This window comes from Bidens hawaiensis, unplaced genomic scaffold (genome assembly GCF_021521415.1).
Source record: "Bidens hawaiensis isolate Kalapana, Puna unplaced genomic scaffold, B.hawaiensis_p1.1 tig00005680_1, whole genome shotgun sequence".
Taxonomy (NCBI): Eukaryota; Viridiplantae; Streptophyta; class Magnoliopsida; order Asterales; family Asteraceae; genus Bidens; species Bidens hawaiensis.
Genome location: NW_027491370.1, coordinates 86,023 through 158,111, shown reverse-complemented (window position 1 = coordinate 158,111; position 72,089 = coordinate 86,023). Strand labels below are relative to the sequence as shown.

The following is a 72,089-nucleotide window of genomic DNA, read 5'->3' as shown; positions in this document are numbered from 1 at the left end:
TCATACTATTATGAGATTATATTGGACCTCTCCGAATGCGGTTCACGTAAAGCACACTGTCAGGACACGTGGCCACATGTGGCACGTAGTCCGCCACGTCTCAACATGTGGCACACCGTCTGCCACATGGCAGACCTACTGGGTGACGATGCAGGGCTACGTCGCGATACGCGACGGGCCAGCTGAAGGCCATCGCGTATCGCGATGGGCTTCCAGATTTGCCTATAAATAGAAGGCCACGGGTTCTTCACAAACCTCACACAAAACAATTTATATCTCTCTCTAAACATCTCTCTAAGTTCCAACTATCATATTATCAATCCACCTCGAAAAGCGTGTCCCGATTCCTCGATTTTCGTGCTCATTTCCTCGATTGTCGTGTCGTTTCCTCGTTGTTCATGCCATCTTCCACCGACGTATCAACCAAGAAGGCGTTTGTTATCTTCCGACACCATGGTGATTATTCTCGAAAGGCGTGCTGACCAGTGGTGAAGTTTTGGCATTCACCGTTTGGCGTGCTAAAAGAAAGGTGACAAGAAAAGAAGTTTGATCAAGAAGATAAAGAAGGCAAAGTGGCGTTGGAGTGTTACTCGAGTCATTAGGTTTATATGCCGAACAAAGGTAGGCATAATGCCCTAATAAAATAATAATAAAATATTATAAAGGCTTAAACCTTAAGTCGAGGTTATACTCGATACCTCGATAAAAGAAAAGAAAATATAACAAAGAAAGAATAAAAGAAGAAATGATGAAAAGTTATTAAAAATGTATATATGTGTGTAAGTATATATTCTTTGTTATAAAAATATTATTTAAGGAATAAATAACTATTCTTAAATAATAAATAAAAGAAAAGAATATGTTTCTTAGAGAAAAAGAAATGTGGGGTTTTACAAATAAACTAAAGGTTTATAAATTACTTTTAAACTAAAGGTTTTAAAGTAAAAATAGATTTTGAACTAAAGGTTCATCGAGGTAAAGTTTATAAAGTAAGACTAAAAGTCTTAAGCCGGATTTTATATCCGACTAACAATTGGTTATACTCGTACTATAGGTGCGAGATAGCAACGGGAAAGACCCTCGGACGGTGTTTGAAGCCGATCCAAATCAAAAGGTGAATACGCCCCAACTTTTACAAACTTGTTTTCAAACGAGTCAACATGTTATATGAAAAACTTTACATGAGACTAAGTGTCTCTAAAACATTTATAAACAAGCGTATAAATACTGGCCTCAGGCTATCGTGTACGTTTGTCTGGATCCTTACATATGTGGTGGGCACATCACACCTGGTCACAATTACGCTCGCCTGCGGGGAGTATGACCTTGGGTACTCAACTAGTTGAACGTTGCGGTGTTTGCTGGGGGAACCGAGTATAGAGACTTGAGTTTATGAATTGTGTTATTTTAACTTGGTTATTCCTAAGCCACGTTGGGCCGAGACCTACGTAGTCTCGAGGGGTGATTAAGTAAAGAAAATATTTTTAGCGTCAGCATATTCACCAGCATTCGTTGCTGAAGTATTTTCTTACATTTTGCAGGTGAACAAGGATAGCACTTGGAAAAGACTAAGTGCTCAAGATATCCGATGGCTCGGATCTTTTCGATAAAACTTAATGTAAATATTAGTGGTGGTCTGTAAAAACTTATACAAGTAATATTTTAAACATTAAACGGGAAACTTTTAAATCCCGTCTTTTGTATGTAAATATTTACAATTTAAATCCACATGTTTACTAGTCTTCCGCTAATTAACCGTAACTCTGATTTATTTACAAATATGGTACCAACATATGTGTTTCATGCCTAGGCCGTGGTTTGGGGTGTCACAAGTGTTGGTATCAGAGTCATCGATCTTAGCGAATTAGGTATTACAAGATAATATATAAGCTTCGATCCAAGTATAGGAATTACTTGTTTATTTGAAATAGGGATAAGATAGGCTGGTAAACCTTTTCTTTCCCTCCTCACTCTAAACCATCCAAAATGTTAGATGTCGTTCAAGAGCATGATGGAGAACTATGTACACAAGGCTAAGGAGGCAGGAATTGCCGAACCACTATGCAAAGATAACATGAGTGAAGATTATTATGAAGCATTTTTCGATCAAGACGTGGAACATGACCTAACCAATCCATTTCAATACCCCGGTACTGAACAATACCCGAATCTGTCACACCCTCACTTAAGGCCTAAGCGTGTGACCCAATAGTTGGTACCATATTTGTATATAAATCAGAGTTACGTTTGATTAGCGGAAGTCTTATAAAATATAAGGATCAAAGTTGTAATATTACAAAAGACGGGATTATAGAAGATTCCCGTTTTAAGTTAAAAAAAAAGATTATTTGTTTTAATTACAAACCAACATTTATCATATTAAGTTTATACAAAACAAATCCGAGCCATCGGATATATGAATAGCACTTCGACATTCCTAGCGCTAATCTTGTTCACCTGCAAAATGTAAATAAAATACGTCAGCAACGAATGCTGGTGAACACATTGACGCTAAAACATTTTCTTTTACTTTATTACCCCTCGAGACTACGCCTGCCTCGGCCCATTGTGGCTTAGGAATAACAAAGTTAAATAACACATTTATAAATTCAAGTCTCTACTCTAGGTCACCTCAGCAAACACCGCAACGTTCAACTTAGTTAAGTACCCGTAAGTATACACAATGATCGTACTTCCCGCGGGAAAGCGTCCTACGATCAAGGTGGTGCGATGTGCCCATCGCGTACTACCACATATGTAAGGATCCAGACACACGTATACCACAGCCTGAGGGCTAGGTTTATACTTTTATTTATAATGGTTTTAGGGACATGTAGTCCCTTGTAATAATTTTCATATAACATGTTTGACTCATTTGAAAACAAGTTTAAAAGTTTGGGGGCGTATTCACCTTTTCTCTTTGGGATCGGCTTCACTCATCGTCCGAGGGTCTTTCCCTTTTTATCTCGCACCTACAGTACGAGTATAAACATTTGTTAGTCGGATATACAATCCGGCTTAAGACCTTTAGTATTATTTTATAACTCTACCTCGATGAACCTTTAGTTCATAAATCTCTTTTACTTGAAAAGTTTAAAAGTAATTACGAACCTTTAGTTTATTTATAAAAACCCGTTTCTTCTTCTCAAAGAAACGTATTCTTTTCTTTTTATTATTTAAGAATACTCATTATTGCTTAAATAATAATTCATAACAAAGAATATACATATTTACTTACACTCATAGATACATAATTACAATTCAATCTTATTTTCTTTTCTGTGTTATGTTTATTTCTCTTTTATCGAGGCATCGAGTATAACCTCGACTTAAGGCTTAAGCCTTTAATATAATATTTGATGTGTGCGTGCTAGTGGTTTGTATTAAATATGAAAGGTTGGATATTTAACTTTTGCACAAGATCGTGTTTTAAATTTATAAAAGTGATTTCTACAAAGACTAAACACACACAAAATAGGCAAGTGTACCTATCGTATATGTAGAATAGTATTGGTAAGAACCAAGTATCGATTCGTGGACACAAATGTTTCTAATAATAAATCGTTGTTTTACTTCAATCGGATGTTTTAATCATTTTCGGGGTTGATTTTTTTAACTTTTTATAAAATATAAATACTTATATATATAATATATAGGTGACCGAGAAAAGAGATTCTAAAAGAGTTGTTCAATTATGCGAAGGTTACCATATAAGATCAAGAATCCACTCCATTTTAGCATTGATAATTAATATGTAGACATGTGATAAACTTGCCGTAGCAATATATGATAGATATCTCCTTAAGCCTTAAGTGAGCATCTTCGGCACTAAGGAGATGGTATGCGCATTTTAAAGTCCACCCTTTCCTAATGTCATACCATCTCAATGATGTCGATTTGAGTTGACAAGTAGTGTCGTAAAGTAGAAATATTAGGATTGACTTCGATTTCTCAAATACCAATTCTAACAACTTCGGGTGGCTGTAGTTCATCACACAACCTCCCTTAGTTGATTTATGTAGGTTATAATTACACATTCCGTTAACATATGGTTTCTTTAACTAATTTGATATCCTAAGCAAAGCCATTTTCGGATTACCAAGGTTTAGAAAAATACACCATAACTTATATCTCATCATTTCTATAGATCCATGTTTCGATAATGTATCAAAGTATTTCTATCTTTCAAGAACATGAATCGATCATGAACGATTGCCAAAGATATTGACAACCACCAACTTTGATTTAGTGATTTAAGATGGTGAAACATTTCTCATCAAAAGATAATTGTAATATAACCATGTACTTTACTAGACTACATCACATGTCTTGGTTAATTATCAAGTAAAACAAAGCTTCTTCATAGATTTTAGATGGTAAAAGGAGTTTAGCTCATAATGAGCATAGTGATAAACATTAAGATGATTGATAATAACAAATACATGATTAAACTTGGAACAATCTAACCAAATGTAGATGAATCCTTCTTCTTAATGATGGTAATGATGGTTGATGATGATGTTAGTGGTGATGACCTCCAAACCTTCAAACTCTTCACTAGATCTTCAAAGTGAGTATTAGTGTGTGTTTTTATAAGTGAAAACCGGAGAGAATTCTTTTCAAGGCACACCAAATGAGTGCAATATGAGCCACTATTTATAGGCATTCTGGATGGTGAGGCACGACCCCGTGCTTGATGAGCACGCCCCCGTGCATTTTTATAACATGTGCCAGATTTGTTTTGTCTTTTCTGTGACGTGGCCACGGCCCCGTGGTTGGTAGACAGGGCCCCGTGATTTTTAGTGACATGTGCTCAATTCTTCTTTGTCTTTTCTGTGTTCTCGTCCACGGCCCCGTGCATGATGAGCACGGCCACGTGCTTTTGCTTCCAGATTTTGTCTTTTCTTGTGTCAGAAGCATGGGGGCATGTTTCTTGAGGCATGGGGGCGTGTTTCTTTGTTTTCTTTCGTTTTCTTCTGTTTTTCTTCGTCTTTTTGCTTGTTTCTTCGTTTGAGGCTTGGTTTCACCTGAAATTATGTTTTATTATGATAAGTAGTCTTTTATGCTATGTTATTGGATAAAAATTTCTGTTTTTAGAGATTATTTGATGCCGAAAAGATGTATATTTATATGTACATCAATATTATATTATATTCATTTGTCGTTACCCCTAACCTTTTTGGCGTTTAGAAACTCTAGGAACTTGAGCATCACTCCAACGCCGCTTCACTTTCTCGATCAACTTTGGCACCTCAACGATAACACCAATCTTGAAAATTGATGACACGCCTTACGAGAACAAACACCTTCCTTGGTCGTATGTGGGTGGAGGGTGGCACAAACTTCGAGGAATTGTTGGTATACAAAACGATGAATCGGAGCACGTTTATCGAGGAAATAAGGCACGAACTTCGAGGTATGATAATATGGCTAGAGAGATGTTAGAGAGAGAGAGAGTTGTACTGAAATTGGGTGTGTCAAATGGAGATCCCGGACCTGCTATTTATAGACAAAATTTTGGGATCCCATCACGGTACGCGACGGAGTCCTGGGCACCCGTCACGTAGCGTGACGTAGCACAGATGAATCACAACGTAGGTCTGCCATGTGTCGCCACGTGGCAGACGGTGTGCCACGTGTTGACACGTGGCGGCCAACGTGCCACGTGTCAGGACACGTGGCGAGAGGTGTGCCATGTGTGGACACGTGGCAGGCTTGTGCAAGAGGTGTCAGGCCACGTCATCGTGGTACGCGATGACGTAGGCTCAACAGCGGTCGCGTATCGCTGTTGACTCTTCTAGAACCTTTTTGACCAAACCCGTCGCGGTACGCGATGAGTTCGTCTTTTGTCCCGTCGCGTATCGCGATAGGACAAGAAAGCAGAATTTTCACTTTAAACCCTAAGGCTTGGAATCTGGCATATTTAGTCCCTTAATGTAACGATTCCGACTAAACCAGGTACACCTTAACCGGTAGACAATAGTTACGTCATATTTAACGTCGGGTACATGAATTACCATAGTGCACGATATATTGCATCTAAGTAATTTTGGAAATTACTTAAGCTTTCGGATTTTAACCAACGAATGCAAGCGTTAGTGATAAATTAAGTGACACAGACATATATTTAGTCGAACCATGAGATTTGAAACCTTTGTTGTAAAGTTACACATTATAATTGTTGTTTTTTTTATAATAAAAACAAATAGATATAATCAAACAACAACTACGAGACGATTCTTCAAGCGTTTATTATAATTTACTTCTCGAACTGTTAAAAAAATTAACAAACAAATGAACACTTGAACTCCTATATTACTGAAATACATATACGAATGGAGATAGTTATAACATATATTTAGTATTTAGGCATCGTATATTATCATTGAATTTCATGATCTATGATACATCCTATTTTGCCGAAATGAGATACGTGAATTTAAATGATAATAATGAATAAATAAAATAAAATAAACTCCTACACATGAGCTCATACGGGTAAAGCAAGAAATTCCAAACACGTGAGCTTCAATGGGCAATATTATAACACTACCAAACACAAAATCATAATTACCTTTCTTTTTGAATTGCACCAGACAACACTCAACACCAACATGCATTTTTTTCCAAAAATTCAAACATGGTCACTGTACACATGCATCATCCTACCTAATTATTTATGTTAAAACCCATACATGCTTCAATATATCAAACAAAGTTTACACACATACACATATGAGTAAAGTGCATGTAATTCGTTGCCCGAAACTTTGTTAGTTAAACATATAAATACTCCTCGCTAATCAAGAAAATATCAACTTAACAGTGACAACTAATATTAAATATTATTACCTAATAATTTAATGACCATTTAAATCTCAACCCAAATAATATGAACATAAACCCACCCATATTCTTGCAAAGAGAGTTGGTCAAATGTATTTTTTTTACCAACTTCAATCATCAAAACATCAACCACACTCTTTCTTTCTGAAACTTCTGCCAACATCATTATACACTACACTCCATTCTCTATAACTTGGTTACCACACTCATTCATCATCTAAAAAAAAAAAATCTAGATACATATCTTATATATAAACTAACACTTGATACAAAGGTAACTTCACAAAGGCACTACACTCCGGCTCTCAACTCTCTCTGTACCTCACCATCTCTCTCTCTAAGCATCACCCGGAACCACCACCAAAACACCATTTGCCAACATACCGGTAGTCGAACACCACCACTTACACACAAAATCTCGCAATATCAGGCCTTTAGAGGCTTCAAGGAGTGGAACTAGCTCAAGATCTTTACTCATATGTAAACACATCCCAATAAATTAGGACGTGTGAAGGCAGCGGACCTCGGGTCTAAACTGAAATTTCTAGCAAACCAAATACAAAACTCATAAGGTTCTGTATTTAGTGGTAGATAAGGCGGAAAAACGAGTTTGTAGCTTGTAGTGGCGAAGATCGAAAGGTATATTCGGTTTTTATATAAGTATGAGTTTTTGGACAGATTGTGAATGGTTTAGAGCTAGGTCACGAAATTTCACAGGGATGATCTACACATGAAAATAAAAGTTCTGTGAAAATTTGGTAATTTTTGGATAAAGGATGAATATTTGGTGAATTTAATGCTCGGTTTTGGCTAAAAATGGTGAAAAATAATTAAATATCATGAAAAATTCTGGAAAATTCCAGATAAGCTTTTTATAACATGTAAAAGTCACACACAAAATTTGAGATCAGTTGGAGAAGTCTAAGTGGGTTTTTCGGTAAAACGAGTCTAGGGTTTTTTTAGCTCGGTTTTAGTGAAAATGGCATGTAAAATGAGGTTTTGGTTCTGGAAAAATTACAGGGGACTATGTGGATGTCAGGGGTCATCCAGGAAAAATTTGGGATTTTTCTAAGGTCGTTTGGTATTTACGACATATTTAGGGTTTTAATGGTGTTTAAAAATAGATAAATAAATTTTGAATATAAAAATTAATTCTGGAAATATTTTTATAAAATTCCCCACTGTCAAAAAGTGATTTGTGCAAAATTTCAAGATCCGAGACTAAACGGATAATTATTTGTGCTAAAAAGAAAATAAAAACAAACTTTTAAAGCTTAAAACGCGTAAACCGGCAAAGTTCGCCTAAGCGAGCTGACTGGTGTACAAAAACCCTAAAAATGAACTATTTTCATATAATTGAGTTAAACAAGTAAAAATGAATCATCCGAAAACAATTCGGATGATTTGAGTAATTTTACCCGAATTAACAGTTTCCGGTACACTAAAGACGGAAACGGGTCCCGCGACCAATCGGGGCGACTAAACTGAACTATAATTTCACATCTTAAATTAAATTATCAGTCAACCACTATTTTCGGGTCGTGTGTGACCAAACTCATTTTTGAAACGTAAAAACGGATAACCGTGCTAGGCACGCAAAACAAGAAAGACGACTGATAGTAATTGTGACCATGGAACTCTAAACGATATCACAATCTGAGTCCGGAGAAGTGTTTCTGGGTTAACATTGCCCCCAGAATGAGTACAGTACTGGGTTAACAGTGTCCCCAGATGTACCGGTTGACACGGTTAAGGTTATAATAATAAAGAGTGTATAGTAACGATCGTAGGGATCATATTACAGATTGGACGGGTTAACTGATAATGATTGTTGTTACCTGCTTGCATGTGCTAAGGTGAGTTTCACGAGCCCCTTTTTCTGAATTGTTTTAAATGTTTTCCCGGGGCGGAAGCATGTTACTACTGAAATATTTAAGTACATACTGAACGCATGGATTTGCGTGAATTTTACTGAACGCATGGATTTGCGTGGATTTATATATATTGTTTATTGTACGGGAATCGTACGGAAATGTACTAAGATGGTAATTGTCTGAGTTGTTAATATTGTAAGGTCCCGCAACAGTGTTCAGGGTTAACAGTGTCCCCAGATGTCATTGGAAGTGTTCTGGGTTAACAGTGTCCCCAGAGGTTATTGGAAGTGTTCTGGGTTAACAGTGTCCCCAGAGATTATTGGAAGTGTTCTGGGTTAACAGTGTCCCCAGAGGTTATTGGAAGTGTTCTGGGTTAACAGAGGTTTCACTTGTGGGCTCAGCATAATTACACAGATAATATTATATTATGATATGGATTTATCATGGTTTACTAAAATTGTGAAACTCACCAACTATTCGTAGTTGACCCGTTTTCTCACATGCTTTTCAGGTACAATTAAGATTAACTGATTGCTTACGTGCTAAGTGCTTGATGTGTGTAAGATTTGCGTGCAGGATGTTAGGATACATTATAATAAATAGAATTATGTATCGTATTGTATGATGTGTGTATCACCTAGACGGTAATGAAATACAAGATAATGTAATTTGAAGTATATTAATGCATTCAGTTTTCTTTATAAACAATGTTGTTGATATCAGAGGTGTCTGTTGCATCCCGTTTACGTTTCCGCTGCGGTCACGGGGTGTTACAGAACTTGGTATCAGATCCATTGGTTATAAAAGAATTAGGATGTTTTTAAAAGATACCTAAAATATAACCAGTAGCTTAAGTATTACAGGATCTGAATATCAACTAATAATTTATAGTGACGAGATCTGGATGAACTTGGATGGACAAGTGAGTTGTTATGGTCCGGAACATAATAACAGACTTGTCCGCACGAGGGAATTCAGGGGAATTCACGGGGTACATTAATAGGTAAAAATGGCAACATATGTGTAAAGTATATAATATTATTTATACGTGCTAATGTGTATATATATATATATGTGCATATCTTGTGGGTACAAGTATTGAGAAATGGGACCCGGATAAGGAACCGGGGGATGAAATAATAAAAGTATCGAGGATGCTGAAATTTCTAAGAGCATCGGTTGATGATGAGTCTGACTTATCGGGTCATAATTATGATAGTACCAAGTTAGATCTCCCGTTTGACATTAACCAGAAATATCTAGTAACCGTCACTCCCAACCAAAATTGATGGATCCCTTACCCTACCAACACCGGTACCGTATATCCTAATAACCCCAGATGTTCACACGAACCGTCGACCCTCACGTACTGACGGATCCGTACCTGAACCCATTCTTATTCCATTAAGGTAAATAAATAAATAAAATAATAATAATAATAAATTTGATAATAAATCAGCAGATAAAAATAATATATAGAAATATATATATGTATTTCTCACTCTCAAACATATGAGTCATACCACCTCCAGATCGAGAATTACCGATTTCAACGAACCTAGAACGCCTGAGGACATTGACTGAGCAAGTGATAGAGTTTCCCATAATAGTAATTAATAATATTTGAAGGCAACCCATGTTGCGCAATTACCTTGAACCTTGCAACTCCCTATGTTATCCTTACATCCGTTAGATGTTTACACCCATGCATGCTCGAATAGAATGATTATCTATACACAAAGAAGTGTTGGAATCATTATAGCATAGTTGGTTGTTCGTTCGTAGGTGGCATACTGTGTATGCCGGATATACGAATAAACACGGATATTATAACTCCGTGGTATGTAATCGTTTGGTGCTCACGGTGAGCATGTATCGGTTATGCTAACATGCAGAAGGATATTGAAATCAAGTATATTAAACGTTGATCTTTGTGGAGAAAGATCTATATGTCGGTTGGTGACAAGGGCTATGAAACATATTTAAACGTTAACCGACGTCAGGTTAAGTCCAAGTGTTATTATATTTGTGGGACATATATACTAAATACTGGTATGTGTAATATGTGTGATAATATTTGGTGTGTATGTGTACCTGCTGTTATGATTGAGCTGGTAACGAGATATACGGTGAGATTAGTGTTGATTACTGCGTACGGGATGAGTACGGCAAAATGACATAAAAAGAGTAACTCCAATGATGGAGATTGATATGATTCAGTTGAATGCTCAAAGATAGCAGATGATGATACCGAATGTCGTATCACAGATCATTGCTAGTATTGATGCAAATGTGATCGCGGAATTATAGATCGAGCAATCACATGAATATGAATATTTAAATTCTTAGTGGTATTACTAAGAGTGGTAATGTCCCACCGAATACAATTATGACTACAAGTATTAGTTATAAACTAAACATGAATAGTAGTCGTAATGAATTAGATCCGGTATGAAGGATATGTTTGTTGGTTGTGTTAAGGAAATTATTAATGGTTTACTGATGGTAAAGGGAGGAATAGATTAGCGAGTGGATAGAAAAGATCGAAATGGTCAAGGACTGTGGTAAGGGCCTAGAACATTGTGTAGTGAAATATGCTACAGATATGTTGGTAGATTATGTTGTATCGTGATGGAACACGATGGTACAAAATTATAGTTAGAAAATTTTTACTCGGATGATATGGTCAGAATTTGAAATTCTTGTGTTAGGGCACTTTTAATCGAGTAATTAAGTTCAGAGATTGGGAACTGAGCTATGGAAGATAGAAATGTTGTGTGCTGATCACTTAGACATGCTAATTGTTTGAAGGAATTGTCGTGTCTGGTAACATGGTTAATTACTCCCGAAACTAAGCGAAGTGAGCGCTATATTGGGGACTAACTCCAGCGATAAGGAGTATAGTCAATCCTGTAAATATACGACCCTTGGAAGGGTGGTGTCACAAGCCAGCATGATGAATTTGACTCTATGGGAAGCGGACTGGAAGGACGTTGGGTGAGACATCGAGTGTTAAAGAAGAGAAGTGATAAAGGCATGGTGCAAGATAGACTTTGAATAAGTAGGAAGAAGAATGTTGAGTGATAGTAGGCCACAGGTGTGGTAAAGATGGACGTAATGCCCTAATTGTAGAACCAAGTGAAGCCATGTGAACCGACAACCCCAACCCATTCGTGTACAACCACTCCGAAACCAACAACTTCAATAACAATCCATTCAAAGAAACCAAATTATGCCAAACAGTTGTACTTGCTATGAATGTGGCAGTACAGAACGTTTCAAGAGAAATTGCCCAAAGTTGAACCAATGTGTCATTGGAAGACGAACCTCAGGACAAACATCAACCCCTGATCAAGCAAGGAGCCGAGAATTCGAATAAAGCACGTCATGATCCAAAGGTGGTATTAAGTATGTTGTAGTTTTAAATCAATAGGCTTCAGTGATATTTTTGCGGTCGCCAATAGAAGCTAGTTCCTGTTAACCTCCTATCATTTGGAAAGATACCGATTAGTGAAACTATAGAACCCGATACTGTAGAATCGCTAACGGTAAACCCCTAATGGTTAACTAAATTGTTCGGAATTGTCCTATTATTCTGAACGATTAACCTTTCCTTATTGACCTACGACCAGCAAAGTTCAGAAGTTTTGACGTAATAGTTAACATGGATTGGCTAACTCAACATGAAGCTGAAATCAAATATGAGAAGAAGATGATTGGAAGCTCTCTTTCGGACGATGAAGCGATTAGATACAGAGAAAAGTGTACGATTTAAAAGAAAACATATAGAAGATACCCCGGTGGTACGCGAATTTCCACAAGTCTTCCCAGAAGAACTTCCTGGATTACCGCCATCCGGAAGGGTCGAATTATTAAGCGATTATGACTGTGACGTCCGTTATCACCCCGGCAAGGCTAACGTCGTAGCCGATGCCTTGAGTAGGAAAGATCGGGTTAAGCCATTGCGAGTGCGAGTGCTAGGGATGATAGTCCAGTCGAACCTTCGAACCTGATTCGAGTCGCTCAACGTGAGGCGTTGAAAGAGGAACAATTGGAAAAGAAGGAATCTTACGGCAATGAGGAGAATTTCGAACAGCGCGTGGACTAAATTCTCTACTTCAAAAATCGGGTTTGGATCCCGACCCTCCATAACCTTCGTGAATTAATCATTGACGAAGCGCATAGATCGAAATAATCCATACATCCGGGATCGGATTTGACTATTGATGATACGGATATCTGAAAGGATTTTTATTAATGGTCGAGTTTGGAGAAAGATATGGTTACGTGTGTTGGTGAATATTGAGTTATGCAAGAGATAAGGCTGCACACCGAAAACCCTATGGGACGCCACAACGACAGAAAATTCGCCAATGATAGTGGGAATAAATTACAATGAATTCTTGCCTAAATTCCTGATGGTGAAATGGTATCTCGTCGTGGAGTGCCATTTTCAGTTATCTCAGATCAAAATAGTCATCCTACTTCCATTATTGGAAGGCGGGGAAGGAAGCATCGAGAGCTTGAAGCTTTTTATATGGGTGAAGTAATTATCACCAATTTGTTAAATTGAAAATGGGCGTCAATCAAGCCATAAGATTTGAATTGATTCGAGAAACAACCAATCGGATTTATAATATTTAAGATAAGTTGAAAGCAGCGCGAGATTGGCAAAGGACTTATGCCAACATTCAAAGGAAACCACTGTCGCTGGAAAGAGGTGACAAGGTATTTTTAAGGCATCACCTTCGAGAGGTGATATAAGGTTTGGCAAAACCGAAAATAGCCCCTAAATATATTGGACTTCATGAGACTATCTCCATAATTGGTCATTTAGTTTATCGATTAAAGTACTCCAGGGGCTAAGTACTACACATGATGTGTTGCCATGTATACGGATTGAAAGTACCTAAGCGGCGAGGCAACGAAAGTACCAGTAATGGGGGTACTGATAGAAAACATGCTTGATATCATAAATAATTCCGTAGAAATAGTAGACGGGAAAACTAACAGTTTGGACACACCAAGATTTATTAATTAAGATGAAGTGGAATTCACAGCGAGGACCAGATTATACCTGGTAACGCGAGGGTGAATTCTGAAGGAAAAACCCCCCACCTTTCTCTCGGAAAGTGATAGTGGGCGTGCAAAATTTCGAGGACGAAATTTCTTAACGGGGGGAGAATGTAACGATTCCGACTAAACCAGGTATACCCTAACCGGTAGACAATAGTTACGTCATATTTAACGTCGGGTACATGAATTACCATAGTGCACGATATATTGCATCTAAGTAATTTTGGAAATTACTCAAGCTTTCGGATTTTAACCAACGAATGCAAGCGTTAGTGATAAATTAAGTGACACAGACATATATTTAGTCGAACCATGAGATTTGAAACCTTTGTTGTAAAGTTACACTTTATAATTGTTGTTTTTTTTATAATAAAAACAAATAGATATAATCAAACAACAACTACGAGACGATTCTTCAAGCGTTTATTATAATTTACTTCTCGAACTGTTAAAAAAATTAACAAACAAATGAACACTTGAACTCCTATATTACTGAAATACATATACGAATGGAGATAGTTATAACATATATTTAGTATTTAGGCATCGTATATTATCATTGAATTTCATGATCTATGATACATCCTATTTTGCCAAAATGAGATACGTGAATTTAAATGATAATAATGAATAAATAAAATAAAATAAACTCCTACACATGAGCTCATACGGGTAAAGCAAGAAATTCCAAACACGTGAGCTTCAATGGGCAATATTATAACACTACCAAACACAAAATCATAATTACCTTTCTTTTTGAATTGCACCAGACAACACTCAACACCAACATGCCTTTTTTTCCAAAAATTCAAACATGGTCACTGTACACATGCATTATCCTATCTAATTATTTATGTTAAAACCCATACATGCTTCAATATATCAAACAAAGTTTACACACATACACATATGAGTAAAGTGTATGTAATTCGTTGCCCGAAACTTTGTTAGTTAAACATATAAATACTCCTCGCTAATCAAGAAAATATCAACTTAACAGTGACAACTAATATTAAATATTATTACCTAATAATTTAATGACCATTTAAATCTCAACCCAAATAATACGAACATAAACCCACCCATATTCTTGCAAAGAGAGTTGGTCAAATGTATTTTTTTTACCAACTTCAATCATCAAAACATCAACCACACTCTTTCTTTCTGAAACTTCTGCCAACATCATTATACACTACACTCCATTCTCTATAACTTGGTTACCACACTCATTCATCATCTAAAAACAAAAAAAAAATCTAGATACATATCTTATATATAAACTAACACTTGATACAAGGGTAACTTCACAAAGGCCCTACACTCCGGCTCTCAACTCTCTCTGTACCTCACCATCTCTCTCTCTAAGCATCACCCGGAACCACCACCAAAACACCATTTGCCAACATACCGGTAGTCGAACACCACCACTTACACACAAAATCTCGCAATATCAGGCCTTTAGAGGCTTCAAGGAGTGGAAATAGCTCAAGATCTTTACTCATATGTAAACACATCCCAATAAATTAGGACGTGTGAAGGCAGCGGACCTCGGGTCTAAACTGAAATTTCTAGCAAACCAAATACTAAACTCATAAGGTTCTGTATTTAGTGGTAGATAAGGCGGAAAAACGAGTTTGTAGCTTGTAGTGGCGGAGATCGAAAGGTATATTCGGTTTTTATATAAGTATGAGTTTTTGAACAGATTGTGAATGGTTTAGAGCTAGGTCACAAAATTTCACAGGGATAATCTACACATGAAAATAAAAGTTCTGTGAAAATTTGGTAATTTTTGGATAAAGGATGAATATTTGGTGAATTTAATGCTCGGTTTTGGCTAAAAATGGTGAAAAATAATTAAATATCATGAAAAATTCTGGAAAATTCCAGATAAGCCTTTTATAACATGTAAAAGTCACACACAAAATTTGAGATCAGTTGGAGAAGTCTAAGTGGGTTTTTCGGTAAAACGAGTCTAGGGTTTTTTTAGCTCGGTTTTAGTGAAAATGGCATGTAAAATGAGGTTTTGGTTCTGGAAAAATTACAGGGGACTATGTGGATGTCAGGGGTCATCCAGGAAAAATTTGGGATTTTTCTAAGGTCGTTTGGTATTTACGACATATTTAGGGTTTTAATGGTGTTTAAAAATAGATAAATAAATTTTGAATATAAAAATTAATTCTGGAAATATTTTTATAAAATTCCCCACTGTCAAAAAGTGATTTGTGCAAAATTTCAAGATCCGAGACTAAACGGATAATTATTTGTGCTAAAAAGAAAATAAAAACAAACTTTTAAAGCTTAAAACGCGTAAACCGGCAAAGTTCGCCTAAGCGAGCTGACTGGTGTACAAAAACCCTAAAAATGAACTATTTTCATATAATTGAGTTAAACAAGTAAAAATGAATCATCCGAAAACAATTCGGATGATTTGAGTAATTTTACCCGAATTAACAGTTTCCGGTACACTAAAGACGGAAACGGGTCCCGCGGCCAATCGGGGCGACTAAACTGAACTATAATTTCACATCTTAAATTAAATTATCAGTCAACCACTATTTTCGGGTCGTGTGTGACCAAACTCATTTTTGAAACGTAAAAACGGATAACCGTGCTAGGCACGCAAAACAAGAAAGACGACTGATAGTAATTGTGACCATGGAACTCTAAACGATATCACAATCTGAGTCCGGAGAAGTGTTTCTGGGTTAACATTGCCCCCAGAATGAGTACAGTACTGGGTTAACAGTGTCCCCAGATGTACCGGTTGATACGGTTAAGGTTATAATAATAAAGAGTGTATAGTAACGATCGTAGGGATCATATTACAGATTGGACGGGTTAACTGATAATGATTGTTGTTACCTGCTTGCATGTGCTAAGGTGAGTTTCACGAGCCCCTTTTTCTGAATTGTTTTAAATGTTTTCCCGGGGCGGAAGCATGTTACTACTGAAATATTTAAGTACATACTGAACGCATGGATTTGCGTGAATTTTACTGAACGCATGGATTTGCGTGGATTTATATATATTGTTTATTGTACGGGAATCGTACGGAAATGTACTAAGATGGTAATTGTCTGAGTTGTTAATATTGTAAGGTCCCGCAACAGTGTTCAGGGTTAACAGTGTCCCCAGATGTCATTGGAAGTGTTCTGGGTTAACAGTGTCCCCAGAGGTTATTGGAAGTGTTCTGGGTTAACAGTGTCCCCAGAGATTATTGGAAGTGTTCTGGGTTAACAGTGTCCCCAGAGGTTATTGGAAGTGTTCTGGGTTAACAGAGGTTTCACTTGTGGGCTCAGCATAATTACACAGATAATATTATATTATGATATGGATTTATCATGGTTTACTAAAATTGTGAAACTCACCAACTATTCGTAGTTGACCCGTTTTCTCACATGCTTTTCAGGTACAATTAAGATTAACTGATTGCTTACGTGCTAAGTGCTTGATGTGTGTAAGATTTGCGTGCAGGATGTTAGGATACATTATAATAAATAGAATTATGTATCGTATTGTATGATGTGTGTATCACCTAGACGGTAATGAAATACAAGATAATGTAATTTGAAGTATATTAATGCATTCAGTTTTCTTTATAAACAATGTTGTTGATATCAGAGGTGTCTGTTGCATCCCGTTTACGTTTCCGCTGCGGTCACGGGGTGTTACACTTAACTTTTAGAAAGTTTACATTTTGAACTCGAAATTTTCTTGATGTTACACAATCAATCTGCCCGACGATACATCAAGGCAAGGATATCAGGCACCAAGACATTCAAGCTATCATCCGCCAACCATACCCATGTATCATCCATCTGAAGTTTCCACATATCACCCATCAGAAATCCCACATATGAACCATCGGAGATACCACCTTATTACTCAACTGGAGTTCCAACTTACCTACCACCAAATCCTCACTCATCCTACACTTTTCTCTCCAATCGACCAATCAAGGAGGAACCAAGATCTTCCTCATCTGACTGGATGCAATGCCACTCCGACCAACGAAAATGGCATACTGGAAGTTCTGCCTACGATTCTGTTGACTCCCATCCCAAGAATGGTGAAGGACCATCCCACAAACCCAATATGAGAGTAATGATGCCATATGAAAGTTTTAGAATGCCCCCAGTTGTATAGGAGTCTGTTCAAGAAGAGGAAGAAGAACCTAAACAAGAAGAAAAGGAAGATCTGGAGGAAGAATTCGAAGAGGAATATCTTGATAATCCCAACGAGATGTCGACTCCAATGGAAGAATCGCTTCCCCCCCCAAATTCCAAGCTATGGTTTTGTTGATCCCTATATGCAATACCTCGAAGAACTCTGCAACAAAGCATCATCAAGCTTCTCACCCTACCAAGGCACAATTCCAACAGAGGAAGAACAAGCGGACGAAATCCGCCAACAGAATGAAGCTGCCGAGACGTTCTTCAACTACTCATTCGATGTGACCGCATCTCCGTATCCAGATCCAAAGAACCATTTCGATGTAGTCATGATGGGTTATCGTGACCCACCGCCAAGATACGGATACCCCAACGAGATCCCTCAGTGACAGGAAGAGCACTTGGACCGGACACTGCATGAAACGGATGAATTGAGAAAGAAAATTGCTGTTGATGGGAAGAAAAAGAAGAAGATAGGAGAGACGCTTCTTCGCAAATGAACAAACTAACCAAGGTGGTGAGAAAGTTTATGAGAGATTTAAGATAGTGAAGGATGTGATGTGGAAGTGTGTGTGTTAATGTAATCTTATGTGTTATGTGAAAAATGTGTAATAAAGAACGTTAAGACGTTCTTAAGTAAAGATAGGTCTATCAATATATATATATATCAACCAAACGATATATATATATATATATATATATGTTGTAGTATATATATATATATCTTTATGAAATAAAATTTTATATTAAGAAAAGAAATTTGTAAAATTTCAGATATAAAGAAATATTGAAAAGAGAAAGATAAAATGTCTCAATAAAGTAATAGCATTGAGAAAGCTCGAAAAGAAGAAGAAATAAGAAAAGAAAAGGGGAAAGACCCCGAGAATAAACAAGATGAACCAATTCCTGATAAATGTATGAGTCAAATACAAAGAATGATTAAAGAAGCGGTTAGGGAAGAATCTATGGCTAGATCTCAATCAAAACACTCTAAACATTCCCAATCCGTTGATCTTTATCGTAAGTCCGTTAAGTCTCGTCCGAAACCCTCCCATGTTGAGGAAAGTGTTCATGAATTGAATGCTGATGGCGAAATCCGTCAAGAATTTAAAAGGTTGAATATTGGTGGTTGCTCGTTTAAAGACTTCAAGTACTTTGGGCCAAAGGAATTTTATGGAGATAAAGGAGCTATCACAACCGTTATATGGCTCGAGGAAATGGAAGCGATTGTTATCATAAGTAAGTGTTCAAATCAAGAAATGATACAATACTCTGCCCAGATGTTCAGAGGCGAGGCATTGGAATGGTGGAACACCCTGATCTTGAGCAAGGGACGTCAAGTTTTACACAATCTTTCTTGGGAGGAATTCAAGGCGATGCTGATGGCGAAATTCTGTCCAATGCACGAAACCGATCATATCCAAACTAAGTTTCTTAATCATAAGGTCATTGGGACAAACCCCCGAGAGTAGAACACAAAGTTTCATGAGTACTGTCGCCTGGTTCCCCAGCTGGTTAATCCGTAATCCAGCAAAGTCACAAGATACATATGGAGATTACCGCGGGAAATCCGCGACATGCTGAGGTCTCATTTACCTCAAACTACTGATTCCGCGATGGAGTTGGCAGGTTAGCTGATGAGCGGTCTGATACGCAACAAAGAGGAAGATAAGAAGATGACAACAACAACCACTCAAGGGAGAACAGGAGGAAGCACCAAGTATAAAGGCAAAGGCGCAAACCAAAGCCGATCTGGGTTCAACTCAAAGCTCCATTTTGTAAGATTTGCCGAATGCGCCACTGAGGGCAATGCCGACATGCTTCATCAACCGTTTCTGAATCATGCCAAAGACCAGGCCATGCTGCGGCTGACTGTTGGAAGAAAAGGATGACATGTTATAACTGCATAGAAATGGGGCATATAAGTTTCGAGTGCCCGAAGAACAAACCCGCGACTGGTGGTGCGGGTGGAAGTGGCCAAAACAAGAAAGGAAACGCAAGAGTCCTTGTACTAGACACGAAAAAGGCCGCTGACATGCCAGAAAAAATCACCGGTACATTTCTAATCAACGACACCTATGCTAGAGTTTTGTTTGATTCGGGTGCCAATTTAAGTTTTATAGATTATAGCTTTTGTAGTCTATTAAACGAACCTTTAACAAAGTTAAATAAAACTCTAAGCGTCAAGACTGCTAGTGACGAAATCGTTAAAATCTCTGAAGCCCTTTAAAACGGAAAAATTCTCTTAGCTGGTTATATTCTGCCTATTCAATTTTTGCCTATGACTCTTGCTGGTTTTGATATTGTACTTGGTATGGATTGGTTGTCCAGCAACCATGCTCGTATCATTTGCAATAGCAAAACTGTCGAACTTCAAGCCCCCGATAAACGAACCATTCGAATTGAAGGGGACAAAGACGCTGGCCAAGTTAGCATAATCTCCATGATTAGGGCTAACAGATGTTTAAATCAAGGATGCTTAGCATTCATGGCCTACGTCACTGAAGAATCCAAACCAAAGGAGATAAAGGACGTACCTGTAGTCTCCGACTTTTCTGATGTCTTTCCCGACAAACTTCCTGGAATTCCTCCCGATCGTGAAGTAGAATTGAGGATTGATCTTATTCCCGGAACTGCTTCGATCGCTAAGGCACCATATCGTCTCGCTCCAACTGAAATGAAATAACTGAAGAAACAACTCGACGAACTTCTTGAGAAAGGCATCATTCGACCGAGTTCATCACCATGGGGAGCGCCGATACTTTTCGTCAAAAAGAAGGATGGATCCATGCGTATGTGTATCGATTATCGTGCGTTGAACAAAGTCACAATCAAAAACCGCTATCCACTTCCTCGAATCGATGATCTTTTTGACCAACTTCAAGGTGCTAGTTTCTTTTCCAAAATCAACCTTCGTTTTGGTTATCACCAACTCAAAGTTCAATCCGAAGATATTCTGAAAACCGCTTTCCGAACAAGGTATGACCATTATGAGTTCACTGTTATGCCATTTGGACTTACTAATGTGCCAGCTGCGTTCATGGACATGATGAATCGAATCTGCAAGCCTTACTTGGATAAATTTGTTATCGTATTAATCGACGACATACTTATTTATTCTAAGTCTAAGGCCGATCATGAAATTCACCTTCGAACCTTACTTGAACTACTTAGAGCCGAAAGTTGTACGCCAAGTTCTCAAAATGCGAGTTCTGGATGAACGAAGTACAATTCTTGGACATGTCATAAATGTAAATGGTATTCAGATCGATCCCGCTAAAATCAAAGCCATCTCGAAGTGGGAAATTCTAAAGTCGCCAACCGAGATCCGAAGTTTCTTGGGTTTGGCCGGATATTATCGAAGGTTCATTGAAAATTTTTCTCGTATAGCCGTTCCCCTAACTTCTTTGACTCGCAAAAACATCAAGTATGAGTGGGGAACAAAACAACAAGAGGTGTTCGATATACTCAAACAAAAACTCACCCAAACACCTATACTGGCCTTGCTAGAAGGTACTGAGGATTTTGTTGTCTTTAGTGACGCGTCTCATTCCGGTTTGGGATGTGTACTAATGCAACGAAAGAAAGTAATCGTTTACGCCTCTCGTCAACTCAAAGTACACGAAAAGAACTATACAACTCACGATCTAGAGTTAGGCGCCATAATCTTTGCACTTAAGATATGGAGACACTCTCTCTATGGAGTAATATTTACCGTGTACATTGATCATAAAATCTTAAAACACATCTTCGATCAAAAAGAGCTTAATATGCGCCAACGACGCTGGATGGAAACTCTCAACGACTACGACTGCGAGATAGTTTATCATGAAGGCAAAGCCAACGTAGTGGCTGATTCTTTAAGTCGTAAGGAGCATGAAAAGCCAAAAAGAGTCTGAGCGTTACGGCTAGAACTTCAAGTCGATATTTTTAAGCAAATCAAATTCGCCCAAACTCAAGAGATCAATGAAAACCAAATCTCCGATGAAAAACGTAACGGCACCATTGACTTACTAGTTGAGGGTGACGATGGTATCCTTAGACTCGGGAATAGGATTTGGGTACCAATAATTGGAGACTTGCGTGAGAAAATCATGAACGAAGTTCATAAGTCCAAATACATGATGCACCTCGGTAGTGACAAGATGTACCAAAATCTTAGACCAAACTACTGGTGGAATGAGATGAAAAATGACATCGCTTCGCATGTGGCGAAATGTTTAACTTGTTTGAAGGTCAAGGCTAAACACCAAAAGCCTTCGGGATTGCTTCAGCACCCCGAAGTTCTCGTATGGAAGTGGGAGTTAATTACTATGGATTTCATTACCAAACTCCCTAAAACAACTCAACAACACAATGCCATCTGAGTTATTGTAACACCCCGGCTAAAGCGGAATACGCCCGAGTGTGACGTACAGATTGCCCAAAACACATGTGACACTATTAAGTGATAATATTATCATTAATTAATTTAAACATCAAGTACACAAGTTTGTAATAAGAATTACAAGGAAAATACAAGAACAATTAACAACTTGTCCATTTATTAATATAACATAAGTTCTAGTGTCTTTTCCATTTCATCCTATAATAATTGTACCTTTAACATATATATAAAATAAAGTCAACTAAATGAATAGTTGGTGAGTTCACACAAGTTTTGATATACGTACATAAAAATAATACAATTCCATGAGAAAGTAATGTCCTTTCCAACTGGGATTGTGCACCAGCGTACTCAGATAAGCGCAAGTAGGGTCCTTTCCAGTTGGGATTGTGCACCAACGTACTCAGATAACGAGACCCTTTTCCACTCATAACAACAAATGTATTGAGCGCAAAGGGGGGCGTATGATCATACTATATTGAAGTAATCCATGTGCAAGTAATTTTAAGCAAGTCAAAAGTAAACACACAATTTCATGTAGCGAATTGTAGTTTGTAAATAATGAACAAACGAAATTGTAATTTGGATATGATATATATGCTACCCCCAAAATAGTTAAAAAGGGTAAAAAAAAGGGGGTGTGAGAAACTCACCTTGAAGTTGATAACAAACTTGAAATAAAATTGAAGGTGCGTAAATGAAACCGAAGCAATTGAACGTCACGAACTAGAATTAAAAGTACAAAATCAAATATTAACAACTAACAAGAAGTAGATAAATCGGGTTGTCGAGGATAAGAAGTGTTGAATTTATATTTTATTATGGAGTTGGACTTTATAATATGCTTTTATACATTAACGAATTTTTATTAATAAATTATTAATTTAATATTAGTTTACATTACAATTCCAAGATTAATATCAATTTTGAATATTACAATGTTACGGAATTTTGATTGTTGGTATATCATATGTTGACCAAACGAATATGTTCACGAATTTTAAAGTTTTACAAATGAAAATATACATATATATAAGTTAAACTAGTTTTAAACAAACTTGGCGGGTTTGAGATTTATAATGTTTATGAACTATGGATCTTAACAGAATTTTAGTTTTAAAAATAATTACGTTAGCGTGTTGTAAAGTTTAATGAAATAATATTTATTTATATAATATTAATCGGGTTTCCAACGAAACTTACGGAAACGAATGTCGGGTTTTTAGATAAAAAGTGTTAAATATAGCTTAGAATCAATATTATTTAGCTTAAATTAATTTTAGCAAATTTATAATGATTTTAATATATTTATTAGTTTTATAAAACATTAAAGAAAATGGTCTTAGAAATAAAAACAAAATAAAATGACCTGACCCGGGTTCGAACACGGGTCCTTCTGCCCATACTAACACGAACCAACCGTTGGAGTAGTTTGCTTGTTTGTAAACATAACAAAAATAAAAATCCATAAACATTAACATTCCACTCATCTTCTTCCCCAATTAACCCTAGGTTTCAATTCGCTAAATCTGTTCTTAGTTTGTTCAATATTTGTTAGGGGTTTTATTAATCGGCTCAAAACTATAACAACTTATATAACAATTACCTGATATTGTTACGATTTGACGGAGAACCATAGTTGGCCGGAAAACGGACTTAGGCGGTTGATTTCGGGTTACAGAGGGTATTTGAGGTTAAGAAGATTGTTGATGCAAGTTTATTTGATGCATAGGATCCTATTTATACTATCAATTGAAGTGATTTGTGTTTATTTCGAGTTATTACGATTTTGGTTATAATCCGATCGGTTTTGAGATTAATGGGTGTTAATGAGGTTGTAAATGACGAATTTAATCACTTAATAATGTTTAACAATAGTGGAGAAGTCGTTTGGCATGGTTTACGGGTTAACCGGAGGTTTAAAACGGCTTTTTGGGTCTCGCCGGAAATTAGCCGCCGTCGCCGGATTCCGGTGTGCCGGAAAAACGTGGATGGAGGGGGGAAGTGCTGCTGCTGCGTTTTTTTTATTATTATATATTTTGTTTTATTTACACTTTAACCCTTGATCTTTCAAGTTATATTTAAATAGAAGTTAAAGTATAATTTACAAAATGAACCTTGGACTTTTAGAATGTTATATATACTTAATAAAAGTTATATACTTTGGTTTATTTTTATATTATACTCGTATAGTTCGGGGCTCGTATAAGTATGCATGTTTGAACTGGGAGTTTCGTTATTAAACAATACGAATTAAATAAACAACGAATAACGACTATAACGCGTTGTAAATATTATTAAGTAAATAAACAATAATTATATATAAATAAAAGAATTATACGAATACACCGAAACATCAAAATGGATCGGTTGACGAACATATAAATATATACAACGAAACCTGATTTACATTTATATTAATACGTATAAAAACCGAAAATTTAAAATGGGTCGTGTTTTCGGGTTTGAAAAATAACGAATGTTACAGTTATCGTGGATCGGTTAATAAAATCCGAGCATTTCCTACCCATCAATGAATCATACTCAATGGATATACTAGCGCGTATTTATGTGAACAACATCGTTGCTTTACATGGAGTACCGCTATCTTTAATTTATGATCGAGACAGTCGTTTCACGTCCCACTTTTGGAAAAGCTTCCAACAAGTGTTAGGCACAAGGCTAAACCTTAGCACCGCCTATCATCCACAAACTGATGGGCAAAGCGAAAGGACAATTCAAACATTGGAAGACATGCTCCGATCTTGTGTGATCGACTTAGGTGGAAGTTGGGATGACCACTTACCCCTAATGGAATTATCGTACAACAATAGCTATCACACAAGTATTCAATCCGCACCATTCGAGGCGTTATATGGTCGTAAATGTAGAACACCCGTATGTTGGTCTGAAACTAGAGACAATTAATTATCTGGACCCGAGATAGTTCAAGAAACCACCGACAAGATTCTTTAAGTCCGAGAACGACTTAAGACGACACGTGATCGCCAAAAGAGTTACGCCGATGTCCATCGTAAGCCGTTGGAATTTAATGTTCGGGACAAAGCTCTTCTGAAAGTCTCGCCATGGAAAGGCATTGTTCGCTTTGGTAAGAAAGGAAAACTAAGTCCTCGATTCGTTGAACCCTTCGAGGTACTTAAACGAATTGGTACTGTTGCATACCGTTAGCGACTGCCCGAGGAAATGCAAGGGATACACGACGTATTCCATGTCTCAAATTTTCGAAAGTGTTTAGCCGACGAGTCTCTATCGATGCCATTAAAAGATGTTGAAATAAACAAAATTTAAAATTTGTTGAAAAACCAATTCAAATAGAAGATTCGAAAACAAAGAAATTCAAAAGACGAACACTGAAAATTGTGAAAGTCAAATGGGACTCACGAAGAGGGCCTGAGTATACATGGGAACTCGAATCGGAGATGAAAAAGAAATACCCCCACTTATTCTTGTAAAGCAATCTCGAGGACGAGATTTATTTCAAGGTGGGGAGTGTTTTGGACAAAAATCTTCTAAGGATCAAGTATCCAAATCTGTTATGTGAGGTAAGGTGCTAACTCGTTAATGACGATGTATATATGAAATCTTGATGAACACAACGAAGATATGAACGAAATTGAGATGAACACCGTGATATGATTACGAGGGAAAAAGCCCTTGAATACGATAATCTCACTTCGTTCAAAACTTAACAAGGTAATCTTTGATCTAATCACTTCGGTCAAGGATCAACGAGGTAACCTTTGGTCAGATAGTGCGTGATTATGGTAATCTCCGGCACAAAAAACCCCCGGACGGTGAAAACTATCACCGTCGATTATATTGATAATAAAAGGTGGTTACAAGGGTTGTAGAGTTGATGATCAACAAATACTATGTGTGTGAGTACAAGATATCTTAGCAGCTAGAATACGTGTGAATGTGTGTCTTCTAATGTTGATCACCGCCTCTATTTATACAAAAACATAATAACTCAATGGAATTATTAATAACAAAGACTATTAACTAATAATTCCTAAAAATCCGCCATTCCTTCAATATAATCGTAACTGCGTCTTTGACCACGTGCTCCATCAATCAGGCTGCGAAATAAGGGGAAGACCAGGTCTTGGAGCCGTTATATATAACTTTGGAACTCTTCAGAAGGATAATTGACCCAGACACGTCTTCAAGGATAACATATCCTTAGTACTCAGTTGTTGGTGACTCAACAAGAAGTCCTATAAATCCACCACTTCTCCCACTAAACGTGTTACAGCCATTTGACCACGTGCTGCAGGTGACTTGTAGCGAAATGTTAGGTAGACCACGTCCTATAGCCGTTATACCTATCAAATATTAACCTACACATGAGAAACAATCGTTAGTAATACCAACTACTGAGGATCCTTGATCCTGACAGGATCTGTCTAAGGATAACTTATCCTAGAACATATGTCAGGATAACGTATCCACAGTGTCAAATTTCCGTGCCCTAACAATTGCCCCTAAAATGGCAGTTGTGATAAGATCACAGCTGTCATTTTGCCTTTGAATTCGGACTTCCTGCAAAAACAGATGAGATTTGACAAGCTAGATATAATTATCAAATATCTATTGAATTTCCTTGGGAATTTCCCTTCCGGCTATATATCCAACTTCTCTTATTCTCCCTGTACATCATGAACAGCTAGTAACACAGGTTTAACCAGGATAGATGGTCCATCTTTTCGTATGGTGAAGTCCGGGTTAAGATTTTCGGATAAGTCCAGGTGACTCATGTTTAATAACAATCTAAAACTTTTGACTATTCGCTTGTTACTTGTTGTTTTGAAAGTTTGTTTGATATAGATTTATACTTGTTGAAAGTTTTGAGAAATATTCTTTAGTAAAAAGTTTTTAGGATAAAATATCCTTGCAAAAATAAACCAGGATCTTAAATCCTTATAAAAATAGATTGAGAATAATGAATCCTTATATCTATGAAGATATAAACTGAAATCAAATAAGTGTAAACCGATAAATAGAAATCATACCGTAAGGTCTGGTTAGACCTAAGTTACCATAAGTAATTATCCTTCTGTGATCCTGCTAGAATCAATTTAAGGATTTTGAATCCATAAGTCTTGATCTTCACAATGAACTTAAAAAATCTGTTGTAAACAACTTAAAATATTAACTGGGACTAAACCCATTAAGCTGGGGACAAGCCCATAAAATAAACTGGGGACAAGCCCGTGCAACTGGGGACAAGCCCGTGTAATCTGGGGACAAGCCCGAATACGGAAGTTAACTGGCGACATGACCCTTGAGAAGAGGTGAAAACCCATTAAACCTTAGGATTAAAGTGGCGACAAGGCCCTTGAGAAGAGGTGAAAACCCCTTAAACCTTAGGAAATGGTACGTCTACCATTATTCGTAGGATCCTCTATATAGCCGGAAACAACGAAATTGTCAGCCACTAAGCGTGTACTGGTCCCGCTGCCCCGGACGCAACTGGCGATCGTGAGAAAGGTGAAAACCTTTAAACCGTAGGGGATATGACCATCGGGGGTCATACCTAATCGTGGGCAAGGCCAAGGGAAATAGTAAAGTACCTTATATGTAAAGGAGAGCTGGCCAACCTCCTAGACATTGAACTTCTCACTAGAATCTGCATGGTTACTTAAAAACTTGGAAGAGATAAACGTTAAAAATATATTATCCTTAGAATAACAAGAATACAAAATGAATAAGTATTCAGATAGATATTACCGATTTTAGGATCCTTGATCCTTTAAGGATAATATATCCTCTCAGGATATTGGATCCTAATTAGAAAAAATATTTCTTTAGGTGGATAGCATTCCATGCTCTTGGTAGTCTATTGCCTTCCATTGTAAGCAAATGATATGCTCCCTTTCCTGCTTCCGACTCAATCTGATAAGGTCCTTCCCATTTGGGCGCTAGCTTCCCATCAACCGGATTTGTTGCGTTTTGGAAGGCTTTCCTTAACACCAAATCTCCTTCTTGAAATCTTCTGATTCTGATATATTTGTTGTATGCCCCAGCTACCCTTTGTTGATAAGCTGCCATTCTGATCTTTGCTAGGTCTCTGATTTCTTCTATAGTATCCAAGTTTTCAAGAAGGATATCCTCATTGGTTTGAGGATCACGGATGCTCGTTCTCGCACTAGGAACCACCATTTCTGTGGGAATTACTGCTTCGGATCCAAACACCAGTGAAAAGGGTGTTTGACCTGTTGCATTCTTTGGAGTTGTCCTGTCTGCCCAAAGAACGTAAGGAAGTTCTTCAGCCCATTTTCCCTTCTTGGATCCTAGCTTCTTCTTTAGATTGTTGATGATGATCTTGTTGCTAGACTCTGCTTGACCATTGGCTTAAGGATGAACCGGAGTGGAAGTAATCATTTTGATGCCCCAACTGTCACAAAAGTTAGTGGTTCTATTCCCGATAAACTGGGAACCATTATCACAACTAATTTCAGCAGGAATACCAAATCTAGCTATTATATTTCGTTTAATAAAAGATATTACTTCCCTTTCTCGGACTTGTACAAATGCTTTTGCCTCAATCCATTTGGAGAAGTAGTCAGTCATGGCGAGCATAAAGACTTTCCACCGGGTGCTTTTGGTAACTTGCCTACAATATCCATACCCCATTTCATGAAAGGCCATGAGGAGGATATAGGATATAAACGCTCCGCTGGCTGATGAAGGATGTTTGCATGTCTTTGACAAGCATCACATTTCCTTGAATACTCCACTGCATCCTTCTTCATTGTTGGCCAGAAGTATCCCGTTCTAAGTATTCTAGAAAATAATGCTCTTCCACCTGTGCGATTGCCGCAATCTCCTTCATGAAAATCCTTGAGTGCTTCTTTGATCTCAGGATCTTCAATGCATCTTAAGTATGGACTTGCAAGAGATTTTCTATATAGCATATCATCTAATAAAATGTATTGTGATACCTTGAGTTTGAAGGATCTAGGATTCTCTGTTGTTGGAATCTCCTATTTGGATGTACTTTATGATCGGAAGGATCCAGGATCCTTGATTGTCCGAGGATAATGGATCCCAAAGTACAACCTGTTTATCACTTGTTATTTCTCCAACTTCTTGCTCTCCTATTGCTGGCGAGAGTATGTGGATTATTGGGATTTTCAAATCCTCAGGAATCTTCAGAGATGAGGCTAAGTTTGCCAAGGCGTCTGCCCCAGCGTTTCCTTCCCTCGGTACCTGTGTAATACTAAATATTTCGAAGGATTTCGATAACTCCTTCACAACATCTAAATATTTCATTAGTTTCTTACCTTTAACAGCATACGAGCCATTAAAGTGGTTAGTTATCAATAAAGAATCTACATAAACTTGAAGATACCTGATCTTCATGTTTTTGGCTAATTGCAAACCTGCGATCAGAGCCTCATACTCTGCTTCATTGTTTGTTGCTTGGAACTCACAAGATATGGATGGGGGTATTATGTCCCCCTGTGGCGATTTCAGTAGGATCCCTAATCCTGTTCCTCTTATGTTGGATGCTCCATCTGTGAAGAGTATCCAAGGATCCTTGATCTTTTCCAGTTGTTGGACCTCCAAGTCATCTTCTTTTTGTAGATCACTAGTGAAATCAACCACAAAGTCCGCTAATGCTTGAGATTTGATTGTTGTTCTTGGCTCATATTGGATATCAAATGCACTTAATTTCACAGCCCACTTGGCCATTCTACCTGATAACTCTGGTTTTCTAAGAACATTCTTCACAGGATAATTAGTTCTCAAAATAATAGGATGAGTTTCAAAATAATGTCTCAATTTAGTAGAAGCCATAATTAAAGCAAGAATTAATTTTTCAAGATGAGAGTACCTGGCTTCTGCATCTAACAGACTCTTACTTACATAATATACGGGGTGTTGTTCACCTTCATGATCCTTAACGAGTACAACACTTACTGCATTACCTGAAACTGCTAGGTATAAATACAAGGATTCTCCATCTACAGGCTTCATTAAGGATGGTGCTGAGGATAAGTAATCCTTCAATGACTTGAGTGCTGCCTCATGCTTTTCTGTCCATTCAAACTTCTTATTCTTTCTAAGAATATCGTAGAAGTCTTTGCATTTCTTGGAGGATCTTGAGACGAATCGGTTGAGAGCAGCTATTCTTCCTGTAAGCCTTTGGACATCCTTTGTGTTTGCAGGAGATTTCAAATTGAGGATGGCTTCAATTTGTTCTGGGCTTGCTTCAATTCCTCTCTTAGTCACCATATATCCCAGAAATTTTCCAGCCTTAACACCAAAGTGGCATTTTGATGGATTCAATTTCATGTTATATTGGTCGAGGATATTGAATGCTTCATCGAGGTCTCTAAGGTGATCCTCAACTTTCTTTGATTTCACCACCATATCATCTATGTAGACCTCCATAGTCTTACCCAACTGATCCTTGAACATCATGTTGACTAATCTTTGGTATGTTGCCCTGCATTTCTTAGTCTGAACGGCATAGCAGTATAACAATATATGCCGGTAGGAATCATGAATGTTGTATCCTCTTGATCAGATGGTTCCATCTGAATTTGTTGAAATCCAGAGGAAGCATCCATAAAGGTAAGCATTTCATGTCCTGCCGTTGCATCCACCATGGAATCTATATGTGGTAATGGGAAAGGATCCTTGGGGCATGCCTTGTTTAAATCAGTAAAATCGACACACACCCTCCACTTTCCATTCTTTTTTGAAACAACGACCACATTAGCTAGCCATCGAGGATATTGAACCTCTCTGATCATACCGGCCTTAAGAAGTTTTTCAACTTCTTCTTGTATGATCTTGTTCCTCTCAGGAGCGAATTTTCTTCGCTTCTGATGGACGGGTTTAACAGATAAATCAAGACCGAGTTTATGAGTGATTACCTCTTTTGAAATACCTGTCATGTCCGAGTGCTTGAACGCAAAGGTAGATCTTCTTCGCCCTAAGAAGGATATTATATCCTCCTCATTCTTACTTGGGATACTGGATCCTAGGAACACTTTTATTTCAGGATCCTCGGGGTCCAATGATACTTCTTTAAGGTCTTTCTCCCGAGCTTCCATCACATCCCTAGGATGTTGTTGTAGTTGCTATGCTATGGTTGGCTTGGCTGTTGGCTTCATCGATGATGAATAATAGTTCTTGGCCTCCGCTTGGTCACCTACTATCTTTACAACTCCCCAAGGAGTAGGCAGCTTGATGCACTGGTGATAAGTTGAGGCTACAACCTTCATTCCATGGAGCCACGGCCTACCTAAAATAACATTGCAACAGGAAAGGTTATCTATAACACAAAATTTTTGGTATGAATTTAACCCTTCGATATAAATTGGTAGGTTGATGTCCCCTAGTGTCTTCTTGGTTTCGCCACTGAAGCCAACTAGCACCGATGTTCTAGGGATGATTTCTGAATCCGGGATGTTCATTTTCTTAAGGACATCATGTTGGATAATGTTGACCGAGCTTTCGCCGTCTACTAGGATCCTGCGTACATAATGGTTAGAGATAAATAAAGTAATAATCAAACCGTCATGATGAGGATCTTGAATGTTCAGCTTGTCTTCCTCATCAAAGAAGATTCTCTTGTCTGTTGTTAATGTGGTTGACACTATTGGACGATCTCCGTTATCCATCTTGATCTCCTTGGTGAATCTTTTTGCGGCAGAGAAGGAAGTTCCACATATGTCTGAACCTCCCGAGATGAAGTTAACTGCTCGCAGATTTGGCTTGTCTTGTCGAGGATCCTGGATCCTTGAATTAAAAAAGATTCTCTGATCAGTCACTCGAGTAGTGGGGATGAGTGGTCTTCTCTCATTATCCAACTCGAATTCTTCTGCGGGACTTTCTGCTATGGCACAAGAATCTCTAAACAATTCGTAGTCTCTGGAGACAAAGTTGATCACATGAGCATCCGGCGGTGGCGGTGTCGCCTTTTGTGGAGGATCTTCAGGATTCTGGATCTTGGTTTTCTTCCTTCCCAAGAGTTTTTTAAAGTGACCCTTGCTCAGGAGGTATCCAATTTCTTTCCTTAGGGCGATGCACTCGTCTGTAGCGTGGCCAAAATCTTCGTGAAAAACGCACCACTTAGACTTGTCTTTGAAGCCGAAAACCTTTTCATTCTTTCGTGGCCACCTCGCTTTTTCTCCCAAGTCCTTCATGGCACAGATCAAGCCATGAGTGTCCACAGAGAAACAATAATCGGAGATGCAATGATAGTCTTCATCGTCATCTCCTTCTTCAACTGCCCGTACGTTGTGATTATTGGGCTTGGCCTACGGCTTTGAGTTGTTGTTCCTATTCCAGGATCCTTTATTCTTTTCAGGAGTTTCTTGCTTTGTTTGTCCCCCAAGACGATCCTGGATCTTTTTATTTTCTTCTAAGCGGATGTATCTTAATGCCCTGCTTCTGACTTCATCTAATGTTCTGCATGGAGTCATCACTAAATCATTTTAAAAAGGGGATCTTTTTTGAATTCCCATCTTGAATGCTTCAACAGCAGTAGTCATATCAAGGTTTGGGATTTCCAGAGCTTCCTTTCCGAATATGGCAACGAAATCCCTAAGGGATTCATCACTAGGCTGGATAACACGATATAAATCGCTGGTTAACCTCTCAAATTTTCGACTACAGGAAAATTGAGTGATAAACAAATTAACTAAATGGGAGAAAGATGTAACCGAGAAAGGGGGGAGACTTAGCAGCCATTTTAGTGCAGCTCCCGTTAGTGTGGCTCCAAATCCTTTACAAAGGCAAGCCTCTTTGAGTCTCTCAGGGACTGGATTAATTTCCATTCTCTCCCGATATTGGGCTACATGTTCCTCAGGATCGGTGCTCCCATCATACGTCTTCATGTTGGGAGTTTGAAACCGCTTCGGGATTTCAGCATCACATATGGGCGGAGCGAATCTGGATAATTTGTGACTCCCCTCCGGTATTTCAGGGATTGGACGTATCACTCCCGGGACACTGGATATCATATCCCTTAGCTTCTGTAATTCTCTGGCCATGGCCTGGTTGATACCTGAATCCTGCATGGGAACATGGTTAGCATCTAAAGATATAGGATCGTACCAGTTACCTCTCTCCTGGGTGGAGTTTGGTATTCCAAACGAGTATCTGGGATAAGAGGAGTCCGCAATCGGAGTAGGTCCTCCAGAAGCTATGGTTTGCATGGGGATTATATCTCCTTCATGAACTTCAGAAGATCGCTGATGCTGAAATCTGGAGGATCCTTGATTCTGAAAGAATGATCCTTGAGGTTGTGAATTATAGGATCCCTGGTGATATAACCCAGAAGATCCTGGTTGAAGGATGGATGATCCTTGTGGGAAAGTTGAGGATCCTTTAGCTAGTTGACCCATGGACCCCGGTTGAAGGATAGATGATCCTTGCTGGAAGTACGAGGATCCTTGAGTATGTTGACCCATGGGACCTTGTTGAAGGATAGATGATCCTGGCTGAAACAGTGAGGATCCTTGAATCTGTTGACCCATGGACCCTTGTTGAAGGATAAATGATCCTTGAGTAAACTGAGCCATGGATCCTGGACTAGTGAAATCCAGCATCCTGGGTATCAGGGGAGTATGATCCTTCGCTGGCCTCTTATTCTTCCTGAGATCTTCTATCTCACAGAGGATCCTTTGATTGGTCTTGTTCTTCTGCTCCATATATGCTTTAACCTGCGAAAACATAGATGAAACATCATTGTTAGTACTAACCACCGGGTTGGCAGCAACGGTTTTCGAGCTCTGGAAGACTGGTAGTTGCGTCTTGCTTCCAGCAGCAGCAGTTCGTGGTGCTCCCGTGATTGGCGGAGGCATCGGTGGCAAAGTCCTTGCTAAGAGAGGAACCGTAGCCGGCATGGTTGATGAAGCAGAGGTTGATTGAGAGGCCATTAATAGTGATATGGGTATGAAAAGGTTGAAAATGATAGGAATAATATGGATTATAGCACCAATTGCCCCACGGTGGGCGCCAAATTGTTTTGGACAAAAATCTTCTAAGGATCAAGTATCCAAATCTGTTATGTGAGGTACGGTGCTAACTCGTTAATGACGATGTATATATGAAATCTTGATGAACACAACGAAGATATGAACGAAATTGAGATGAACACCGTGATATGATTACGAGGGAAAAAGCCCTTGAATACGATAATCTCACTTCGGTCAAAACCAAGGTAATCTTTGATCGAATCACTTCGGTCAAGGATCAATGAGGTAACCTTTGGTCGGATAGTGCGTGATTATGGTAATCTCCGGCACAAAAAACCCCCGGACGGTGAAAACTATCACCGTCGATTATATTGATAATAAAAGGTGGTTACAAGGGTTGTAGAGTTGATGATCAACAAATACTATGTGTGTGAGTACAAGATATCTTAGCAGCTAGAATACGTGTGAATATGTGTCTTCTAATGTTGATCACCGCCTCTATTTATACAAAAACATAATAACTCAATGGAATTATTAATAACAAAGACTATTAACTAATAATTCCTAAAAATCCGCCATTCCTTCAATATAATCGTAACTGCGTCTTTGACCACGTGCTCCATCAATCAGGCTGCGAAATAAGGGGAAGACCAGGTCTTGGAGCCGTTATATATAACTTTGGAACTCTTCAGAAGGATAATTGACCCAGACACGTCTTCAAGGATAACATATCCTTAGTACTCAGTTGTTGGTGACTCAACAAGAAGTCCTATAAATCCGCCACTTCTCCCACTAAACGTGTTACAGCCATTTGACCACGTGCTGCAGGTGACTTGTAGCGAAATGTTAGGTAGACCACGTCCTATAGCCGTTATACCTATCAAATATTAACCTACACATGAGAAACAATCGTTAGTAATACCAACTACTGAGGATCCTTGATCCTGACAGGATCTGTCTAAGGATAACTGATCCTAGAACATATGTCAGGATAACGTATCCACAGTGTCAAATTTCCGTGCGCTGACAGGGAGGATGTAACATTAAGAAAATTTCGAGTCAATAATGTCAAGTTTTTCAAAGACAAGGGACCAATTCTGCCAATTTCCAAAGCTTAGGGTTTAAAAATAAAAAATCTGATTTTCTGTCCCATAGCGATACGCGACGGGACAAAGGACAAGCCCATCGCGTATCGTGAAGGGCTTAGTCAAACCTTCTAGAAGAAGGTCAACGGCGATACGCGATCGTCGTGGAACCTACGTCATCGCGATGACGTGGCCTGACACCTCTGGCACAAGTTCTGACACGTGTCCACACGTGGCACGTCGTCCGCCACGTGGCAGACCTATTGGGTGACGATGCAGGGCTACGTCGCGATACGCGACGGGCCTGCTTGTAACACCCTTGGCAAACACAACATTGTCCCACTCTTAGGCTATCCCACATCGGTCGTGGACAAGAGAGATCACTGGTTCAACTGTAACATCCGGCCCCTCACACCACCAATATTGTCCGCTCTGCCCACGAAGAGCTCACGGATTTGTTTTTGGTTGTCCAAAACGCGTTGGTGATTGAAGAGGCAGGACATTACTTATGAACCAGTGATGACAATATTAGTGGTGCGAGGGGCCGAATGTTACAGTTGGTATCAAAGCCACTCTTGTGCCGTTCGGGATGTTGGGACACGCCTCATCGAGGACGATGAGTCCAAAGGGGGGTTGTCTGTAACACCCTTGGCAAACACAACATTGTCCCACTCTTAGGCTATCCCACATCGGCCGTGGACAAGAGAGATCACTGGTTCATAAGTAATGTCTGCCTCTTCAATCACCAACGCGTTTTGGGCAACCAAAAACAAATCCGTGAGCTCTTCGTGGGCAGAGCGGACAATATTGGTGGTGCGAGGGGCCGGATGTTACACTGCTGAAGGCCATCGCGTATCGCGATGGGCTTCCAGATTTGCCTATAAATAGAAGGCCATGGGTTCTTCACAAACACACATAAATCAGTTTATATTTCTCTATCTAAACATCTCTCTAAGTTCCAACTATCATATTATCAATCCACCTCGAAAAGCTTGTCCCGATTCCTCAATTTCCGTGCCTATTTCCTCGATTGTCGTGTCGTTTCCTCGTTGTTCGTGCCATATTCCACCGATGTATCAACCAAGAAGGCATGTGTTATCTTCCGACACCAAGGTGATTAGTCTCAAAAGGCGTGCCGACGAGTGGTGAAGTTTTGGTGTTCACCGTTTGGCGTGCTAAAAGAAAGGTGACGAGAAAAGAAGTTTGATCAAGAAGATAAAGAAGGCAAAGTGGCGTTGGAGTGCTGATCGAGTCATTAGGGTTTATAAGCCGAACAAAGGTAGGCATAATGCCCGAATAAAATAATAATAAAATATTATAAAGGCTTAAACTTTAAGTCGAGGTTATACTCGATACCTCGATAAAAGAAAAGAAAATATAACAAAGAAATAATAAAAGAAGAAATTATGAAAAGTAATAAAAAACGTATATATGTGTGTAAGTATATATTCTTTGTTATAAAAATATTATTTAAGGAATAAATAACTATTCTTAAATAATAAATAAAAGAAAAGAATACGTTTCTTAGAGAAGAAGAAACGTAGGGTTTTACAAATAAACTAAAGGTTTATAAATTACTTTTAAACTAAAGGTTTTAAAGTAAAAAGAGATTTTGAACTAAAGGTTTATCGAGGTAAAGTTTATAAAATAAGACTAAAGGTCTTAAGCCAGATTTTATATCCGACTAACAATTGGTTATACTCGTACTATAGGTGCGAGATAGCAACGGGAAAGACCCTCGGACGGTGTTTGAAGCCGATCCAAATCAAAAGGTGAATACGCCCCAACTTTTACAAACTTGTTTTTTCAAACGAGTCAACGTGTTATATGAAAAACTTTACATGAGACTAAGTGTCACTAAAACATTTATAAACAAGAGTATAAATACTGGCCTCAGGCTATCGTGTACGTTTGTCCGGATCCTTACATATGTGGTGGGCACATCACACCTGGTCACAATTACGCTCGCCTGCGGGGAGTATGACCTTGTGTATACGTATAGGCATTCAACTAGTCGAACGTTGCGGTGTTTGCTCGGGGAACCGAGTATAGAGACTTGAGTTTATGAATTGTGTTATTTTAACTTGGTTATTCCTAAGCCATGTTGGGCCGAGACCTACGTAGTCTCGAGGGGTGATTAAGTAAAGAAAATATTTTTAGCGTCAGCATATTCACCAGCATTCGTTGTTGACGTATTTTCTTACATTTTGCAGGTGAACAAGGATAGCACTTGGAAAAGACGAAGTGCTCAAGATATCCGATGGCTCGGATCTTTTTGATAAAACTTAATATAAATATTAATGGTGGTTTGTAAAAACTTAAACAAGTAATCTTTTAAACAATTAACGGGAAACTTTTAAATCCCGTCTTTTGTATGTAAATATTTACAATTTGAATCCACATGTTTACAAGTCTTCCGCTAATTAATCGTAACTCTGATTTATTTACAAATGTGGTACCAACATATGTGTCTCACGCCTAGGCCGTGGTTTGGGGTGTGACATATACGTGGTTTCCTAATTGTTTACGTCGGTGAGGTCATTGGGTTGCAATGAACGATTTTCTAAATCAATTCCAAGTATATCACGATAATTAAGGTGTACGGGCTGTGTTTACAAGATGGATACGGTCTGGTTCGGAAAAACGGGCTTGGATCATGGATCCTGGTTTTTAATATAATCATAATTGCAATATAGTCCCTAAGATTTAAGTATGAATACCCAATGTGTTAAAACTAGAGTTTAGGGGAAAAACGTATATAAATCGAAGTTCTTTTGGATAATTAGTTAAATATAATAAATAATAATAAACTATTATTAACTTGTAAACGAAATGTTTTAGCGATAAAATTTTCCGAAGATAAGACGGGTCGGGTAACAGATATATAGTATTAATTTGAAAACCCAAGTTGTTACAGATGGTGTCAACTTCCTAAACTAAACAACCCCATCCCCTCCCCCTTTCGTTTTTTCGGTTCCCAATCATTTTCACCGCTGGAGAGGCTCCGGCCATCTCAACTTTGGCCAAACGCTTGATTTTCATTTCAAATCTCAACCCAAAACGTGTAACGACATTTCACAAATACATTAATTCAAAAAATAACAGCCGTTCACCTGCTCAATGTCCCGTTCAACTTGCCATCCAAACTCATCGTCCGTCTTCAACAACAATCTTAAGAATTCACGCAATTATGAATCACGTACCAACATCCACCATACCAATCAACCTCATTTCCTTCTCAATTGTGTAAATTTTCTTAACCTTATCCATCAAATCAACCGTAATCTGCGCTACAATATGTGTAGTACATTGACTGATTAAACATTGAATTAACATATCTGATTGACGGAATCGGAAGACGGAATTGTGCCATGATGTGTTAGTGTAACTCGTCGAATCTTATGACGGATTTTTACATTTCTAGGGTTTTTGAGGACTTGGGGGTCGTTCAAACTTGACTATAAATGAATTCCGAACCAGTTTATGAGTAAGTCAGTCACTTACTCTAGTGGTTGGTGCATCCCTCTAAAAAGCTTTGGATCGGGCATAGGCGCGGGTTCGAGTCTTTGACTTCACATTTTTTTGAGTTTACGATAAGATAGATGGAATTACAAGTTTACCCTTGACTTAACGAGAAAAAATTGACGGGGTTAGAAAAAGGGTACAAAAATTGCAAGTTTTAGAAACGTGAAGTAGCCATTTGCAAAAAATTCAAAAAAGGTACTAAAGTTGCGTAGTTGAACAAAACACATGTACTAAAATGACACTTACCTCATCTAATAAAAAACTATATATATATATATATTGAGTAAACTGTCATTTTCGTCCTTATGGTTTGGCTAATAATGCAAATTTAGTCCAAAAAGTTTATTTTTTTTTTCATATGGACCCTCCACGTATTCCAGTTCCTGCCAATTACATCCAAATCACTAACCCCGCTAAATTTTATCGTTAAGTCAGGGGTAGACATGTCTTTTCACTCTTTCTTTATTATAATACTTATTTAAGTTAACTGCGGTTTTCGTCTATCTGGTTTGTCCAAATCTGCAGTTTTAGTCTGGTAGTTTTAAATTTAAAAATTTATTCCATATGGTTTTATTTCCCTTGCAATTAAACCCGAATTCTCTAATCTTGTTAAGTCTGATCGTAACCCATTTGCGTGCCCCTCATGTGACGATCCGTTTTGTCGTTTTTTTCCCCAAATAAAACTCGGTCCTAATTTGCAACCCCCCTACCCCTGACGTGAGGGGCTGTGGTGTATTTAGGAAAAAAAGAAAAAAAGAAAGAACAAAACTGCCCCTCAAGTGAAGGACACACTAATGAGTTTAAAGACCAGACTTAACGAGATTAGGAAATTCAGGTTTAATTTTAAGTGAAATGAAACCATAGGGAAGAAAATTGCAAATTTGAAATTACTGGACTAAAACTGCAGATTTGGACAAATTAGAGCGACGAAAACCGCAATTTACTTAAATAAGTTATATAATAAAGAAAGAGTGAAAAGACATGTCTACCTTTGATTAACGATAAAAATTTAACGAGATTAGTGATTTGGATGTAATTGGCAGGAACTAGGAAACGTAGAGAGTCCATATGCAAAAAATAGATTTTTTGAACTAAATTCGTATTATTTGCCGATCCAAAAGACGAAAACGAAACTTACTCTAAAATTTTAATCAAAATTACTTATTAGAATAAAAGCATTTCGGTAAAGACATAAAATGAATTAATTATTAATGTAGCAGACATCAATAATAACTTTTAGTTTGCACATTTCCGTCATCTTCTAAAGGAATCGTTGGCACTTCCTGGATCCATCCGATCCGACGACTCTCAATTCCGGTTCGGTTCGGTTCGATTCGATACAAATCGGCGTCAAAACCACCACCAAACTCACTAACCATCCATCCATCCATCAATTTCTCAAAACCCTAACCTGATTCGGTAACCGATCCGGATCTTGTAATTCGTGGATCTATATTATGGCGGATCAGTTCGAGCAGTACTTCAAAAGAGCAGATTTGGATCAGGACGGTCGCGTTAGTGGTGCCGAAGCTGTTTCCTTCTTTCAAGCCTCCGGTTTACCTAAGCCGGTTCTCGCTCAGGTAACTTTTATTATTCACTCATTCCACTTTCTTCTTATTATTAGAATTTTGCACTAGAGTATTAATGATGTTTACTTGGAGTATTAATCTGTATCAGATTCAGCCTTGATTTCTTAGCTTACATACCAGAATTTTGCATATAGTAAGTGTTAGATATCATTTTACATTTAGTTATAGACAACTGCTTAGGTGATTCAAGGAAGTCATAGATGATTTCAAAAGTAATTTTACTTTTTTTGTTTGTGTTAGTTTGACAATGGTTATTTGAACCTTAAACCCTAACATATTCATTCCCACAAGTAGGTTACACCATGTCCATACCTGTCAATAGGCACTATTTGATGCTTAGCAATAAGGTATTAGGATTTTTTAAAGAAGAAATGTTTTTCACTGAAGTACTCCACCAAAATAGCTATTATAATAATAATACCACCAAAATAGCTATTATAATCAGTCAATACCACCAAGATAACTTATAAAAAAAATGCAGATGGTCGCTCTTTCATGATATTTGGTTGCTGCAGACCACTTAGCACTAACCTGCCGCTACCTATAGGGGGCACTATTGACAACGTTACACAAATTTACTAGTAACTGATAGGGTAATAAGATATTCATTAACAGAGGTAGGTTACACATTCACTGGTAACTGATAGGGTAATCACTTTCAAAATGCACATCCAAACACCATGTTATTTCATTATTTAGCAACTATATGATATGCTTTCTTGAGCCTGAAGAGAAAAGAAAGGAAAACTAGTATTATACATGTGTGTGTGTATTGCATATTTGAAAGAAAGAAAAATAAACTATCATGCTTTAATGTTTTACTTGTGTTCTCAATTTGCATTTTTCTAGTGTTCTTTACATTCTTTCATCGTATGTATTTGTTTGTGTGTAGATATGGACATATGCAGATCAAAATAGAACTGGTTACCTTGGGCGGACAGAGTTTTACAATTATCTGAAACTTGTAACCGTTGCACAAAGTAAGCGAGACCTTACTCCAGATATTGTAAAGGCAGCATTATACGGGCCCGCTTCATCTAAAATCCCTCCTCCCCAGATTAATCTACCTGCTTCTACTCCTCCACCTCAGCCAAGTCCAAACATGGTGGGATCAGCAGGAGCTGGTATAAGGGGTTATCCACCACAACAAGGTCAAGTCATGAGAACCAATCAGGTAATGCCAGGTGGAGGGACAAACATCTACAATGGTTCACTGGCAAGTGGAGTGCAATCTCAAGTTCCTAGTACCGCTACTGGTAGTAGCTTATTGCAAAATGCTAAACCAAATGGTTCGGCTGCTACCGTGTCGGCACCTAAAGATTCAATCAGTCGTGCTGTTTCAGGAAACGGGTTTGCATCATTTGGTCCTGCTGTTTCATCTCAACCAAGTGTTTCATTGCCTGTGTCTGCTGGTGGGACTCAGCTATCTAGTAAACCCTTTCAAAGTCACCAGCCTACTGTTAATCAGAACCACCAAACGCAATCAAATTTTAGACCAAATCAGCAAGCTCCTGGATCTACATTTGCTCCTGTCAGGCCTGAAAATGTTTCTTCTTTACAATCGTGGCCAAAAATGTCACCAGCCAGTGTTCAGAAGTATGCCAAGGTTTTCATGGAGGTAGATACAGACAGAGATGGGAAAATTACTGGTGAACAGGCACGCAATCTATTCTTGAGTTGGAAGTTGCCAAGAGGTAGGTCTAGTTTCTTTCAATTCACATTGCTTTATTGAGTTTTCTAGTTACAAACTAAACTCAAGGATATCATTTTAGTTCATTTAGTTTTTGGGAGTCTAATAAGCTAAAAGCTACATCTGAATATCAACAAATTAAAAAACTAGACACACATGTCTAATTTTTAAGTCCTCTATTTATGCACTATTTAGAAAAGAGAAAGATATATATGTGAACCTCGGGTGGGCAAAAGTGAAATTGCACTAATTTTGACGTTGTTTTACTAATCTTTTGAAAATAACGTTAAAAATGTTGGAAGGTTAATCAGGCATCATGTGGTGGCGTTGATAGTCGAAAGACAAGGGTACATGCACCAATTGGCCCGGTGTGCTAATGGTTGCGTGTTATGTGCCTTATGTCCAAGGCTTGATGCAAATCTACTATCGAGCCGGCTGGGGGTCTCACCGGAAGCAGCCTCTCTATTTCTTTGGGGTAGAGGTAAGGCTGTCTACATCTTACTCTCCTCAGATCTTCCCATAGCTTTGCTACTGGTGGGTGGTGGGAAGAGTATGATGATGATGATATGATTAGAAAAGAGGAAGATTTAGTACTTTTTCATTATGATTTTCAGCTATAAGCACATAGTTACAGAGAATTAGAGATTAGTGATAAGGATCACAAAGATGACACCTTATATAAGTTCTATATGAATAGGAAACCAACAATTGACATGATAAGTGATATCTAGAGTCTAGACACTGTTATTTACACATTGGCTTAAATGGTGTGTTCCTATCAATCTGGCTGTATGGACATTAACTTTTTTCAGAGTAAGAAAATCAACTAAAATGATGTATAGATATTGCTATATTGTGTATGGTCTGTCCCATACACTTATTTATTAAGTAAGCAGATACGTACTTTACTACTTTTTTGATTCACTAAGGAAATATTCAAACATACACACCAAATGAGTTAAAAAAATAATAAGTGGCCCATTTAAATTAACTTACATGTTGAAGAAAAAGCTGCGTGACGTGCAACCTATAAAATCTCTCGTCTGTTTTTAGGCATATTAACCAAAAACATATATTAGAGTTGTCGAAAAACTGTGTTTACAGAATTACAGCGAGGACCATAGAAGGACACTTTTTTGTGTTCCTGAACTCTGATTACTTGATTTCTCTTTGTTCTATTCTATAATAATAATTATTTTTTTATGCACCACTCACTTTAAAATATAATGTTGGGTCTATCTCCTAGAATTAAAAGATTTCTGGACCATTTGGAGTCTTGGAGATCTTTGTGGCATGATATTGCTGTTGCTATCTAAAAGTTATCATAGTTTTTGTAAAGTTATGTTTGTAGCTCTGTATTCATAAGAAAGTTAATAATTATTTTTGTCATTTTGCTTAAAAAGTGATGAACAATGAAATTTTACCACCCTGCATGAAGCGCCTGTAGGCATTTATATCTTTATATTTTTAAGCACAATGTTTCATTTATTTGACCAGTTATGTTTACATATTTGTAGTTCATATTTGTAGGCTGTACTAGTTTTGTCTAGAAAACATATATTTAATTTTAGGTTTGCTATATTCTAGATAATAGCCATAAAGGAAACAGTTTTAACACTAGAAATCCATCACTAGCAATAAATCACACACTCACAAGTATTGTTTTGCTAAAATGGGATGTGCTTGAAAACACATACTTATTGACTTCTTTAAAAAAAGCAGAATATATAAGAATTGCCAAACACTATTTAGCATGGTGAAGGTTGAATAATTTTGTTTGTGAAAGTATCGTTTTAGAGTTTCTTGAATGTTGAAATCAAGTAGCGGTAGTAAAGTTAATATGGCTGTTATTGGTATTTCAGAGATCTTAAAGCAAGTGTGGGACTTGTCTGATGAGGACAATGACAGCATGCTTTCTCTCAAGGAATTTTGTATTGCTCTGTACCTTATGGAGCGGTTTAGGGAAGGTCTTCCTCTTCCTAAGGTGTTACCACCTAATATCTTTGAGGGCCAAAGTCAAGCGTCTGCTGCTTCACAATGGAGACCTCCACCAGGTATAAGCACTTGCACTTATATATTATTTTGATTAAATGAGATTTGGAAGGTTTCATGCATTACAGATGGAACATGTGAGTAAATGGGACGTGCATCATGTTACCAACCACTAGCTATAATTAGTTAAGTATCTTGTAGGTGCTCAACCACATGGGGTGACGGCCCCACGGCAGGTGGCGCCTGTTGCAGCAAGACCACCTCGACCAGTTCCAGTTCCACTTCCAGTAACTGAGACTGACGAACACCAGCAGAACCAGCCTAAACAGCGCAAGCCAGTTCCTGTGCTGGAGAAATATCTAGTGGACCAACTTAGCACTGAAGAGCAAAATTCATTGAATTCTAAGTTTCAGGAGGCAACCATGGCAGATAAAAAGGTAAAAAATGAAGTTCTTGTTTCCCTAAACTTAAATTTAATATAATAGATTATGGCTGAGTTTTTACTGCATCCTAAACCAGTCCTAATTAGCTGCATGTTTTTTGGTTCAACTTTATAATGCTGCAATTTTAATCAGATGGCCAGTAATAAGTGAGCACCTTGCAGACCGAACTATACATTTTTAACTTAAGGATTACAAATAGCGAGTATCCAAACAATTTGCATAATGAAGCATGCCCACCAAATGGTTTTTTGGCTGCTTTTCTGTTTATCATAGTTGTGTGAAAGTTGCACACTCTCATTCTTCTGACTACCTACTTTTTTTTTCTAACACACACAGGTGGGTGAACTTGAAAAGGATATATTGGAAGCCAGACAGAAGATTGAGTTCTACCGACACAAGATGCAGGAAATTGTGAGTTCTCTCATCTAGTTCTCTCTTTATAATCAATTGTTATGTGAGTGTGAGTGTGCGCACGCGCATGGTTTAGAACTATGACAAGTAAATGATATTCAATTGGTGATGTTTGAATGAGATGAGATTTTATGGTTGGTTAGATATCATATTTTATCTTTAGTACTTGTAGTTCAAAAGGGGAAAAGTTGCTACTAACTTACTGTATAAACTGGGGTGCAACAATTTGGGGCTTCTTTCAGTATTACATTTGGGTTGTTTTCAAGCAATAAGCATCTAAATTCTGAACATGTATAGATTTGTTACCCATCATATGTTTGTTCTTTTATTTCAGGTGTTGTACAAGAGCAGATGTGACTCTAGATTAAATGAGATCACAGAAAGGGTTGCCGGTGATAAAAGAGAGGTATTATGCCTTATACAAAATTGACGTGAACACACATTTAGATACTTGTGTGTATATATACGTGTGTGTGTGTATACACATGCATGTACACATATATGCATATACATTTTCAAATATTAAATGCTGTTTTGTGGAATAAGCAATCTTTGTTGTCAGGTTGAATTACTTTCAAAGAAATATGAAGAGAAATACAAACAGTCTGGAGATGTAGCCTCTAAGTTGACTATTGAGGAGGCGACGTTTCGTGATATTCAGGTTTAATGACAAGCTTCTCTTGAGGTTCATTTGTCCAAATTTTATGCCACTGACACAGTATCAAATATTTATAATAATTAGGATAAAAAAATGGAGCTTTACCGAGCAATAGTCAAGCTCGAGCAGGAAGGAAAACCTGATGAATATCAGGTAGGTTGTTTTCTGTTTGATTGTGCTATACATGTGTGTCTATATATTCTTTTTCCCGTGGACGATTTTTGTTAACTTCTGATTACGTAGGCCCGTGCCGATCGCATTCAAGCGGAGCTTGAGGAGCAAGTAAAAGCATTAAATGAGCGTTGTAAGTTGTATGGATTGCGTGGGAAACCAACCTCTTTGCTTGAGCTGCCTTTTGGTAAGATTATCACATTTATCATATGGTGTTCCACCTCTTTTATTTGGGAAAACAAATATTCTGTCAATCTACTCATGCTTGCTGATAAAATAAATAGTCACATTTTAAACAAGTTCTTCTAGTACTAATGTTTCAAAACTTTTCTAATGTTAAAAGTGGTCGCAAATAGCCAATGTCCCATAAAACAAATTAATGAAAAAGAAGTCGCATTATGAAATTTTCTATTGATAAACAATAGTAATATTTAAACACTGCTATTATAAAAGGTACCCCACTGTAAAATTTTGTGTCACGAGTGCTTGCATTTATTAAAAAAACTGCAGTTAGAAAAGGCACTCATATTTCAAAATCTGTCTTCACAAATTTATAGTTGCATTACAGGAATTTATTCCATCATGCCATTTTTGGTTATTCTTGTCTGTAAATATGCAGAAAAAACAAAGAAAAAAAATGGCTTTAACGAGTGAGATGATGTTTGTGTGTGTATTGGGGGGGGGGGGTAAGGATGTATTAAACTTATATATACGAAAGAAAAAGCTGATTGAGCTATGGTCTGGTATATGTATACCTACGTGAGTTGATCTATTGGATCGTGTGTCGGGTAAATGGATCTTAACTATTTCATGGATTTGGTTCATTAACATGTCACACTGTACACACTTTGAGGTGTTTTGTTGATATGAATGATAAAGTTGTACATGCCACATTCGAGTATGTGGCAATTGGCAAACAAATGAGGATCTAAATTGATTAATCCATGCTATGGTCTTTACATACCTAAATCATTTTTATTTCTAGCTTAAAAGCTGTGAAGGGGCTTTTGTAGTTGATTTTAATAAATCTATTCAGGTTGGCAAAGTGGCATTCAAGAAGGAGCAGCTGATTGGGATGAAAAGTGGGATGCATTTGAAGATGAAGGTGGTAAACTAACACATAATTGAAAATTAAGTTGATGATATATGTAAAAGCTATATAGTAGATTGATTTTGCATTCTGCTGCAGGATTCACATTTGTGAAAGAGCTCACACTTGATGTGCAAAATGTGGTAGCACCTCCTAAGCCAAAGTCGCATGAGAATAAATCTAAATTCCAAGACAACACGACTACTATTGCAGCCGCCTCGGATGCTGTTAAGTTGACACCTGATGATGAACCAAATGAGAAAGATAATGGGAAAGATAATGAGAAAGAGAAAGAAAAAGAAAAGGAGAAAGAAAAAGAGAAAGATAGTCCACCCGACAGCCCTGCAGCTAGTAGCAAGGCACCAGAAAGCCCAACTAACAAGATTTTTCATGAAAAAGCACAAAGGTACCCCATTTTTTTACGAGTAAATACCATAAAACCAACATACTTTTTTATTTTGCATATTAATTGATTTTTGGTATTTAACTAAACTTCTCAAAAGTACACGAAAATGTCCATGAACCTAATTTTGGTAATTGAAGTCCCTAAACTTGTCTCAAATGCAAGTAATTATGAAACAAAAAATTAAAATAGTTTGTTACTCTTTAAACTGATCTAATTTGTGAAGTACATTCAACATCTTTGCATAAAGAAGTCTTTATATCATCTGATTTTGACCAATCTAAGAGGTAACAAGTCGTTAATATAAACTTTTGTTTACTAGTACATGCCATTACACAAGTTTAGGGACTTTATTATAGCCAAATTTGGTTGAGGGACTTATTGTGTACTTTTGACAAGTTTAGGGACTTTAATATACCAAATCTTAAAAGAGGCATTCCTTAACAATATTTATTTTTGTGCAAAAACAAGAAATTATGTTGGTTTTTAATGGTATTAATCTTATTTTTTTTTAAATGTTAAAAGAGGCAATCCTTAACAATATTTATTTTTGTTACTGGTGCAGTGAACATTCAGATGCTCATTCAGTTATTTCCGGTGACAAAGATTTCGATGAGGCTGGTTGGGGTACATTTGACACAAGTTATGACTCAGATGCAGCTTGGGATTTTAACGCTACAAAGGCTAATAAGGTGTGTGTGTGTGTATAGGGGCACATTCAATGCATAACCAATTTTAACTAAAGAACCATGTGAACCACTTAGCCGAGTTATATGAATTAACAATATGTACAAGTTTTATGCAGATTCAGTTTATTGATAATTTTGATGATATTTTGCAGGATGAGAGTAAACAATTGTTTGATGGATGGGGTGACCTAAACCCTATAAGAACTGAGGTTCCCAAAAAGGCGACTTTCACGTTTGATTCTGTTCCGGCCACACCCTCATACGAGTCCCCCCCACCTGGAGACAGTTTGTTCCAAAACCGAGGCCTATTTTCTTCATCTTTTGCAGACTCGGTCCCCAGCACTCCCGCTTACAGTTATGCCGGTTCACCTAGACAACAACCATTCGTTTCTGTTTTCGCGGACTCAGTTCCAAGCACTCCTATGTATGCAACCAACTCACCTCGCGAAGAACACCCGTTCACCAACAACTTTTCAAGATTCGATTCGTTTAACAGCACTCCTAATGATGGTGGACTCTTCCAACCCCGGGACTCGTTTTCAAGATTTGATTCGTTCCGCAGCACCGCTCAAGATTCTGAGTATGAGCAAAATACCCTTGCGAGATTCGACTCCATGCGCAGCACTACTGTCGATTCTGATTTTGGTCATTCACTGTTTCAAAACCCGAATGAGTCGTTCTCCAGATTTGATTCCATGAGAAGCACCAAGGAGTCAAACGATTACAATCATGGGTTCCCGTCTTTTGATGACGCGGATCCGTTTGGATCGAGTGGCCCGTTTATGTCACATGACCCGTTTAAGACGGGAGTGGAGAGTGAGACTCCAAGAAGAGATTCGGTAGATGGATGGAAGGCGTTTTAATTAGTATTGATGGTTGGGTTGTTGAGTCTTGTATAGGTAAAAGTTTGTTTCCTATATTTGTTTGGTTTGTTTGCTTGATTGTCTGTTTGTTTGTTCTGGAAATTGCAGATTTTAGTTTCAGAACTATCAAACTGCAGCCGATTGATCTGTTTTGAGATGCATAAGGTTTAAACCATTGTATAAGTAAAAGAACCATTTCTATTGAAGCAGTTCCTCTAGATCTAGATGTGCCCTTAATTACTTTCGGGATTCAGTTATTGCGTGATAATAACAAAATGACCCGAGCCATCTTGTGTTGTGAGGTTCCAGAAGGCTGAAATCTTTTTCAATTGTATTGACCTATAAACCTCTATGAAAGTTTATGAGGATTTCAATTTGCAGGAACCTGGGCAAGATGGTGCGACTTCACATGTATGCGAGTAGAAAGATGATGCAGGACGTTATATTTGTAACCATTCCTAGTTTTAATACTTGGTAACAAATTCGACCACGATCTGAAACCATTTGGACATGTTTGTGTTTTCAGACGAACGTTAGTTTTAATTTTCGGGTTGTTTGATTTACGACATTTGCAACCTCTGGAGATGCCTTAACCTGGAGATAACCAACCCTAGGGTACGCCTTGACTGGGAAATAACTTCCCATCTCATCCATATAATACAACCTCCAAGCTCGAGCTAGACTTGCAATTTTATTTATGTATTATAAGTTTATAAATTATATATATATATATATATATATAATTTCATTTACTAGGGTTGCATACCCATCCCGTTGTCATCCAGAAAACTTTCGGCTGCCTAAACTAACAATCCATTATAATATATATATATATATATATATATATATATATATATATATATATATATATATATATATATATATTATAATGGATTGTTAGTTTAGGCAGCCGAAAGTTTTCTGGATGACAACGGGATGGGTATGCAACCCTAGTAAATGAAATGATACACAAGCGGAACAAATGAAAAAAAACAGATCACTTTAAAGAGACTTTTATATGTAACTAGATAGGAACCCCGCGACGGCATAGCGTATGAATTTGATCGGTATTGGTTAAGTTCGTTACGACACCAACATTAACGTGGTGTTTGTTTTCTGAAAAGCTCTGCGGGAGCTCTTCTGTTTGCGATGAGCAGACCACCCGTAGACATGAACTTTAGCAGAGATTTTGTTATACCGCAAACGTTTAACATCTGCCACGGGCTCTTCTTGGTGCAGATTTGGCCCATTTTTTCACCTCTCCTAACTTCATAAACCATCAATCTCCTTTACAGACTCTCAACCCTCGCCACCACCCCTTGCTCCTCCACCGGCGTCGCCCCTCCACAACCTCTACTCTACTAATCGAAATCCAACACTCGAGGCATAAACCTAATGTACCCTACTTCGCTACCTATCGTCCCCGCTGCTCTCCGCCACTGCTTGCCGTCTCTTTCGAAATTCGACGTTGACTGTAATGTGTAAGTGAAATTAACAGTCTTCGAATTTTTTTAGTAGTCTGCTGAAGTTTAAAAAACAAACAACATTCTTATTATAGACTGCAGACTTTTGGTCCACCTCTTCTACTATAGAGCTCCACAGAGGTGGTTCACAGACTACACATATTTTACCACTAAAAAAACAAAGTCACCTAAAACACAAATAAATATGTAAACACCCTAAATAGTATGGGCATATGTATGCCATATGATATAAGCAACATGGATTTGGCCGGTATCGGTTAGGTTCGTTACGCTATCAACACTAAACGCAAAAAATAAATTTGTAAACATCCATAATAGTAGCGATACTAGTATAGCCTATGATAAAAATAAAAACATTTAAAATGACATTTATTCAGTTGGAAAAAAACCGGGCGTTCGTAAAATTGGACGTTATGAAGACGAGTCGACACGATTTCTGTTGGTATCAGATATGTTCATTACAATAAGAGAAATAAAGACAAATAATAAACTCGTCAAATTAACATATTTAAAACAAATAAAATAATAAAAGCATAAAAAAGGTAACAAATATAATCTTTGAATCATTAAGGATCCAATTAAAGACAAAACCACTCCAAAGAAAAAAGAAAAAAAGATCTCAACAAATTGGGTTCCAAAGAAAAAAGAAAAAAAGATTTAAACAAATTGGGTTGAATGAGTTTTGAACTTGCAACCTCTTGTTAGTTAAAGCACTACAAGTCACCACACACCCCAATTACTAAGTTTTGGGCATCAAAATGATTTTAAAAAAAACATAACTTGTCATATATACGAAGAAAATTCATTTTACTTTTAGTTTAGTAGTACATCATTAGATTTCAGAAAATTCTTTTGGAACCGAAACAATTTAAAAACCTTTGTATGCTTTTATCAGAACTTTCAAACATTATGACATTGATTGGCCCAAGGGCTAAACTTAAAACAATTTGTATATTCAAGCCCACCAAGTTGCAACTCGACCCATTCACACAAATGGTAAAAATATGACAAGTTGATCTAAAATATATTACAAAAAAATAATAAAATTAGAGAACTGAAAGTAACAGTTCTTATTATATTATCTTTTGTAACAAAATGAAAACCGGAAAATTAAAAAGAAAAATGTATAATAAAACTCATAAACAAACCTAGCTGTTTTACTCAATTTGTACAAATTACTTTGAGCTAGAAACCAAACAAAATTGATGCAAGTTTTGAATCAAACATTATCCAAAACACCTTTTAGAACATCAAGTCCTTCGACGGATATGCTCCTGCGTCTATGCATTTTAGGTATCACAATCTTAGGTGGCGGGTCAGATGAGAAACAAACAACCACAACCGTTAGATTATCACAACTGTTCCTCTTTAAAGCCTCTGTAACAAGTTCTCTAGAACACTTTTCAGGATCATTATGTAACATAAGTTCCTTTCTCACAATTGTAACTGCGTATTGGCTGCTCATCACGTCCCATATACCGTCACAAGCGATTATCAGAAACTCGTCTTCTTCGGTTAATGCTACTTCTTCCAATTCTGGCTCAGCACTCAACGGGCCATCTGACCCTTTTGGGCCCTTCATGTGCCAGTCTCCTAGTGCACGCGTTACTGACAGCTGTCCGTTGAGATACCCGTCATAAACCACACCTCCAAGTTTCTCTATTCTCATTTTCTCAGATGTGCAGCTCGGTTTGTGGTCTGTTGAAAGCTCGATTGCACGCCCTCGTTTCCCAAGTACGGCTCTCGAGTCCCCAACGCTTGCAATTAACATATTCCTGCGAATACGTGTAAATTCATCGTAAAAAATCTACATGTATATAAATCTTTGGATCTTGATGACCCGCTGTATGTCACACGGGGGTCTGAATTCTGACACGACACAGACCTAACACAAAATTTGCCAGTTTGAGTTTAGTATGAATGGGTTTGGGTCAAACCCACAAACACGCTAAGCTAAACGTTTCGTGTTCGTATCAAGCTGGTGGGTTCACGGGTTGACCCATTCAATGCATTTATGTTTTTAATATTTAAAAAAAAATGTGTTTTATGTCATAAACTAAACTGGTTGATTATTTTATGCCAAAGTTTAAAAGTTGAAACTTGAAACAGATATCAACATACGAATTTATAATTAAATGTAAATCATTTTATACACAATTGTATTTCTGGTTGTAAAATTGTATATTTATAATAATAATAATATGCAGAAAAACAAAAATAAAATGCAGTTCGTGTTCGTGTCAACACATGAATATTCATGTCGTATACGGATTAGGGTTGTTCAAGATCTCGTGGCTCGCTCAAAATTAGCTGGAAAAAAGCTCACTCAAAATCTGCTCAAGTGCAAACGAGCGGAGCAGAGCCAGAGCCGGCTCGGACACTCAGTTTGAAAACAAGCCAAGCCCGAGCCAAGGTAAGCTCAGCTTGTTGGCTCGCTCGTTAGGCTTGTTTAGCTGGCTCATCTAAGTTAAAGCCCAATTTTAATATATATAAGTTATAATCTAGAAGCAGAACTGAAATTTTAATATAATATAAACTATAAATTTTGTTGTTTATTCAAATTATGCATTATTTGCATGTGAAAAATAATATTTACTTTTTTCTTTTTATATAGAATAGATCAGTATGTGTAAAAGTGCAAAATTAAATATCTTTTTTAAGATATATGAGCTTGCTCGATGAGCCGGGTCAAACTTTTAACGAATAGAGATCCACATGTCAGCTCGTTAAGAGCTCAGTTCAGTTTATGAATGAGCCGACCTCGAGCCCAACCTGGCCCGGCTTGGCTCAACTCATTTACAACCCTAGTTCAGGTTCGTGCCAAGTTTTTGTGTTCATGTCTGGTTGGACCGTCAACCCGTGAACATGACCCATTTAGCACCCATAACATCAAACATTTAGTCGGCATAAAGTAGCTTACCTTCCTAATATAAGGGCAGTCAACGCAGTAGTCCCAGCAGAATTATCAAGAGATCTAGTATCCGCTAACGCATGATCGACCTTGGCAAATGCATTCTTAACGGCTTTCTTCACCCCCTTGGGGAAGATAGAGTCTTCAAGAATGAACTCAAGAATGTTTCGTTTAGTAAACGATGCAGCATCAATGCCACCGTGTCCATCAAACACCTAGTAATTCAACTGTTTAGTGTTTGTTCATCACAGAATTTAGAGAATTAAAAATATGTGAAGTTAAATTATCCCATAAAAAGCTCCATGAAAAGAGTAATCTGGTTGTGGATCTAAATGTTGTTGAAGATCATCTACACATATGTATTCGTCTTCCATATACAGTTTTGGACCCATTTCTGAACAGCTTCCTGACCGAAAGATGGGAATATGTGTGCTGCCTTTGTCTGTTGGTTTCTTTATAAACAGAGAAAAGAATAATTATTGGGAAACTCAGATGATACAATTTACTACATTATAATTTCATAATCAATTGTCTTAGACAGTGTCTTCATAATCATTAATATCTTGGATTTGAGTAGAAAGGACACAACTATTGACATTTAAACATACTAACCAACAAATTATAAAGTAAACCCTGAAAACAGCTTCAGAAATTTGGTATGAAAAATCACTGACCGAATCGGAGGTGCCGGCCTGAAGATTCCTAGGAGCATTTGGTTGATTAACATTATCCAAGGATGCACATACATGATTCCCAGGACCCATTTCCCCTTAATTTCTCACAAGCAATTCATCAAACACTTGGTGTGCATACTACTGTATAAATATTCAATAGAAAAATGCTTACTTAAATTGGACAGTTGATAACCAGCCAGCCAGCCCATTGTGTATTGACAGCATATTAACAGCTGTACTAATAATCCTGGATCCATAAGCAACCAACAGTATCTTGAAAATGGTGATGCGAAAAGAAGGGAATCAATTAAGTAATCATCGGAGATGGAGAGCCGTTGTTTCAGTTTCATATGGGATCCAGTGGTTTCACACGTGGCTCTTTCCACGGTGGATCCGTTTAATGATTTTCTAACAACAAAAGTCAAAACTGATCTATGCACACCATTGTATCGTAATAAGTAATAACTTGTTGCGGTGGTTCATGGACCGGACAACAATCCAGGCCCGGCTCCAACAAAGCGAAAAAAACTTGAACCCATGACTTTTTGGTTGGGAGTAATACCCCTTTGCCACTAGACCAAGTTAGTGGTGATGTAAGTAGGTTTAAACATTAAATATACATATTGTTTTTAATAAAACTAAATATAACTTTTTCTAAAAAAAAAAGTTTCGGGCCTAACGGGGTGTCGGGCCTGTGGCCGTCGACCACCCTGCCACCCCTATGGGCCGGCCTTGCAACAATCTATTTTAAATGTTAAGTATGGTCATGTGCATCAAACATGGCCGGCCATAAGGTGTGGCAGGGTGGTCGACAGCCACAGACCCGACACCGCGTAGGCCCGGAATTTATTTATTTATTTATTTTTGTATAAATTATATGTATTTTTATTAAAACAATATCTATATTTAGTGTTTAAACTCAATTACATAACCATTAGTTTGGTCTAATGGCAAAGGATTATTACTCCCAACTCAAAGGTTGTGGGTTTACTCTCATTTGAGAAATGTTTAATAATATTTTTATACAAAAGTTTAAAACACAACCCAATTATAACCAGGTAAACACATAAAAATTAAATTATTTAAACCCAACAAAATATTCCTTAGACTTAAGGCCAAAAAAAAAATTTCGTCTTCGGCCCAAAAGTTTTTTTGCTTTCTCGGAGCCGGCTGGGCATCAAACATGAGAGCATTTTGATCTTTTCATGTATTCATTAATACAAAAGGTTTTTTTCCTTCCTAGCTATTTTGTCATGATTTCATCTTCTCTCTTCTCTCCTCTTGTTCTCGGTTCTTCAATGGAGACTTTCAATGGGAGACTTGAAGTTGTGGTCACTTTCGACGAGACGAGGTTGAATCTAGTTGAGTGAGTTAATCCTTAACCAGATACCTCGTTAAAAAATCAACTTTAAATTATGAGTAAACTGTTGGTTTTTTCCATGTGGTTTGTTCAAATAAGCTATTTTAGTTCAATATCTTAACATTAGTCTTTTTAGTCCATGTGGTTTCATTTAAGTTGTAATTAAAACCATCCGCACTAACACCGCCCATTGAATCGTTTGACGCGATCAACATGCCCCTTACGTGAGGGGCAATTTCCTTCTTTTTTTTCACTCACCCATAAGAAAGATAAATAAAAAATTGAAAAGCTTTGTAAGAAAAGAAGCCTCACAATATTTTTTTTACATGTCAAAGAGATGGAAAACAAAAAGATGAGAAAATTACCTAAATAGCCCTTTTGATGAGAGAGAAAAGGCAATATAGCCCGTGAGATTTCAATTTCCAAAAATAGCCCACCAAATCCAACGTTCTCGTGAGTTTTTGAGATTCCCCGTGAGTTTTCGTGAACGAATAAAAATCTGCCATGAGTTTTCCATTTTCACCTACCACGCTATTATTCATCCCAAATCTGTCTGAAGCGTTATTTTGTCATCAAATATAACCTGAAGAAAACCAACTGTAACGTGATGTTTCAAGCTGTTTTCATCGGCAACGTGACTTTTCAAAATTATGATTTTTAAAGTTATTTTGAAATTCATCTCCAAAGATGAATTTCAAATGAATTTTGTAAATTTCAAAAAACCTAAAACATCTTCATCTTCTTCATCATATTTATCACCTTCATCATCTTTCCGGCCACCGGCACCATCACCATATGAATCTATCTAACCCTTAACCTCAACGAAAACTAAAGTACAAATGAAAAGAATTCTTTTTTCTACAAAAACTTGACACCAAATTATTCAAAAATGAAACAAATGATATATATATATTAATTTCACGGACTCCTAACACACCTCCGACAGACACTTACTAGGCAAAATATGCATACTCAACACTTGTTGCCCAACCGGAGTACCTAAAACCGCCAACCGCCACCACATCCACGGACAACACACACCCTACATATCACCTCCTCATCAATCGCCGCCGCCACAGCCCCTTTAAACATCTCATCCTCCATAACATCCACCCATACATCCACCACATCATCATACTTCCTCAACACACCTTTTAACTTATCCACCATATATATCACCTCCTCATCCATCGCCGCCGCCGGATCTCTCCAACCACCCACCATCCCCTCCGGCATCGGCAACCACTCATCGGAATTCACATCATAAAAAACACCTTCTTTACCACCATTAATTATATAAAGCTTCTCTTTTCATCCCACAACATCAATGGCTTCACGGCTAAACTTCACATCTATCAAAGAACTCATTTTCTTCAAAACCCCATTTGATATTTCACTCTTTTCATCAAAAAGATTCGATTCCCGAAACACCCATTTCTCCACGGACCTTGCAATGGTCTGTGTGAAGTGTGAGCCTATCTCACTCGCGACGACCACGGCGGCGCGTGAGACTCCGGTGGCGCACCACCGTCAAGGTTTTTGAAGTGGGGTTCTAGCAGACCAAGTCTTGGTAACTGGGTTGAAGATTAATGGGTGTGAAAGATGATTAAGGTGATGAAGATGAAGATGAAGATGAATACGAAGAAGAATATGTAGAAGATTATGAATATGATTTTTTCAAAAGACGAAATTCAAATGAAATTCATCTTTGGAGATGAATTTTAAAAAAACACAAAAACCATCTTTTTTGAAAACTCACGTTGGAGACGGAAACAGCTTGAAACATCGCATTAAAGTTGGTTTTCATCATGTTAGATTTGATGTGAAAAGTAACGTTTAAAAAGGATTTGGGATGAAAACTTGCGTGGTAGGTAGGAATGCATGACACATGGCAGATCTTGATTGGTCCACGAAAACTCACGGGGAATCTCAAAAACTCACGAGGACGTTGGATTTGGTGGGCTATTTTTGGAATTTGAAATCTCACGGGCTATATTGTCTTTTCTCTCTCATCAAAAGGGCTATTTAGGTAATTTTCTCAAACAAAAATATCTTTTACATATCTTCCGAGTTAGTCAAATTTTGGGGAAATGATAGCAGGGAGAATATCGTTGTCTACATTGGAAAAAAAACTCCCCTTATGAACCATACGCCGAGTGGTTTTACACCAATAAAGATAAAAATAAAAACTTAATAATGAATTGATAAATAGAACTCAGATCTTATAGACAAATTTTTTCTATAAATATAATTAAAACAAAGACTAGATTGTCTAATGTTGTGATGAAAAAAAAAAGTTAAGCATTGTCATGGGTTAGACGCATCCTTATCAAATTAAATTGAAAGAGTTGGTTTACATTATGAAAAAACATGTGTGATATTAGACTAGTTATATACGAGTTAAACGATCAATCCCTTTAAATAGGATAGGAAATACAACTTGATGGAAATACAAATTATAGAAAATATCATGACATACATCAACTACTAATATAACTAATCTATATTTAGAATAAATTTTTTTGTGAATATCTTTATTGTCTAATACGCCCCCGCAGTTAGAGCTGGTGTAAAGCTCAAACTGGACTTGAAACTATCAAACAACGGACAAGGAAGACCCTTGTGAAAATGTCAGCATACTGATAGGATGTAGGGATACGTAGTACACAGACGTTACCCATACGTACATGTTCATGAACAAAATGAATGTCGATCTCAACATGTTTAGTTCATTGATGTTGAACAAGATTACCCGAAAAATAGACAGGCGAAACATTATCACCATATAGTACAGACACCCGATGAAGTGAGACACTTAGTTCCATCAGAAGGTTACGTAGACAGGAAAGTTCGGCCACAACATTGGCAACACCCCTATATTCTGCCTCGGCACTTGAACGAGAAATAGTAGCCTGACGTTTAGATGACCATGAAATTAAATTACTACCCAAGAATACACAGTAACCAGAGGTAGACCGACGAGAGTTTGGACAACTACCCCTGTCAACATCTGAATACGCCGTAAGAGAAGTGATAGAAGATTCAGATAGATGTAAACAATGATCAATCGTTCCACTAACGTACCGCAGTAAGCATCGCATGAAGGCCATATGCGACTCTCGATTGGCATTCATAAACAAACATAATTGCTGAACCGCATAGGTAATGTCGGGTTGTGTAAAAGTAAGATACTGAAGTTCTCCTGCTAGACTGCAGTATATGGTACTAGTTTCTAATAAAGAACCGGCATCAACATTCAACTTAGAACCAGTCTTAAAAGGTGTGGCACAAGGTATACATGAAGACATATTTGCCCACCTAAGTATGTTTGTCGTATACTGGGATTGAGATAAAAATAATCCATGGGAATTGCAAGTGATCGTGATTCCCAAAAATGATGAAGTGGCCCCAAGTCTGACATGGAAATTTCTATAGATAGCGAACGAATAATATTGTGGACTAATGTTTGAGACGAAGCAATAAGAACAATATCATCCACATATAGAAGGAGGTATGCCACCTCGGTACCCTTTTGATAAATGAACAATGAACTGTCACTACTCTTGAAACCTTTTGTCGTAATAAAACTATAGTACTATGTATACCATGGTGAGGTGCCTGTTTGAGTCCATAAAGTGAGCACTTCAATCTACACACATGGTGTGGGGCCGAGGGCAACAAAGCATGCTGGTTCTTACATGTAAAATTTTCATGAAGATCCCCGTGTAAAGGCATTTTTAACGTCCAATTGATGCATAGGCCACCCTTTAGATAAACCAACAAAGAGGACGGTTCTGATAGTCGCCGGTTTAACCATGGGGCTAAAAGTTTATGCGCAATCAATGCCCATAGTTTATGATTTGCCATTAACCACTAAACGTGCTTTATACCGTTTAAACGACCCGTTAGCTCGAAATTTGTGACGAAATAACCATAAACACCTAATAACCGGATTATTAGTCGGATACGACACAATTTCCCATGAATTATTATCTTTTAATGCTTTAAATTCGTTGGTCATGGCTTGTCTCTAGTGTGGGTCATAAAGGGCCTGATTATAAGATCGAGTAATGGGAGAGATAGGTATACCCGTGGACATATTGAGATTGTATTTCGTAGTGTTTTGAAACCCGGCCCGGCCGGTTGGACCAGTCCAACCGGGACCTGGTACCTAAACTGATCCGAGTCAGTGTATTTGGCCCGTTTTCCAAAAACCCAGCCGGGTTTTACATGTGGCGGTTGGACCGGACCCGGTGACCCGACGGGTGAATCGGTAAAAAGCTTTAAAAAATCAAAAACTAATCGAAATCAACCTAAATTATATCGATTGATCATTCGTTATCATCATCGCTCTCTACCTTCGGCCTGAGAGTCCGGCCTACCAAGGGTTTTGTGTTGATAATAGGACTGTTAAAGTAGGTATATTGAAGATTTAAAGAAGATAAATTGAAAGGAGGCAGATGGTGATGGCTGACTATCGTTGCTTTGTTATATGTGGTCGTGTAAACAAGTGATGATAATATTCAGGGCAGGGTTAGTTAACTAAAAAGCATGTGGCTGGCACATATGTATTCAAGTTGGGCAGTTGGGCTTGGAAAACCCAAATAATATGTGTAGTAAGTTGGGCAGTTGGCTTTGAAAAGCCCAAATAATACGTGTAGTGTAGAGCCAGATTTATATTTTGATTTTTAGAGCTTAAAACTCAAGTAACTTGACATATTATAAAGTAATAAATGCTATTAAATAGACAATTAACAAATACAGTTTAAGAAAAATTATTAAAGATAAATTCTTAAATTTTATTTTCTTTTCAACCCGTCTAAAACAATAAACACTTTTATAATTATATATAATATATTATTTATGACGTCATCCGGGTCGATGTCCAGTCCGCCCTCTCGGGTCGGTCCGACCTTTGACCCGGTAAAGAGTCCCGGTCGACGTCCGGGCCGGGTCTGAAAACATTGGTAATTCGGGTTCTGTTTAGTGATACTAGCCTTGGATCCAATAAAAAGGTCGATGTCCGGGCCGGGTCGCCATGCTTATTTTCCCTAGCTATTGTCTTAGGTCTTCGTACCTTGGCTTCTGAAATCTATATTTGATGCTTCTGCTGGATTTTTGTCTTCAAAGTTATGGCAATTATGTTCGGGGTTGTTTCAAGCTCATATTCAATCTCTTTGGCAATTGTTGACATGGTGTATAAACCGATAGATCGACTTTTTAGACACTCGTGTTGGTTAGGAATGCTCTTCACACACCAACTATCTTCAAGGGAGGCTCTTGAGATGTGCATAGACCAAGGGAAAGTGGATTTCATTTTCCTTTTTGTTACCTTGGTCTTTTCCTCACTTATCACATTTGACCCCTCACCAGCAATCAAATTGGGATTGGTCCCCAAACATATCACTCTATACCTTAATAACTCATTTTTTTGATATACCGACCTCTTCTATCATGAAGAGCATAACTTTTAACCATATCATTCAGCTCAGCCTTTGTCTCTATTAATTGACCAACATAAAAGGGCAATCATCATTGACATTACTCCTTTTTTCCCCTTGAACTTCCTTACCACACTATCCAACACACTCAGACTCTCATCATCCGAGCTCTCATAATCATCCATGTATGGATTTAAACGATTTCCATCTTGATTATTATTGGTGTCTTCCTCCACATCATAATCAACAATAGCCTTATGCACTCTCATGTCAACTTCTACCTCCTCCAAAGGTGTTTCAAACTCAACTGGAAAATCAGCATCTGAATCACTTTTATGTGATCCATCATGTGCATCATAATCCTCCTCATCACTACCTCCACCATCACTATCACTCAATTCTTCAACACTTTGACTAGGTCTTGTGTGTGCAACTATTTCACCCGCATGCGTGCTAAAAGCACTATTGGATCTAGAAACATGTATCAAATTGATTTTTTCATATTTTACAAAAATTTAAACAATGTGACTACCACCTCTAACCATATCACAAACATCTTGAAAATGATATTCTTCAACCAATGGCTTTAAACCCAAATATAAACAAACAGACGAATGTTTGTATTATAACTTATCAAGTATTTCTTCCAACATCCCTTTACAAAATTTTTCAACCTCAACATAGTCAACAAAATTTATCTTACCTCCCACGTATTTTTTTCCGGCTCGTTTAAGAACACGCCTCCATGGATAAGCTTTATGGTGAACATTGTCAAATCATAACCTATAACAACTATCAATCAATTAATAACATAAATAATTTTAAGATTTTTCAAATAGAGTAAACAATGAGCACTTACCGTACAATTCATCGGGGTCGTTATACTCACTTTCAGGCCGAACACTGAATAAATTGGCCTCCATTGTGCCTTCCGAACAAGTTTTCGGCCGTTGACTGGTTGACGATTGAAGCTTCAAGAAATTACGGGGATACATGTATACTTTTTGGCCGACGACTAACATATGACCAAAGTAAAACCCTAAATCGAGGGATATAAACGTTCAACAAGGCTTTACGAGGTAAACGACGGTCTTTCCCCTGCTCATCAACAGTCAAAGGATGGTCAACTAACGACAAGAGGTAGTATAAGCCTGCCGTGAAACTACTGGGGGGGGGGGTGTGTCAATACGCACAATTTCAGAATCAGTGGTTCAAGTGTCTCCCGGCCATATAGCTAGGGGGCAAATCATAATTTCTCTTAAAATTTTAAATCTTATATAAGATTGTAACTTTTGGAACCTTCAGAGTAGGGACGAGGTGTTATTCAACAATAAGCGTATTTGAGAAGTCATAATATTGAAGATGATAAAGTAATATACTTCTCTTTTGCTAGAAACTAGATCTAATATCTTGGTAAATCTGTAACTATTATTTGCACTTTTATGTAATTATTGTTGGGTTCGCGTTCTGATTTCGTTTTGGGCCGAACACAGGGTGTTGTTTATAATACACAGTTTAAGAAAATCTATCTATTCTAATAAATGTCTTCATATTTTTGCCACTTGTCACTCTCATAGCTCTCTTTCTCTTTTTTTCAACATTTCAATATTGATCCTTATATTTTTAAGTCATTTCAATATATTAATTGAAGTTTATTTTTCTTGAATGTAAATATTATTCGATTCATTTATTAACATTAATGGTGAAAGATAATAAAATAAGGAAATATCAAAATTGAAGTTGCAGACCTATTAAAATAAAATTTTAAAATCATAGGTAATTAAAATCAAGGTAAACTATAACTTGTTTTTAAACTGGGATTTGAGCAGCAATGCATAATTTTTTATATAAGATTGGTTTCAAATTTGGATTTAAAATTTTCTCATATATATTTAAACTCAGAAAAAATGTATATTTTCTTAATTATCTCCAACCATTTTATATAAATATTACATACATGAAGAATACATTTTATATATATCTCGGTGTTTAGCATTAAATCATTGAAGTTAAATATTATAATTATAATCCATATGTATAACAATTTACTATATGAACTATCTATCATTTATTTATATGACTTTTTTGTGAAGTATAAAAGGTTAGCAATAAGAAAATCAATATTTAGTTTTTAATATTTTCTTTCATAACTCAAGACAAAAATGCTCCAGAAACATATATTTTATGACTTGATTTATATTTTTTTTATACATTCAAATATATTAAATTTAATATGTCTTATAAGACAAATTACTTAATTAAAAGCATTCAAATTTTTAAACAAAAAAATATGTTTCAGTCCCTTTCCACTATTTACGTTTTCCAAAAGTCATTTAGGACATGAAAACCTAGAATATCGTTTTCATCAGTTATTCATTTAAATCATTTCAATATTACATTACTTAGTAATTTTATTTTTAGACAAATACAATGATTTGAGGTTATGTTAGTGTTACCTGTTGGGTAGTACATAATTAAAGTGTCTATTATAATTTATATTCAAAATAATAAAGCTATACACAATTTTTTTTAAAAAAAAAATTACTGTTATTTGAACATGGCTTTAAGGTTAATATGTCATTGTCATTTTCCATTCATATTAAATGAAACAAATCATTTTGTTATATTTAAATTTTGGGTTTTATATGTTTATTGATTGTACAATTGTTAATTTTAATATATAAAATTAATTAAATTTTGTCATATGCAAAATATTAATAACAACAAATAATTTTTCATGATCAATCAATTCAGATTCTAAAGATTCTAAGGATGATTATATCATCAAAGTTCAGGTAATTTGTTTTTTGGGATAATCATGTATTTTTTTATAAACATGAGCAAATGATCTCAAATGACATCATATATATTAATTAATCAAAAGGTATGTTATTTTATGTGTATAAATATTTTTTTGTTAGTTTCATGGATATATATTATAATTTATCTAGGGCCGCGGTATGTACTTGAATAACTTTATTTGTCACACAAACAACTATACATGGCTATATCAAGAGTTATAAGCAGACATATATGTTACATTACAAAGAGTTACAAGCAGACATGAACTAATGATTTTGATTTTTATTAAACAATGTATACCAACCAATGCAATCACAAATATAGTGTACAAGGAAGATTTTACTCCCTCCGTCCCATTAAAAGTGTCAATGTTTCTTTTTTTGGTTGTCCCAAAAATTTCTACTTTCAAAATTTATTAGTTAATTTCCAAATTTACCTTAAACACACACAATTAACATTAATAACGAATGTTGATGGACCCAATTTCCAAGGGCATTATTGTCGTTTAGTCAGCAAGAAAAGTAATCATTCAATCTACCTTAAACTTTGTGTTTTTCAAACCATGACACTTCTAATATGACGGAGGGAGTACTTATTTGTAACATATTTGTGTAATCTTAGTTATGTGATTTCTGTAATTTTCATATAAATTATAATTGTATTAATAATATATGATCATTTTGTTGACTGTAATTCACTTAATGATTACAATTTAAATTTTTCATCAATTACTCATGTAATACACGGGCCTCAATCTAGTTAACTATAAAACGTAAGTTACCACGATATGGAAATATAAAAAATGAATTATTGATTTTGCAAATATGAATAACAATATGTTTTTTCATATTTTAATTTGCCGACCAAAGTCTACCTTAGCTAGTAGCTACTAGATGAAAAAACAACGATACTGGAGTAGGTTCTCCACTTGCATCATATCGTTAAATGATTGTCCCCACTCATTCGGTAAAAATTTTAAAATACCAATCAACAAACAAAACAATCAAAATTTGTATGCATCATTATACACAAAGATATTAAATAATTACACATATAGTTCTATACTTTCTCCCTTCGTTATACATAACGATTTTTAGGGAGAAAAAAATATCTTAACGGTTTTTTTTACCTGATTTTGATCACACAACATTATGTTTTCTCTTCTCATATAATTCTATATGGTTATCTATACATGTATTAGTATTATTAATTTTAATACGTGCTATTATCAATTTTATCACTATTGTACTTTGATGCCTCTTACTTTCTCTCATACAATGTTATCTTGAGCTGAGGGTCTCTCTGGAAGCCACATCTCTATCCAATCGAATAGAGGTACAGTGTGCCTACATTCTACCATCCTCAGACCCTACTTATAGCTTTGCTATTAGTGGGATTCTACTGGGTATAATTGATTGATTGATATTAAATAATTACACAAGAATAATGCTACTTATATGTACAGTTGTACAGCTATAAAAAATATGTATTTATTACTATATAACATATACTAAAAACATGAATTGATGGTCTATCACAAAAATCTTGAGCCATTTTCATTGTATTTGCATCAATGAAATGAAGGCTCGTAGTGACCCAATGTGTTAATACACATTGTTGAAACACAACGAAAACGTCTAAATTATTTTGTGCAAAATTATATTTTTCGTATAGGTAAAGTGATGTTTTATCATGTAATGTAAATAAAAATATATATCTTTGTTAATTTGTTGTTACTTGGTTATACAAATGATTAAAAACTAAATAAATCTACACTGCTAGTTCATTTTCGCATTCTCGGAGGTTGGTGGAGGCTCAATGGTCACTCTTGAAAGTTGAAATTGATGGGGTGGCTTAGCCCACGAATGGTGTCCGTTCATGACATATGTCAACTTCATATTTTGCCTTATTTGACCAATTTTTCTTCTTCTTTTCTTTTTTTTTTTTTTAAAAAAAGAAGGTACACTTTATTAGAAACGGACAGAAAGGCCAGACAAACAAACACAAATACAACATAATTTACATAAAAGACTATATTTAGTGAATAAAGCCCCTATGGAAGCGTTATGTGACGCCACATCATCGCTTTATGACTAAAATGGATGTAGTGGATTGAGCACATTCAAATCGTTGCCTTATTATTATTGTTATTTTATTATTATACTTTATCAAAAAAATATTAATAATAAAATAACAAGCCCACCAATCACCTTCCACCATTTTCCTCATACCAGCGCTATGTGGGAAGTATCCCCCCCCCCACAACTCCATAGCGCCCGGGGGGCGGTGTTCCTGGTGCTATAGGCAGAGTTGCACAAAAAACTCGAACCCGGAACCGGACCCGAAATAAAAACCCGGAACTGGTTTTTTTAATAACCGAACCTGTAGCCGACCCTACCCGTAGGGTACGGATAGGGTATGCATTTTGGCACTAAAACCCGAACCCGAACCGGACCTGATTTGTACCTGGTAATACCCGAAAACCCGAACCGGTTCCATACTCGGAACCGGGTTTTTCCAATACCCAGAACCGGGGTTTTCAAATACCCGATGTATACCCGAAAAATACCTTCAAAATACCCTTAAAAAGTGCAAACTTTTAAAAAAATTCAATCTATACCTGAAAAATACCCGGGAAAAAACCTGAAAAATCCTGTAAATAAGTTTTTTTTCGATACCCGATGATATGGTATTCAAATACCCGGTTTAAGAATGCCCAGTTCTATATCCAACCCGAAGTCGATGAACATGGTATGATTTTAGAGACAATACCCGACCCGATTATTACCAATATCCGATCATACCCGTACCCAGTTTCATACCCGACCCGGGTATTTAAAAACCCGATTTTACACCTCTAGCATGTTCTAAAGTTAAAATTACATCAATCTAACCGGTAGACCGAATTAGATTTGGACCTATTTGAAAACCAAAGAAAGCTTAGAGCCTTATGACCATTAAAATTTTCATCTATTTTTATTTGACCAATATTTATAAATATTCAATACACACTTCTATTAGTCTTATCAAATTCAATCCACCACTTGTGGTTCAATGATAGGAGTCTTCTAACGAAGATCTACGTTTGATCCTCACATGTATTATTTTTAGTGGATTATACAATGAAAGATTTGAGCTAGATCTTGTACAAAGTTGTCAATTAGAGTCCTGAACTCACCAGTGTTTTCGTCCCACCGTGCATTACACTAGAGAGTTATGATCTTGTGACGGCACAACGACTGTCAAATGACAACCGACGGTATAGTTTCCCGGGGGAATGCTCAAGCCAAATTCTGAAGTTAGTGTGAGTCTTATTAAAACAACATATTTCGGCTAAAATGAAACGACAAAAATCCCTAAATTAGAAAAGTACGATAGGTTAAAAAAAAGGCAGGCGTTGTTAGAGAAAAAAAAATAATCATTTATAATTCAATGAAAGATTCGTTGAGGTTTTAGAAGTTGAATTTTCCACGCATGGTTTTGGTGAATGCATAATTAATTTATCATGTGCCCTCAACCACTCCATTCATTGTTTTTTTTAAGTACCAACTAATAAAGCCTGATTATCTCTCTCTTAATAATTTTTACACATAAAAATCACTCCACATGTTACATTTAAACACAAATATAACATAACTTATGAAAACAATTTAAAATTGGTTTTATTACATGTTTTCTTTTCACCTTTGTTAGCAAGTAGTCAAAGTAGGGATGAATAAATTTGGTATCGGTACCGGTACCGGTACATAAATCAGTATTGATTTGATATTGTCGGTACCAAAATTGTGAGTTTCGGGACCGGTACTTTTCGAATTTTTATCTTCAATACCAGTATTGTATGTACCGAGCCGAATATTTCAGGACCTGTATTAGTACCAAGGATTTATGAATTTCGGGACAGGGATTTTCGGTACCGCTACCGTACAGTACCGATACTGATCTCATCCCTAAGTCAAAGTCGGTTGCGGAATTTCAAGTTGATAATATAATATATAAAAAATTTGTTGTATATATAAATGCTATTGAATCACTGTAGTTTTAGCAGGTTAATTTTTTGTAAAAATGCTTTTCTTTTAACGAAATGAAATACAAAATATGATAAGTCAATCATTACATATGTCTAAAGAAGTTTCAAAAAAGTAAGTTAAATGTTTATTACTATAAACAAAAACCCAATTTTAACGTGTCTTACCAAATTATCATTGTAAAGTCGATTATAAGACATCAAAATGGATTACAAAACGATTTGATTGATTGATTACAAATAATGTTTTCATAAGACCATCTGTAATGGGAAAGTTATGCCGGCGTTTTAGCCTATACGCCGAGGGCACACCGCCCCCCCCCCCCCCCGGTTGGCGTTTTGGCTTTTTTTTAACGTTTTATATATAACGCGATTTAATGTCTCCAATTTCAAAAAATTAGCCGTTACTTTACCGTTGGAGATTTGGAATATACAAAAAAATATATATATTTCCTATATATTAAACCAACTCATTCCCAATCAAAACTCATCAAACTTATAAAAATTCTCTTTCAACTCTATAATTTCTCACACAAAATTCACTATATAAATGGATCCTCCATCTATATATAAACAGTTTTTCGGGCCCGACCAACAATTCGAGGACGCGGCGGAGGAACAGGCGGTTACGAGTGCGATTACGCTCGCGACAAAGTATATGAGTTTCGTTATGAGTGCGATTAGCTCTCCACCAACCCCCCCCCCCCCCCCGTTTCAAAAAGAGCATATATCGAACGAGATCGTACCGAAGCCAACGACCGGTTGATGGCAGATTACTTCTGCGACTCGCCGAGATACAAGAACCCGAAGACCTTTAGGCGTCGTTTTCGGATGTCTAAAAATTTATTTATGCGCATCACCAATGATTTGGAGCGTAAGTTTGATTACTTTAAGCAAAAGCCTGACGGTCGAGGGACGCTAGGATTCACGGCTATTCAGAAGGTTACGTCAACCGTACGCGTGCTCGCCTACGGAAACACGGCCGACATCAACGATGAGTATTTAAAGATGGCCGATAAAACAACTCGGGACACCTTGTAGTATTTTTGTTACGGTACGTTTTGTTTTTTTAAATAATTTTATCACTTGTTTACTTTAATCATTTATTTTATAAAAGTTTTGTAAAATATAGGAATATTGAAACTATATGGACCACATTATCTGAGAGAGCCCAACTGTAACGATCTACAACGTCTTTACGATACACATACAAGGGTGCATGGTTTCCCCGGCATGATAGGGAGTGTAGATTGCATGCATTGGGAATGGGCTAATTGTCCAACTGCATGGCGAGGTTAATTCACACGAGGTGACCAAAAGGGACTAACGGTCAACCTTTAAGCGATTGCTTCATACGAACTTTGGATTTGGTCGGCATTCTTTGGTGTTCCCGGTTCCAACAATGACATAACCGTCTTAGAGCAGTCTCCTGTGATGGAGAGGTACATATCTGGGACCGTTCCCATCGCTTCGTTTTGGGCTAATGATAACTTTTACCATTATGGGTACTATCTGGGTGGTGGATTATATCCAGAGTATGCGATAATTGTTAAAACATTCAGAGACCCGATGAATGAAAAAAGACAGTATTTTAAGAAAGTGCAAGAGTCTGCGAGAAAGGATATCGAGAGGTGTTTTGGTGTTCTTCAACAACGATGATATTTTGTTAAAAATCCATGTCGTTTATGGTCTTTAGAAATAATGAAATGTGCTATGTATGCATGTATCATAATGCATAACATGATCATCGAGGACGAGGGGAGCAATATGTCCAACTTTCATACCGGACCCGGATCCACCACGAACTCCGACAAGTATGGAGCAAAGACTCGAAAACTCGGATTCCGTGCGGTCAAGAGAGATACATAACGCACTAAAGGAGGATTTGGTCCAACATCTTTGGATGTATCGGCCTTTGCCTGGTGAAAACGATGATCAAAACGAGGGCAACAATGACGACGATGATGAAGAGGACGACGACGATGGCGAGGGCGCAGAAGACGAGGACGACGACGAAGAGGGCGCAGAAGACGAGGACGACAACGACGACGGCGAAGAGGGCGAAGACGACGAGGACGACAACGACGATGAATAGTTTTTTTTTTCATGTAATATTTATTTTATAAAATATTATTTTTATCTGATTATTCTTATTATTAAAAAAAAAACAAAAAGTGTAAAAGTGACTTGGCGCCACGTGACGCGTAATGACTGGGGGTGGAGAGTTATGACTACAGCCTGTTTTTGTAAAAAACCATAACTCTGACTGGGCGCCACATGACGCATAATGCCTGAGAGTGGAGAGTTATGACTACTCATGGTTTAAGTATGTGTTTATACATAATGGAAACCCAAACCATTGATGACAAAAGGAATCTTTTTCTAAGAAAAAAAAACGTATGTTCATAATTTATATGTCATATTTGTGTTCAAATTTATCATGTAGAGGGTCATTAACGTGTAAAAATATTGTTAATTGACTTTTAGAAAAATCTTGATTTTTTATGGTATATGCCCGTAATCTAATGATAAACAATTAGCAGCTCACGGACATCTGAAGTTCCAATAAAAAATAATACCCACTTGAGATCGAATTCAAACCTTAGACCATGTGTAATGGCTGCGTTGTGGCTGCGTTGTGGGTGAAAACGCGGGGGGTACACCCCCCCCCCCCCGCGTTATGTTGAAAATTTTTTTTTGTGCGTTTTAGATACAACGCGAGAATGACACACACATCCAAAAAAAATACCCTTGGTCTTGGAGCCGTTGGCTTGGAGCCGTTGGGGTTTTTAAAAAAAAAATTAATTAATTATATTTATACTATATAAACAAACCAAACTCATATTTTTTAACACATTCCTTCCAATCTACCAATTTACACAAATATTTATATCTTTTACACTAATATTTCTACCATCATGTTTCCAAACAACAACCAAAATATTCTCGGTTTCGGTCAATATGCCCGTCAAGCCAACCAAAATCCACAACCGAACCAATCTACCGCCCCGACGCCAACCGTATCCGTCCCGCAAATGTATGACCCGCAAATGGCTACGTACTTTGCACTTCTACAAAGCTCTATGCCAAATGCGTTGCCCGGTTTCCAAAACCCAATGACAAACATTTTTGCGGGTTCGGGTTCCCAACCCGCCCCGGAGACCCAACCCGAGGTCGAGTTCGAAAAAACACGCAAAGAAGTCCGCCGGCGAACCGCGGGTTAAAAAGACGGTGATAGCGTGGAGTATCGACGAGTGCGTACTATGTGCTCGTGCTTGGTGCCAAATATTGGAAGATGCCAAATGCGGTAGGTTTTTAAAATGCACATATATTTTTTTAAATTTCTTATAACAAACATTAAACTTGTAATGTTTTTATTTTTTTAGCGAACTATCAAAAAACGGGGGTATTTTGGCACAAAATTATAGAGAGGTTTCACAACCTTGGCGGGAACTCGCGTCGAGAAAAAGATTCGTTACTGTCAAAATGGGGCGACATAAACACCAAATGCATGGCTTTCCATACGGTTTTCTCTCGGATGAATCGAACTAGGAGTAGCGGTGTCTCGGACGCGAAAGTCATGGATAACGCGTTGGTTGAGTTTCAACATAAGGTCGGCGGGACCTTCAACTACTTTGGCATTTGGAAAGACCTATTGAGGCATCACCCAAAATGGGGCATGGTGTTGGATGCCGAAGCCGAAGCCGAAGGCGAAGGTGGTCCGCGTAAAAAAAAGTCTAAAACATCATCTTTGGTTGATCCAAACACGCCTCGTTCCGACGCTCGAAACTTCTACTTAAGCGATAATGACCCCGTGAATACTACCGACATGCCTCGGCCGGGGGGTAGAAGAACCAAAGGCAAAGGAAAGGGGAAAGGGGCCGGTTCGTCGTCGGCAACGAGTTCGAATCCCGAATTGGAAAGCCAATTCCAATTAATGAACTCTCGACTCCAAGATTTACACCAACTTGGAACCCAACGACTTCAAGTAAATTTGGATGCCGTCGACCTACTTCGAAGGAATGAGATGGACAAAGACATCGAGATTTTATTAAATGAGCTATCCGAAGACGACCCAATAGTCCAATCTCTAAAAGCCAATCGACGAGCGAAAATTTTAGAAAAATATAAATGAGTTTTAGTTTTATTAGTATTATTTATGTTTTTTATTTTAATTTGATGTATTTTTTTAATTTAGTTTTATGTATTTTTATTTGGAAATTTAATGTAATTTTTAATTTTATGTTAATTTATTTAGATGATTTAGTATTTAAAAAACAAATAAAATTAATAATGACTGGGCGCCACGTGGCGCATAACCCCTGGTAGTGGAGAGTTATGACTAAAGCCTATTTTTTACAAAACCATAACTCTGACTGAGCGCCACGTGGCGCATAACCCTTGTAGTGATCTTTATGACTACACATGGTTTAACTGCTTTCGAATCTCTCCCTCTCAACTTGTTTATG

At 37.2% G+C, this 72,089-nt stretch overlaps 2 protein-coding genes and 2 pseudogenes across 4 annotated transcripts in view; 2 read left to right on the top strand and 2 right to left on the bottom strand.

The window, feature by feature from the left end:
* The first annotated feature begins 40,266 nt into the window (after window positions 1-40,266).
* On the top strand, window positions 40,267-49,131 carry LOC143630500 (uncharacterized). 2 transcript variants are annotated; one of them, XM_077099493.1, is made up of 13 exons: window positions 40,267-40,505; window positions 41,407-42,208; window positions 44,067-44,258; window positions 44,398-44,633; window positions 44,976-45,050; window positions 45,385-45,456; window positions 45,613-45,711; window positions 45,793-45,861; window positions 45,952-46,066; window positions 46,916-46,984; window positions 47,069-47,375; window positions 47,938-48,064; window positions 48,214-49,131. In XM_077099493.1, exons 1-13 carry the CDS (start codon window positions 40,383-40,385, stop codon window positions 48,922-48,924), a joined length of 2,997 nt encoding a protein of 998 aa, XP_076955608.1. In that variant the 5' UTR covers window positions 40,267-40,382; the 3' UTR covers window positions 48,925-49,131. The 2 variants fall into 2 exon arrangements, with proteins under 2 accessions (XP_076955608.1, XP_076955607.1); XM_077099492.1 differs by having other exon boundaries at window positions 46,916-46,987.
* Window positions 49,132-51,627: 2,496 nt separating this feature from the next.
* Window positions 51,628-54,083, bottom strand: LOC143630476 (putative protein phosphatase 2C 47 pseudogene; annotated as a pseudogene). The gene is made up of 3 exons (XR_013153172.1): window positions 53,994-54,083; window positions 53,329-53,534; window positions 51,628-52,183 (listed from the first exon to the last, which is right to left on the bottom strand). The product of XR_013153172.1 is annotated as a putative protein phosphatase 2C 47 pseudogene (transcript).
* Window positions 54,084-56,281: 2,198 nt separating this feature from the next.
* Window positions 56,282-56,949, bottom strand: LOC143630475 (F-box/kelch-repeat protein SKIP25 pseudogene; annotated as a pseudogene).
* Window positions 56,950-72,068: 15,119 nt separating this feature from the next.
* The window catches only part of LOC143630499 (glutamate receptor 3.6-like), a 4,971-nt gene continuing 4,950 nt past the window's right edge, over window positions 72,069-72,089 (top strand). Inside the window, exon 1 of the mRNA XM_077099491.1 lies at window positions 72,069-72,089. This exon is cut by the window's right edge and continues 125 nt beyond it. The gene's annotated coding sequence lies outside the window, so the exon portion shown is untranslated.

Bases quoted from the DNA above. Each gene is read 5' to 3' on its own strand.
- LOC143630500 (XM_077099492.1), top strand. From the start codon at position 40,383: ATGGCGGATCAGTTCGAGCAGTACTTCAAAAGAGCAGATTTGGATCAG. The intron at 45,457-45,612 runs GTATTATGCCTT...CTTTGTTGTCAG, and splicing joins TTGCCGGTGATAAAAGAGAG to GTTGAATTACTTTCAAAGAA. The intron at 46,067-46,915 runs GTAAGATTATCA...AAATCTATTCAG, and splicing joins TTTGCTTGAGCTGCCTTTTG to GTTGGCAAAGTGGCATTCAA.